General features: G+C 40.1%; 4 protein-coding genes across 7 annotated transcripts; 2 read left to right on the top strand and 2 right to left on the bottom strand.

Moving 5' to 3' along the window:
• Positions 1–1,880: 1,880 nt before the first annotated feature.
• zdhhc20b (zDHHC palmitoyltransferase 20b) lies at positions 1,881–20,500 on the bottom strand. Of its 2 annotated transcripts, XM_072690029.1 has the most exons (14): positions 20,383–20,500; positions 18,081–18,107; positions 15,715–15,809; positions 14,388–14,508; positions 13,689–13,758; positions 13,082–13,114; positions 12,862–12,982; positions 11,518–11,553; positions 11,165–11,297; positions 10,883–11,009; positions 9,285–9,377; positions 8,673–8,782; positions 7,353–7,400; positions 1,881–7,271 (listed from the first exon to the last, which is right to left on the bottom strand). In XM_072690029.1, exons 1-13 carry the CDS (start codon positions 20,498–20,500, stop codon positions 7,357–7,359), a joined length of 1,128 nt encoding a protein of 375 aa, XP_072546130.1. In that variant the 3' UTR covers positions 1,881–7,271; positions 7,353–7,356. The 2 variants fall into 2 exon arrangements, with proteins under 2 accessions (XP_072546130.1, XP_072546139.1); XM_072690038.1 differs by lacking the exon at positions 11,518–11,553 and having other exon boundaries at positions 1,882–7,271.
• Positions 20,501–21,375: 875 nt separating this feature from the next.
• nup58 (nucleoporin 58) lies at positions 21,376–37,000 on the bottom strand. Of its 3 annotated transcripts, XM_072689872.1 has the most exons (14): positions 36,621–37,000; positions 34,565–34,758; positions 34,064–34,096; positions 33,634–33,903; positions 32,901–33,069; positions 32,523–32,588; positions 32,258–32,432; positions 31,864–31,943; positions 31,504–31,622; positions 31,304–31,386; positions 30,827–31,028; positions 24,666–24,749; positions 23,697–23,792; positions 21,376–22,521 (listed from the first exon to the last, which is right to left on the bottom strand). In XM_072689872.1, exons 1-14 carry the CDS (start codon positions 36,698–36,700, stop codon positions 22,352–22,354), a joined length of 1,821 nt encoding a protein of 606 aa, XP_072545973.1. In that variant the 5' UTR covers positions 36,701–37,000; the 3' UTR covers positions 21,376–22,351. The 3 variants fall into 3 exon arrangements, with proteins under 3 accessions (XP_072545973.1, XP_072545982.1, XP_072545991.1); XM_072689881.1 differs by lacking the exon at positions 24,666–24,749; XM_072689890.1 differs by lacking the exons at positions 23,697–23,792; positions 24,666–24,749.
• Positions 37,001–39,100: 2,100 nt separating this feature from the next.
• Positions 39,101–56,391, top strand: mtmr6 (myotubularin related protein 6). The gene is made up of 14 exons (XM_072689902.1): positions 39,101–39,345; positions 43,823–43,942; positions 44,916–45,078; positions 46,119–46,276; positions 47,661–47,789; positions 48,781–48,915; positions 49,059–49,191; positions 49,916–50,025; positions 50,493–50,618; positions 50,969–51,018; positions 51,584–51,784; positions 51,883–52,017; positions 53,167–53,293; positions 55,731–56,391. Exons 1-14 carry the CDS (start codon positions 39,322–39,324, stop codon positions 56,049–56,051), a joined length of 1,932 nt encoding a protein of 643 aa, XP_072546003.1. The 5' UTR covers positions 39,101–39,321; the 3' UTR covers positions 56,052–56,391.
• Positions 56,392–62,949: 6,558 nt separating this feature from the next.
• amer2 (APC membrane recruitment protein 2) lies at positions 62,950–66,657 on the top strand. Its single transcript, XM_072658106.1, has one exon. It carries the CDS (start codon positions 63,097–63,099, stop codon positions 65,050–65,052), a length of 1,956 nt encoding a protein of 651 aa, XP_072514207.1. The 5' UTR covers positions 62,950–63,096; the 3' UTR covers positions 65,053–66,657.
• The last annotated feature ends 5,432 nt before the right edge of the window (positions 66,658–72,089 follow it).

The raw sequence follows: 72,089 nt of genomic DNA on the forward strand, positions 1-72,089 counted from the left end.
TTCAGCCTCATCACATGGCCATCCGCCTCCAGGGAACCCCAACAAAAGCGGCTAAGCGGTCATGTGGGCACAGCTAGGGCCTTTTTTTCCACTCACAGTTTGTTCCTTTTGCACCCATCACACTTCCAGGTTCACATCCAGGCCTCTAAATTCAAGTAGATTGCAATGATTTGCCTGTGGGTTGAAGTTTGTGCTTGGGGCAGTAGGCACCAACTCACCCAGCAAAGCACTTTACCTGTCTCAGTTTCCAGGAGCACCCCTTTAATGAACCTGTAAGAAAGATGTGGTGCAGATAGTGCTGTGAATGTCATGTTGACTAGAGCTAGACAATGGAAAAAAAATGCCACTATTTAATACTGTTTGGTACTTATCACAGTTTAATACTTTATCAGAAAATTCCTGATAGTAACATTCCTTGTTTTTCTGTTTAACTATTGACACAAAACATGAGACCTTATGAGATTATGGTATGGTGCTTATTTAAACTTTAATACATATAATATGTTGTCTAATAATTATAATAATAATAATTTGACGGTCTACATCTACTGATGAGCAGGATAGGGACGTCAGATAGGCCTTTATACCAGCCCATATAAAATGGCTTTACTGCGTTTTCCACCACCACACAAAGCAACACCCTGAATCCCGTCCCCCTCTGCTGAGGCAGCCAATGAGAGCAGTGGTCAATTTGACACCTCCATAATGGTAAAGGTAAAGGTGCACGTATTTGTCACTGTACAGTGTCCTCTGCATTTAACCCATCTGTGGTAGTGAACACACACACACACACACACACACACACACACACACACACACACACACACACACACACACACTAGTGAACTAGGGGCAGGGAGTACACACACCCAGAGCGGTGGGCAGCCAACTCCAGCACCTGGGGAGCAGAGAAGGTAAAGGGCCTTGCTCAAGGGCCCAACAGTGGCAGCTTGCCAAGCCCAGGAATCGAACCCACAACCCTGTTATCAATAGCCTGGCACTCTAACCGCTAATGAGCTATTAATGAGTGAATGACAGGCTCAAACACATAATTCAGTGTTATAAATACTAACAACAATAATAAATAATATATACATATAAATAATATACTGCAATTATTTACTTCTACTTGAGTCAGTATTTCACTAAACTAACAATGCTTTCAACGGAGTATAGGATTAGGCCACTGCACCCACACTAGCCTATAAGTGGGCATATACTGTATAATACGTGTAGACATTACGTGCTTTAGACACAAGAACTATTCAGAGTGCATTACAAACCATTTAATGCAAATAACGGATGAGTATGTGGTGATAAACAGGAGCGTCAGTAAGAGCAAGTCCGCACATATTTAGCTTCAGCCCAGCACCTCTTCAGTTTGTTCATCAGAGCATTCTCAGATCTAAAAGAACTCTGAGTGGGCCTGGTTTCCCCTGACATCACTGCACTGAAGAACAGTTTTCATGTAGATACACATTAGTAATGAAATGGACTCACCCGTTCTTTCAGAACAGGGTGTTTCAGCCAAGCCTTACTGGCATTCTCAAGGACATGCCTGAATCAGTGCCCTCGGGCCTAATGAAGTGAGCAACAAGACAATCATAACACTGGGTTGGGTAAACTGTATTGGCATCCTGTTAACAGATCCCCTACTTAAAACAGGGGAATTTTCAATAAAGTAACCCTGAATGAACCTAGTCAGCAAATGTCAATAAGGCCATTATTTGACATTCCTCGTTTCTGATAGAGAAGAGGAGTTGAACGACCTGTGTGACAGTGAACTGGACAAAGTACTGAGTAACAAAAAGGTTACTCTCTAGCTCTCATTTGCACCCACGTACAGTTACAGTACATGTCCAAGTTTGTAGACATCTGCTGATCATGCTTCTTTTGATATCAGGGTTACGAATAGGAAGTAACATCTAAATTCTAGGCAGTGGTTCTATACAGACTACTAGTACTACTAGTACTAAACGTGTAGGAAACTTGACAGGTACACAAAAGGTACACTTGATGGCATTCAGCAATGAAAGTGATGGTCAGGCCAGCTACTGATTAGCTCTGGATCACAAACATTCCAGTTCATCTCCAAAGTTCTGGATGGAGCTCCGTCACTCCAGTGAACACAACAGTTCCACTTGCTCCACAGATCAGTGCTGTCTTCATACCTCTCTATCTGATATTTGGCATAGAAAATAAAGTGATCCATATTGAAAAATATTACATTCTTAATCACATTTAAGTATTTATATTCTTTTAGACATGTCTTTTCTTTTCTTTTTACAAAAGCACATTTATTTCTTCCATTATCATCATCATCACATAATAAGCAAGTACTTCATTCACAAAATATCAAGATTAAAATTAATCAGACAAGAAAAATAGATGTGAGGTCACTGTTTTTACATCAGTATTCATCAGTATTCTGTGTATACATCTTAACACATGGCATTGACGACAAATAAAAATCAATTCCCAGCTTTCACAATGAGTAGAGTACAAATAGAAGCGACTATACATGCAGTAAAACCGTAGGGTGATCTGTTTTCAGTCTTTTAAAAAGATATGATCTAAAGTAAGTAGTTTCTGCAGAATTCTGTATGGCTTGTAATAAACTGTAAATTCTGGAAGAAAAGGTCGGTTTTCATTTACATTTAAATAATAAAAATGATCTGTAGCTTGTGGGATGGAGTACTGGTGAATGTAGGGAGACAGTAGGAGTCGTGACATAATTCAATTTCTTGCACATAATTCAACACACATGATTTGTGAGTTTACAAAGAGAAGACCGCCAGTTGTGGCAATGACTCGGTTTAAAAGAATTTAACCATTAACACGGTTTAAAAATGGGAAGAAATTGCACAGAAACTCAACTCTGCCACTGGAGAATAGCAAGGTCTTTTCTCAGATTAATAACCATCATTTCATATCACTGTGTAACATTTCACACATGCCAACATCATACCATCCAAATAGTTCACTGCATATGATTAAGTTTAAATTAAAAATAATGTAACACTTTATTGGGATAGTAACCTTCCGATTTGAGATACTTAACTTATCTTTAATTTAAATATTTCAAATTCAAGGTGAAAAAAATCCAACAAAATAAATAATAAATTACTATTATTTATCACTTACCCAAGATGTAGTCAATTACCCAGGAAATGTTAGGTTCTGTAGTTTGTTCCCCAGTTTAGAATGGGAGACGCTAGGAAAATCTCATCTCTGTAACTGTACAAGCCTAAGAACAAGTTAATCTGCTTAAAACGCATCCAGACGTTTGTTTGTTTCGTGGTTTAGAACATGGTATGACTTACTTTTGATTTACTTTTGACTAATTGACAGCTGAATGTCGGCATTCATTTTGATTATCCATTTCAATTTTAGCCCATATGTTTTAATAAAGACTAGCCATAGCTATTTGACTAAATCATTTCAAATGTAAAGGTTTATTTAACATTTGGTGGATTTTTAAAGCAAATAAATGATGTTCTCTGGAATGTAGTAACAGTGTTTGTTAGCAACATTACCCTAGCATCTCCCATTTAAAAGCAAAAGCTAATGTCATATCGAGTCTTGGCTGATCTTTTGTATCTGGGGAAAGTGAAAAGTGTATGATTTCCCCTGTATTATTTAATTTTATATCTCCTGACCTTAACTCGTACCCTGGTCCTAAATCTAATTCTAACCCTGACGCTGTCCAAAATTTAAACAGTTTTACCCGATCATTATCATATAAATGTACCTGATGGTTAAATTCTGCAGTTTCACTGCAACATCCTCAGCACATCAACCAATCAAAAAGTTCATGAACTGTGAGAACATTTCTCATCAATTAGCAGTGGGGAAAAGTACATCGATTGGTAGAGGTTTAGGTGGGGAAGTGTAGTAACTATGCTGCCCTCCACACAGACACACAGACTCACTCCTTGTTTCAATACCCATTTTAACAAGCCCTCAGCCACTCGACCTCAGCACTTCCCATAGGGGAATCACCATAACTTTGGATTGGCTGGCTCGGCTTTTGGTTGCACTGAATCTGTTGTACGCCCTCTGTAATGTGACTGCTGATTGAACTTCAATACTTTAGTTTGCTAGCTATTTGCTTTAGTTTGCTATTTAGCACGCTAAAGGCTACATGCTAACAATGCCAAGCTTTGTTTATTATTATTTTTAAACAAGGCCAGAAGCTAAACAAAGCAATTATTTACATACGCCACGATCAAACTTCGCTGAGGGGTCACTTGTCTAATGTAGCCAGAATGCAGTTCTGAGTGAACTTGGTGAGGACAGTACTGAAACAGGGTTCAATTCCCCACTTGGGCAGGCAGACTAGGCTACATCAAAAAAAAAAAAAAAAAAAGAAATTGAAAAGTAGAAATATAAGTACCTCATCAAAATAAGTAGTGGAATACACACTTCAAAATGTACTTGAGTGAAATTAAGAACTGGTACGAGTTTAACACAAAAGCGAATTTGACATGTTTTAATAAAAACAGTAAAAATGTAGTGGAACTCAACTGACAGGAGAAGCTTTTAACAGGGTAAATGTAAAGAGTAAAAAGTATATTTGTTTTTTTGTGTTTTATTTAGAAAGTATTCAATTTTAATACTAATGGAGTTAACTATATATCTTCCAAAATAATACTACAATAATTAATATCACTTACAGATTTTCCAGCCCTGCTATCCATCAGCTGCACATTTGCATCCGTCTGAACTGCCAACACTGGCTGTTTCTAACTGAGAGAGTAGAGTATGGTACTGGTATGGACAAATAAAAGCCTTACACCAATCACTTCATCACATGTAGCAACACACACACACACACACACACACACACACACAAGGCTCAAATGTCCAGCACCACATTTCAACTGCATACATAGACAGACAGACAGACAGACAGACACACACACACACACACACACACACACACACACACTCACTCACTAACAAATACAACTACTAATTAACTTCTCACACACTTGGATGAGTGAGAACACCAAAATCACCGTTCAATAGCACTTTATATATTTTACAAAAACCTGACCGGATGCTGAGAGTTAAAGAAAAAACAAACAAACAAAAAAAAAAAATTAAAGCTTTAAGCAAGACAAAAATCAACCTTTCACAATTTTCCCTTTACAGCCAAAAAAATGCCTGTTTTTTATGAAGTTTTAGTTTCTGTCTGTGTCACCTACAAAACACATGATTCTATTAGTTTCATTAGGCCTGTAGCCCCAGAAAAAACGTACAGGGCCCATATCATAGAAAAAAAACGGATACTCACGTTTCTAGCTCACGGTCCAGTTCCCAGTCCATATATGAAAACTCTGCTGCAAAAACTGGTCATACTGAATTGACTGGTTTTTGGATGGAACACACAAAACCAACACATTTCCATACTATATATCCACCTATTCAGACTACAGTGATTTAGCCCCACTCATTCATGTTGTTTCACCCCAGACTGTCCAGACAGACAGTCAATCAGATATCATTTCAATAAATCAGTATTGAAAGATACAGTAAGAAAACACCCAGTGTAACTCCAAGTGATAAACAGAAAATGGTCAAAATGAAAGATGGCAGGTTTTGGTACATACACTCAACAGATCTCTTTTTAGGACTGTGGGAAGGAGCAGAAAAACAAGATGAAAACTGTAGAACAGCCATAAAAAAACTTCTGATACCAAACCTGTTTCAACAGTAATGGGAAAATTGTGTAACACTGATTTTTTTTAGCTATATATTTCTTCAATATGATAACCAACCCCTGAAAGCAATTCCATTGAAAATTAGCACAACAGCAGCTAAGCTGAAAGAACAGTGCACCACCTGCTGGACAGTTCTGATACTCTCCACAGAACTTGATTGTATAAAACTGAAAAACAAAATAAACAGAAGAGTTGGATATGGTTTACTTGGTGGCACTGGCTACACTGTGAGAGCAGAGAGGTATTACATACACACTGTAAACACTCCTTAATAAGAGCTCTGATATTAAGCCCTTTATTTGGCAACACACAGCGGCCTTTAGTGACCAAGGTCGCCTTTTGATTGAATAACAAGGCTAGAACAAAAACACTGAGATAAACCAAAACATAAATATAAAAAAAAAAAAAAAAAATTCTGTAAGACGAACAGCTCAGGGATACATATAAAAGGGATCATTTAAAGCTCTAACCAGCTCCAACCAAATTTCGCATGAAATGATATGCATGTGGTCTGGTGGTCTGTTGTTCTGATGTCATGGTACGGAATCTCAATAAAATGTGTGTAACTACTGGAAAAAAAAACTAAAAAACAGGAAGTCCGAGTCATTCCCAGATGAGCCATGACCATTCTGAGCAAAACAAAAGGTTTGATTCCCCTGAACTGAAAAGACGCCAACAGAAGGCACCAAAAGGAAAAGTCCAAAAACATCCTGATTGGGTTTTAAAAAGGGCAGCCTTTGTCCACCGTTGCGTGTGTATGTCTTGTCCATGAATAATGCATCCAATTCAAGAAGAAAAGAAAATGCCTAATTCAATTTGAATGTGCAAATGAGCCACTGTGTGCTGGGATGTGCCCCAATACTTAAACCCGAACCGCAAAACATCACAAACCGTTCTGTCCAAGACAGGCAAATATTATTCTGTGCTACAGTCGGGACTAGAAATCAATCGTCCCTATCCCTATACATTTCTACGTTTATATAAAAGAGAGGAAAAAGACCGGAGATGTAAATGGCTCTTTAGACAGCTCCCCTCTATGTAAACATCAGATCACTCCAAATCTCAAACCAAAGGCAGTCTCATCATACCCGAAAAGTGCCAGGGAGTCCCAGGACAGAGCAACAGTGCTGGGAAAAAAGGCTCTTAAACATTACAAGTAGTGCATTTTCCGGTAAACAACGCACAGATGTTTTATAGGGGTTGCACCAATACTCAAGCAGGTAGAGGAATGGAAGTAGGAGGGGGCTCCGTGCGAGATTCGGGAAAAGGTCTGTTCTGCTGTGCAAAAAAAAAAAAAAAAGCAGATGCGAAGACAGGGTGTAATTTGCTCCATGACTAAACAAGAATGTTCTGATCAAATGCATCTCATTTAGGCTTCTCTAAAATCCATGTACATGAGGAGGTGTTGCAGAGGTGACAGGAGAGATAAGGAGTTGTTTAAGGCATCTCATTTGATGGCTGTGTTTTCTGCTCCACAGTTACCAGCCCTGGGAGCAAAAGACTGAAGAACAGAGAGCATCCAGGCCTCCTCAGCCTTAATCAGCCCTGATTAAGAAAAAATAAACAGCAAGTCAACCAAACATCATCCACTCCCAGACTACACCCAGATAACTCTGTGAGACCAACCTGGCTACGACTCGCTCTCCATGGAAATGGTGATAGTCTCACTTTCATCTGTAATGGCGAAAAGAAATGGATAATAACAATCAAGATCACTTTACTGGCAGAGTATAATTCCAAGAATTGGTGCTTATATAAACAAAATACAAACAATAAACATGCTACACAAAATCACAAAAAACTCAAATAGCTTCTTGCTTTTCGAAAATATGATTAAACACAATGAAAGAAAATGATTTTACTTTATTAGTAATAATAAGATGAGCAACATAGTTTGTTAACAGTAGTTTATGACTGCTGAGCAAAATAGAGGTCAAAGATAACTCTATGAACAGCACAACTGTTTTAATAACTTGTGGTGTTAATACAGAACATGTCTGCTGTATGCACTCATATGTGAGTTTATAAAGAATTTTACAATCGCTCAGCCAATCAGATTTTAGAACAGGAACTCTACATTTTAATGCATACTCTACTGTTCAAAGTTTAGGATCACTTGCAATATTAGCATTTACATTTATGGCATTTGGCTGACGCTCTCATCCAGAGCAACTTACAAGGTTACTCATATTACAGAGGTGGGCCAAAATTTTACCCATGGACTCTTACTAATGTACTGCAGCATAGTAGTGGTGTTATGCACCACACCAATAACAGCCCTTTGTTATTTTATATACAATAATAATGGACTTAGTGTGAATTTTTTAAGGAAATGATAACTATACTGTAATTATCTATTTATATTTTTGTCAGGTTCCTGCCTTGAGGTTTGATTATTTAATATTAATTATATCATCTATTTATTCTTAATGCTTACAGACACATTTCAGCCACTTCAGAATTTTCTAAAGTTCTGCTTGTCATTCTTAGCACATTCTTTTATTAACAGCTTCTGAATGTGTCCCACTAATTATCTGACCAACTTATTAAAAACTCATTATACTTGTCTGCAGATCTCTCTATACTAATTTCACAATATGTCAAGAACCTGTCAGATTTTTGACATCCAACATGCTGGAATAGACAAAGAAGAACCAGGGATGGCACATTTAAAGATCCTATCAAACACTGATGATTGTACACATCATTTGTATCCCACATTTCAAATGCTGCACTGCACAAAATCCAATTAACCAGACCTAATAATGCTTTCATTGTAATGTTTTTGATATGCATACTGTGATTTATCATGATAGTAATATGATGTATAAATATAAACTATTAATTACAAACTTTTGGACAGTGATTCCACACTTTTATATGCTCAATGTTTAAAAATATTTATCAGCCAGTTAATATAAGCAATACTCCATTGCAATAACTTACCGGTTTTCAAGGCATATCCCTGATCGTCATTAGTGTGGAGGTTGTTGCCAAGCAGACGGTTTTGAGACTCACTTAGAGGACTAGACTGCTGAACAGATCCATCTTCAGCACTGTAGGGAAAAATAACCAAAAACACCAGACTAAAACATTATTTTCTGTTACTTATCTTTAAACAGATTTAAAAACATATAAAGGACATTAAAAGGATTTTAAAACTATACATGCCAGATTAAAGGATGTACGCATACACAGATTTACTCAAGATAGACAAAGAGCCCTGTACATACTGAGCTGTTCACTTAACTGTGCAAATATACAAAATGTACAAACAAACAACTGGATAAGAAGTAGGGAATAAATATATACTATGATACCGGACAAAAACAAAAAGGTGGTTCTAAAGGGTTCTTTAATAAAGGCAAAGGATCCTATATGGAACCATGAGAACTCAAAGAGTCATTTGAATGTTTATGTTTAAATGGCTCTTCTCTACAACTGAGAACTACAAACGGCAAACGGCTTTTTAAGCAAACGTTTCCACAATTGTTGTAGGTCAAAAGCATATAAAAAAGTAAATGTAAACATATATTAGCATATAAAACAGTGCCTCACCTTTTGCTCATGGTGTCAGGGTGTAGAACTACTGTTGGCTGTTCTGGATCAATGGAAACCAGTCGGGTTGGGAACGTGAGGCCATCTCCCTGACTGCGGCAGACAAATGGGAAGAAAATCAGGTTTACATTCATCATCAGCCAACTACATCACCTCCATTTTTTTCGTTTTGCAAATTACAATCGAGAAAAAAAGAAAAGAGGAGTTGAATTCAGGAAGCACAGCTTAGCCAAAAGCAAGTGTGTGTTTGTTCAAGCTGCATGTGATACTTCCTGAAGTAATATAGTTAGTAATTAATTAAGGATACCACAAAAAACTGCGTACAACAGCTCCTACCACCCTCGTCTTATTTAGTTCATACAGTATAACTAAACAGAATAAAATGCCTGTGATGTCCAGCATCACGCTGGAGATTTTGATTTGCATATAACATGGGAAAACAGCACTAATGCAAATCAGGTTCCTGTCTGTCTAACAAAGATGCTTTTAGGAGAAATATAATGCAGAAAAAAATCTTGTCTGAACATTGTGCAGGTATGAAACATAAAAAGTTTGGGGGCCTGACTGATTTTAGAGGGTTGTTCAGATAGGAATTCAGATACCCAATAACTTTGGCTAGTGTAATATATCCAGATATATCATACTTTACTGACTGATATGAGTGTTCGTTGTCAACTGTGAGTGTAAAATATGATTTTCAGTCACAAAACATCCCATTCCTTAAACAGCATAATTCATTTTTTTGGAATGTTTGTTTTCTGTTCACTTGCATCGGTTCTCTTCCTAGAACATGTTCTTATTCAAAGGGTTAGTTTTGGATACAATTACATGTTTCAAATTTAAATTCAGCATTGGGTGGGGGTGGGGGTGGGGGTTAACGGATTTAGATGTTTGTCAGTAAAGTTAACAAGATGTTGGTTAGAAGAATGCGTCTGATTTCCGCCCTCCAGACACTGTATGGATTGGTCCATCAATTCCTTGGATAAGAACCGTAATTACTGGTCTTTCTTGAGGAGGCAGGTTTGGCTATAACAATCTCAATAGATTATTTATTTAGCTGTGTTTGCATTCTAAATGTTAGTGTTTTCTTAAGAATTTACTGTCAAGGGTATTAAAAACAGTCTGTCCTTCTTTTGTCTCTACTGTCTAGGAAGGAGCATTGCTGTGAGGATGTTTGCATTCAGAAAAAAAGAGCGTTAATAAGGTCAGGATGTTGGATGATCATTACCCCACCTTATTCCCAACTCATTTCAAAAGTATTGGATGGAGCACCAACCATCATTCCAAAGAACACGGTTCCACTGCTCCACAGCTCAATGCTGGGGGGCTTAATACCCCTCTAATGCACGCCTGACATTAAGCATGGTGCCAATGCGTTTATCTGCTCCAGAGAGTCCTATTATATTAGCAATAATTTCTACAAGGCCTAGACAAGCTATGTGTTGTATATGTATGCAACTTGACCTAGCAGAAGGGGCGTCCACAAAGATTTTAATATGATGTCTGTTTTTGTCAGTACTGATAAAACTGTATTATAAAACAGTATTATTAAGTCAAGTTCTAGATATGAATGAAGTGTGAGTAGGCTCTGAGCTTACCTGGTGAAGACTGGCAGAAGCCAGTACTTCTTTTGATCACCGAACACCTGAGCAATGTTCTTGGTGAAGCCCAGAGAGAAGCCGTTTTTATCAGGGCCATTTCTGAACACGGGAGCTCGAAACGCCTCTGAAGGGAGCAAGGGAGGATGACAAGACAGCAGCAGCATGTAAAAAAAAATTCTCTGCTAAATTCGCTCATTGAGATGTGGTGATTTGGGTTGACTGTGTGCCAGATAGTGTAGACAGATGCACAGAGGGGTGGAGATGGCAGGAGTGCGTTACCTATGGTGGATCTGTTCTTTCCTACAAGCCACAGGTGGTAAGTGAAGAGTGAGAGAATGCTGATGCAGAACATGGCCGCCACAAAAAAGAGAAACAAGACATGGAATTTGGCGTGAGAGTCTGGCAGGTCACTCTGAGAGAGGGGGGAAAAAAGAGAGGAGAATCGTAAGACAAGGGTCAACAGACAGGTAAGACATGGGTAACCACGACATGCCACCTGGACAACTCAACAGACACACACCGATCAATCACGAAGCCTTTAGGTAAAAATAAAAAGGCGACAGAGTTGTATCCGTTATCCGTGCTGGTGAGAACGCACCAAACAACAAGCAGGCACTAACAGCGGAGATTACCTTTGGACAATTCTCTGCGGATTTCCTCCGGCAAAGCTTAGTGCAAACAGAGACAGACTGTTAGACACAAGGAGAACACAGCAGGAAAGCACACGTGTAGCAGATGCAAGGGCTACTAGGGGAGAGAGAAGCAAGGAAAAGTTACAACACCAGATCAGACACCAACAAAAAACATGGAATGCAGAAGGAAGAAATGCGGACCTGAATAGAAATGAGGAGGCAAAGGCAGAGCAAAGAGGCAATGGAGCCAAATAAGGGGACCAATGCTGGTCAGCAGGAGTCAGAGATGTTTACACAACACTTTATGCAAGTTTAAGTCAAGTCTCAAGTCTTCAGTCATGAACTTTCGTCTCTAACCGTTATGCAAAAGTATTTCAAATGCACATAAGGAAACCCTTCTCAGTTATGAAATACGGCTTGGTGCAATTTCTTTTTGCTTGGACCGTTTTTCATCCAGATGTTCGTCTATTTTCTGCTGTTTCCCCTGCTGCCAGATTTGTGTGGGGAAATACACTACCACCACGCCTGTACTGTTAATTTGGCTTAATATGGCTGATTAGTAAAGGAACTATAACTGAAATGCTCTCTTCTAGTAGTGGAAGTACAGTGAACCCTTCTTTTGGTTTTAAACAAGAACTGAACAGTGCATTCAGAACAGAGAGTAGTAAGCTAATGCACACTTGGGTTGCAATGGTATGTGATTTTCACAGTATGAGAACTGCCTCAAAATATCTTTCTCTTGTTGTTATTATTATCATTAACAATATTATACATTGACCCTTAAATGAATGAAAACTGCATTTTTGGTTGAACACAATATTTACTATAATTAAAAAATGTATTAATGGAGGTAAACGTAAAATGTTTTTTTATATAAATGCATAATGCATAAGGTGAAGCTTGAAGCTCTTTTAAACTATTTTGTTCCCAGCAAATGGTTATTTTCTGTTTTTAAAAATAAATAAATAAAAATAATAATAATAATAATAATAATAATAATAAAAAAACCCTCCATCTTCTAAGGTTAAAAGTGCCATAGTATAAGTTAGAGTTAACAGTAAGTCTACGTTAAGTTACCAGTCAGTCGAAATCACTAACTCAAGTCTCCATCTCTGTCAGAAGTGCAGTCAGGGAGCAAAAAGCAAATCAACAAGACAAGAAGCCTTAATCTTAGAGCACATAGGGAGAAAACATCAAACAAACATAACACTCTCTAATGGACCAGCAGACACCCAGAACTCAGCCCAAATCTCTTCCTGAATGTGAAGATGCAAATGACAAAAACAGGACATTGCATATGCCATTAGATAAGAGGGCAGTGCCTGTTGACAGATGACTACTTACTGTCCAAAACTTGATGAAGTACTGAAGGACAGTGGCGGCGATAAATAAGCAATAAACCAACGAATAGGCAAGGAACAAGATGAAGAACTTGTAATTGGAGAAGCCCACGCAGTTGTTCACCCTGTGACAGAGATAAAAGGCAGTGTTGACAACATTTAAAGAAAAAAAAAAACAAAAACATTATTGAACACCTTAAAAACCATAAGAACAATTCACTCACCAAGGACAGTGATGATCCATTTTCAACACACACCTGTAAACAAAAAACAAATCATAATCATATCTTATCTATTATTAGTGTGTCTTGATGTACTGTGTGCTGGTAAGAAATGTTCAGGTAAAGATTATTCATATCAGAGCTATTTCAGAAAGCTTTCCTAATGACACCACATTAATTATTAGGTAGGCTTCCCTGGAGAGGACATCTGTTTTTCTTGGAAGCCAACCTAACAATGCTTCAGCCTCAAGTTTGGAAAATGTCCTGTAGACTTGGTCATCATTCTGGCCACTGCTTCTCTCTCTCTTAGTCACTGATCACTCCTAATTTTTAAGAACATTCAACCTCTAGATGTTCGTTGGTTTTCCTGCTGAAACCCATCAGAATGAAAGTATAGGACAGCTTTAGCAGATGTGTTACAGCAGGGAAGTCACTAAACGTTTTTCACTTCAACACCCATGTGTTTAGATATTGGCTTTCAGTTTCCACATCATGTGCGCAGATCCCATCTTGTTAGCATGTTCATCAGCACTCTGCCTCTTGTTCTCTTAAAGCTGTGCAGCTAATGTCTGCATGTGTTTTTGTGCAGCTAACATGCCCTTGTACTCACATGTCACATGCCGAGCAGTGATGGCACCTATCAGGTTTGATCACCTGGCAGCGGTCACAGTACCGGATGGCTATGAGGGAGCAAATAATAAATAGCTCTGATCATCTTCACAGTAAGAACTTGCTTAACAGTGGGACTGTGGATATATTCAGGAATGAACATGTGTAATTAAGTAAGTAAATAAATGCAGTACTCTTTAAAGGACCTCTGAAGCAATGCATCAACATATCACATTCCAAATCAGCAACATCAACATCAGCACAGCAACAACAAAAATAAAACACTGGGATGAGACTCATGGGGAATCGCAGTACTGTAAGCTCACATTACAAATCCAGAAGCCACAGCCCCTTTGTTTTTAAGAACATCCTACACTGCCCACCTATTAATTCGTGCCAAGGGATATGAGACTGGAATCAGCAATTCTGCCTTCTGGCAAGAATAGGGCTTGGCAAATGGGGTAAGGCAGAGTACTGCATAGTAAGGAACAAATTAAGAGAAAGGACCTACAGTACATGCTCCATGACCTCAACAGGAAGTTATGTGTATTACAGAATCTGTTTGATATGTAATGAACAATTTACATACAATCACCATTTCTAGTCACTATGCTAAAGGTTAGGTCTGGATGCTGCTTATTACAGGTTTTTCAATTCAAGAATGATCTTGACTTGTACCAGTCCAGCATGTGGGCCTCACCTCCAGCTCCAGTGCGAGTGTAGAGCGGCAGACTGCTGGCCACTTTCTTCAGGATCTCCTGCTGAGTCTCTGGACGCTCTTCTTTCTCATATTGCTCCTTCTCAGCTTTGGGCAGGCAGAACTGGAACAAAAACGCATACACACGTCTTTTAATGCCAAATTCAGTGTTTATGGATGTGTTAGTGACGCACATCTTACCAGCAATGAAGCGATTTCATTATATTTTGGGGATCATTTACTGTCTATTCATTTACATATAACATATACAGTACTGTGCAAGACCTAATGGTGCCAGAGACCACCATTAGGTACAGGTTCTTAATTTTTCATTATCGGAATCTAAATATCCTTTTTAAATCAGTGTTTGTGCCCACCCTGTTACATTATTACTGCTTCCATTCTTTCAGTCTTATTCAGCTTTAAAAGTTGGAGCCTTATCAGCTTCACAGCACTGATAGATGGACTGTGGAGCTTGATTTACTCCTAAAAGCTCCAAGTACTTATCAGATGGGGCAGTTTTAGCAACCCATCAAGTCTTGAATGGATGTTAGTAGTCCTGTGTTCTCTGGATATTTATGCAACTTCAGTGCTGGAAGCTCCTGTCCTTCCCCTTAATTTTGTTAGACTGTTATCTAAATACATATGTTTTAGACATATCACCGGAACAATGACTAACATGTACTAAATGTACTTTTTCATGTACTTGTACTAATCTGTTTGTTAAATCGGCCCTTCTTTCTTCCAAATTTAGTACTGCCAATTAACTCACACCTTCGTAGCTCCCTGTAGCACTAGCAGTGCTCCTGAAACTAGGAGTAGTGGTACGAATAGTACTAGTAAGGGCTCAACATGTCTTCTCCTCAGCCACCACCTCTGTTCGAACTGCCACTGATGCTGCACTGCCAGGTAGACAACACTCTCTGGCGCCGGGTCCCCAGCCCCTTGGCACCAGCTAACAGGCGCCTGGTAGGCAGACACATCTACTTAGCCGGAGACAGCACTGCAGATTGTGCACACTCTGACTCCGGCAGCTGATGGCAAAGCGACATGGCTAGGAATTCGAACCTGCGGCCCCTGGGGCCATAGTGGTAGAACACTGGAGCACAGAGCCTTATTGATTGTTTTACCTAGATCCTTTTGGACAACTTTTACATAGTATTTTACACAGCCAATAGCAATTTATTTATTTCGTGCAGCTGATTTCAGCTGATCTCTGATAACACACTGATACATTTCAGGCAATGCTGATGAGTAAAGCATGAGGAGGAAAGTAGTAAATTAATAAACAAATACATAAATAGGTTAACATCATTTTCAGGTAGCTCACCTCTTTGGAAGGGTTTGCTGGTCTTGAGAAGATGGTCTTCCAGTAAGACCAAACAAACATGATGAACGAGAGGTGAAAGACGACCAAGTAGATAACTGCGAGAACCAGAAAGTGTGTGGCATTAGAAGCAATGCGAATTCAATGAGAGTGAAAGTGCCACTGCTAAATTCGCTTTAGAAGGGGATTCAATTAAAGCTCGTAATTCTTAGATGGGCTGACATATGAGCAATGTCTTCAAGAGGCTGTAAACTTCCCCAGGCTGTTGGTTTTCATTACTGAGGCACTTTAGCTTACGGTCAGCACAAACAAGACATGGACACTCAGCTTAAAGAAATGGTTCGCTGGAAAAATAGAGTAAATCAGCCAAAACATGTTTGGTGTCTGATGTTCACTGGAGCTATGAAGCTAATCTAGCTAACAAATAATTAATCTTTTAAGCTGGACAGACATCTATTATTCCATCCTTCAATGCAAAACTAAATAAGCCGATTTCTGAGGCTAAACATGACTTGGCTGATACACATTACTTTTCTTTAACTCATATAAAAGTTTAGTTTATCTAATATATACAGAAGAGTTCAGAAGTTTACATGCACTCATCATGGTCATAATGGTCACGGCAACAGAGGGCTCACAGTGATTTCTTCTGTTCTTGTCTAGGGCAGAATTTTTTTTTGATTTAAGATTTTTTGTTTTACTTTAGCTTCAAGATGATCAGTTCAAGCAATGGTGTGTAAGAACAAGTTATTGGATGTAGCCACTTTGCCATGGTCTGAAAGTAGACCCAAACTGTCCAATATACAAATACACAAGCGTGCCATGAACTGGAAGCTGCTGGTTTTACATCCAAGTTTTATATCCGTGTACTGAGAGGCTGCCATCCAACAAAGGCTACTCCAACTCCAAAACCGGCACCGTTAAGCTGGACCTACGTTTCCAGCTGACCACATGGACCACAGAAAAGAAGGAATGTTTTATGGTTAAATGAGACGAAGATGTTTGGAGGACTTAAGGTGAAAGCAATCAACCCCACCAATCCAAACTGATACTAGGATCAGATATCGGTCCTGATACTAACGAAATTAGCTGGAAAGCGTGTCGGATAATTAGTCTGATCCAAGGGGGTGGGATCCATTCATGGAACCAGACGGTATTCTAGGCTTCATAACTCAGGATTAGAGTAACCTACAGACATGATACACATATCACAGCAAATAGCAAGACTCTCCCTACCTACCCTCGACCTGTCATCAACTATCAGCAAATAATTCGGCTTGTCATATAAGGAGAACTGAGAGGGGAGGAGCTGCTAGAACTCTTTAGTCTCACAGACTTTTTCAGAAGAATCTTAGATTAAAAATCCTGAGCCCAGACAACACTATGCCAAGGTCCAGCACAATTATTATAATTAGATTTTGACCAATAAACAGAAATTGGGTTCATTTATACCTCATGTTCATTTGTTATAGTTTATTACTTTACTAACTTCGTAAAACAATTATGTTAATCCTGATGCCTCAAGTCTCTTCCAGACCACCAGGTATATGGTTTATTAAGTATCGGATAGGTATCGTGTATCCACCGATACGCAAAGTTCATGTATCAGTATCGCTATCGGAACAGACAACAGTGGATCGGTGCATCCCTACTGTTAACCATGGTGGTGGTAGCATCATGCATGCTCAGGGTCTGTTCTGAAACAGGTACACTGCACATGGAAGTACATGGAATAATGGAGAAGAAAAACTACCATAGCATTTTAGCATAATCCTTAAGCCATCAGCAAGGTCGAGGCGAAACCTGGACACAACTGGGGGTTTCAGCAAGATACTGGCCCCAAACATCAAAAGTGGTTGAAAAGGACAGCTTAATCAAGCTTAATTCAAGTCCTAACCTCAACCCTATCAAAAATGTGTGACTGTGTTCAAATGCTGGGTCCAAAACTCTACCAAACTGCCAAGAAGAGTGATTAACATATCTAACAGGAACCAGAAGCTTTTTGATGGCTACTAAAAGCATTGGGTCACGGTGTAACTTGCTATGATACATTTAACCAAATAATTGGGTGTGCTGTGTGTATAATTATAATAAAATGTATTATTTATTAATTATTATTATTATTAAACACTCATTCTGCCCCAAACAAAGAAAAGTCCGAAAATCGTTAAAAGCCCAATATTGCCATGACACTCCTGGCAATATTATATGTATCGGACATTGTTGTCCATGATGAGTGTATTAAAACTTCCAAAACCAACTGAAAATCATCACTAATTATTTTAAACTTACAACAAGAACATAAACAACATGATGGCATTAAGTTAGACCATATATACCCAGTTATACCAGGCTGCTTCAACACTTACTTTTTTCTCCTGTACTTGGAATTGTGACTGCAAAGAGTGAAAGAGAAAGAATAGACTTTCATGAATCAGTTTGAACAAACATTCAGCAGAAAATAAAAAGATAATCAGGTCTGTGTTTGTCTTTCCAAAATATCTTTGTATTGTTTTACAAAAACAATATCTGAAGTAGAGCTTGACTGAGGTTGGGAGGTTTTATTGGTATCCAGAAAAATGTTGTAGATAACAGTACTGACTTTTTTGGTCACAGCACTGTCGGGATTCAAATCCACAGTGTGTTAAATCACAACAGCAGCGAGTCGTCCCCTGTTTAACTATATGACAGCGGTACTATTGTATATTGTAAATGAATAAAGTACTCCACCCCAGTAATACAGTGTTTATATTATTTAAGACTGTGAGATTCTCCAGAGTCACAAGGAATCATGTCTGCCATTACAACACTGTTTAAATAAAACTGTTTTAGTATATTAAGTACATTTTAATAAAACCATACAAATATTTAATAACATTGACCAATATTTTCGGTTATAAGTTTTTTGGCCCCCTTACGTTTTTGACCACTTTAAATCATTGGGCTACAATGGGTAAATCAGATCATGGTTTTTGTCACTCAGGCCACCAACAGGTGGTTCTGTTTCCTCTGTCTAAAACAGCTGTCACAGCGTTGTCACTGCCTGATCATTACATAATCCTGTCTTATGGTATTGTGACTAACTGTTGCAAACTCCGCTAAATTCCACAAGAGGTCCAGCTCAATGTAATCTCTACTGACACGAGATTACTTTAGATAGGGTCCAGGAGCGATTCTCTCTTTTACAAGAGTCCTTTAATTTCTTACATGGTCGTTACACTGTCATAGCCTCCAATAATCAGTCAGATAACACGGTCACGACTTTCAGAGGAATTACAGTTCAACATTAGGACAACGCAGAGCACCACGCAGACACCGCTGTGAAAACCCAAACAGAGGGCTGTTACACTGTCCCAAAGTAACCGTGTTTTTCATGGTAACATGGATGCTCTAGTGGAGCCCCTAAAGTATTGAGGTAGAAAAATTATATTTCAACATTTAAAATGCTTCTCCTCGCTTGAATCAATAATTTCCTAAATTTAATAAATCGTTCACTCAATTAACAATTCATTCCTTCGATAAATCAGTCCCTCGGCTTAACAACCAGTTCTCTCAATTTGACAAATATATCCCTGTATTTAATAAACTGTTCCCTCGATTTAATAAATCAATTCAATGAATTGCTTCTTTGCTTTTAATAAATAATTTGTTTCCTCAATTTATCAATCAATTTCCTCCATTTATTAAATAATTCCCTGTATTTAATAAGTAGCTACATTTCCTCAACTTCATATATTTAGAACAAGAAAATGATAAATAATTGAATTAAGGGAGGCATTGCCCTTTTATAAATATAAATAAATATATGTATAACATAAAAAAATAATATAAATAAATTCAATATTTATTTATTTATTTGGAAGGGGGGGGGGTGTTAAATATACAACCCCCTCAGTTAGCTAAATATCCCGTTCCCTAAATTTAATAGCTAAATAATTCCCTCGATTTAATAACTCGAGGGAATTGAAAAAGACTGAAAAATACATTTATTAAATGGAGAGCTGGTTTTGAGTCTCTAAATATCGGCTAGACAGGGGGGATATTTGCAGACCCCACACTGTAGAGATGGAGGTGTTGGCAGGCTGGTTGTCTGAGTTAGCGCTAGTTCAGTAACAGGTTGAACAGCAGTTAGCCGGCTAATTAAGACTAAGTGGAGCTAGCCAGTGGTCAGTTAGCACTGCAGTACAATTGCCCCCCACACACATACACACACACACACACACAGCGGTGGCTCGCCGCCTCATTTCTGAGTCAAATAAGCAGCTGTTCAGCTGATGTTCACTGGTTTTCAGCGACGCAGCTCACAGAAAGCCTTCCCCGCACACTGGAAGCGGTTAGCTAGCGCGCTGGCTGGCTAAGTAAACAGAGACCAGCAGGTCTCAGTGTTTTCGAGGGCAGCGTTCGCCGTGGCTTCACTCGGGATACGTGTGAAACGCCCGTCCACGAATAAACAAGACCAACCCGACCTGTCCAGCCAAAAGCACGCAGCGCTATTTTACATTAAACACCGTCACCGGTTTAAGCGCTACATTAAACAGGTCTCCAGCTAGTCCTCCGTCCAAAGCGGCCAAACAGCTCCAATCACTTCCTAGTCAAGTTACCAAGCAGGCAAGCCGTCTCCGAGCTCAGAAGTAGCTGGCTGAAGCCAGGCTGATTAATAAATGGACTTACATATACAAAGCTCCACCACGTAGGCATAATATGACCAGCACACAACTAAGGCAATAAATATGACTGGTATCCAAGCCAGACCGCGCTGACAGCATCTCAATACATGCGAAGGCGCCATCTTTTACGTCCACTCCACAAAGACGGGCGGGCGGGCGGCAGAAACCATACAGGGCAGGCTGGAGCTGCGCTGCTCCAACCGGTGGGCTTCAACTTCAGTCATTCAGTGATCGATACTAACTACGTATATTTTTATATTATAAGAACTAAAACCATTATTTTTACTTTGATACTACTACATTTGACAAATTCTAATGAAGAAAGTGCTTTATGTTCAGTCCCATTTCAGTCGTTTAGTGTGTTTGAATTGTATTATGCTACATGCTGGTAGCATATCTGGACGGCTTTGCTTATATATTTAGGAACATGCTAAACAGATAGTCATTGGATGTAGTAAGAAGTTCTACTGTGGTTCTTACAAGTTACTTGGTGCTAGATTTCTAAACTGCTTCTTTTGCACATATATGCACAGTGTACGGTCGCAAAGGCTGAAGACTCTCCACCAGGGGCGCTGTTAGTGCTCATCTAGACACTGGTGCCTCACATCACTGACACTGCGCGTACCTCCTTGTTTGAAAGGTGCCTTTAAATAGTTTGCAGTAAAAATGCTTGTATTTAAACATGTGTTTAGGATAGGGCTCTTCAGTAGGGCTTTCTTCAGTCAATTCAATATTAAGAAATACTACCAACCAAATTACTAGAATAGTGGATTATCGGTAAAGTACATGTCCTTGTATACAAGTGGTAGAATGATTCATTTATTGCAGCAATTCTTTGTAATACAACTGAATTGATCACAAAAAACACCAAACACATCAATTTGGTTTGTAATTTAAAGGATAGAACTGCTCTCACCTCTTATTTAGTTTTCTGAAATTTGATTCTAAAAATTTGCAGAAAATATTCTTACCTCAAATAACACCCAACACAAGCCACTGGAGAAATCATTTTCCTTTTATTAATAAACCTCTCGCAAGTCGAAAAAATACCAGTTTGCACATAAAGTCTAGAAAAGATTTCAATATTTGGTAGACATTACAACAGAGAAAAAAAGCATATGGGGGCACACATACTACACTTTTTTTTTTTTTTTTTTTGGACTTTGCCACCACCTATTGGTACACTTCAAGAAGAAAGTACATACACAGGGGGTCATGATCTCACACTGACAGTGAAGAGAATAGCTCACATGCTAGATGGGTGGACATTTATACAGTCACAGAGCACACACAGGCAAATAAAGTGACAAACACACAGAGGGGCTGAGATCATGGATATTCTCAAAACCGAACAGCTTCACACTGTGGTTTCTTCAAACGTCCTGTCATTCCATCAACTGCGGTGGGTTGTAAATTCATAGTCATGTCAGTGCTCCGATTTCGGCTGTCCCACACACTGGCAGTGTGTCGGTGACAGCATAGAGTCATAGAATCAGAGCAAGAAATACACAGAACATAATGATAAAGTACAGGACAGTTTGACTGGTGAAACAAAACATTTTCAAATGACCTTTAAAGGAGTACTTCAGGGTTTGCAACCCAACCTTCATCACCCACATATCTAGCATACGCTTGATTACCACAGACCATTTCAACACGTTCGCCTGCACTTTCTGTGAAAAACAGTAAACCTGTTGACTGAAAACAATAATACGGCACAACCAGTGATGGAGTAAGTGCCCATTGGTAAAGTTTTGGTCAACAGGATTATCTGTTCTTTTCTAAGTAAAGTGAATCTCAATGAATCTGTGTGGTATTTAGAGGTATGACACAGATACAGCAGAAAAGATTTGGTTGAAACGTGGGAGAATAATCCTTTAAGCACACCCACCAAAAAAATAGAGAGATCTGTGACTAATGTCGACTTCTTGTGGCCTAAACGCCTATTCCCTTTACCCTGTTCACAGGCAGTTCTATCTTTTGCCCCTCTTGTTTCCTGCGGGAGGCTTTTTGAGCTGCAGCAGGGGCCCTCCTGCGCCGAATCCTGCTGTCTGGGTGTTGGACACCCCAAAGGTAAGCCCAGCTGATGCGTTGATCCCTGGGTTACTAAAGTTAAAGCCTGAGGTGCTGGAGCTTCCAAAACCTGTGTGAAGAGAACTAGGTTAGATATACGTAAACACAAAAGACAAGACAAGGGAGAAATGTCCTCATTTGTATACTCAACTCAATCTTATAACTCACTTATAATAAAAATGATGATATTTTAGTTTAAATTAGCAGTTACATACATTTCTAACATGTATGTAGGCTATAGGCTACACTAAACAATGATTTGCATAAAGCTGCCAGAAGCGTCAGGTTTGCTATGGACTCCTATCTAGACTACCTGGGGTATCTGTGGCATGTGCGACAAAACTAAATGCCTCTTCGAGCACCTTAATACTTCAGAAAAGCTGCAAAAAAACCTCCTTTTTCACAGGACATGACATAACATTTAGCCACATGTTGATTTGCATGGGACCTGAGGTTATTTTTATGGCTCGTTTTACAGAAAGTAAAAGGTCTTGGAATCTGTACTGATGTGGGAAACTGTCCAAAATATGATTAAAACTACTGAGATACTCTGGTAATTACATCAGCCTACCCCCTGTATAAAACATATGGCTTTAGACATAAAATGTGCCATGTACAAGGATAATGACACACTTTGTTCCCAAGTATGCTAAAATTGAACAAATAGACATTTTGCTCTTAAGTTTTTTGAACAATGACATTTAAGTGTCCTGAAGAGCGTTTATCTATGTATTTTTTAAAAAAAGATATAAACTCTTTCACAAAATAAAAAAAAAAATTAACAGTGGTGCCTTAATTCTTAGCATTCAACTCAGCAATTTTTTTTTGAGCTGATGTTTATGTAGGCACTTCACCTTTTTAACCTTTTTTCTACCCAAATCACCACAAAACCTGTACTCAGCATGGTTTTAGGCTTCCCTGCCCACCTCTGTTCACGACCCACAAACAAATGTGGGTCTTTTTGTGCATCGTCTCTTTAACAGCGTGTTGAAATTTAATCAGACAGCCATTTCCCCACTTCAAATCCGACCCCTTTTTGAGCTGGAAAACAGCTGACAGGAAATCAGCAGTAAAAACGTAAGCACAGACTCTTGCATAATCCTGAATGCAGTGAATCCCCTGAGCAGCTTGAACCTATTCCAGAGCTGAGATCGGAGAAACACCAAGAGGGACTGAAGAGGAGATGTTAGTAATACACAGTCAGCGGTGGTGCGAGGAAGTGGAGGAGGGTGCTATGGAACACACCTGCGCTCAAGCTCCCTCCAGATGGCTTGCTAGCGGAAAAACCGAACGACGAGCCTCCAGTCGGCACAGCCCCGAACCCTGGGCCGCTACCAAAAGCTGCCAAGAGACAAACCGGGCACGTTAATTGGTGCTCTGACACATACACTAATATCGCTGTGTCACATTAAAGGCATTTTTCGGGGTCTATCTGCCTCATCTGTGCCATAGACAACCACTTCAACATGCCTCTTTGTACTCATTAAAAGGTGGAGAACTCAATGGACCTAAAGGGAAACCAATAGGCAGGTGAGGAAGCAAAGAATATTTATAAAAAAGCAAAAATTGAAAAAAGGAAGAAAATAGTAAGACTGCAGACAACACCCACTACCCGTTGGTTTCCAGTGTAAGTGACTACAAGGCAAATTCGTTTTCTTTTGCCTTTTTTTTTTTTTTAAGTACAGGGAAACCTCTCTAACATCTTGCCTTATGATGAAAAATAAAGGTGCTTCAAATGGTCCCTTGAGTGATGCCATAAAAGAACCACTTTTACTTCCATAAGGAACCATCTTCGTTCCGAATTCATCTCCATTACAAACATTGTTCAAAGAACCATTTGAAGCATCTTTTATTATTTTTATTATTTTTTTTTTTCCAAGAGTGCACAGATGCAGCAGACAGAGGAAGAAAGCACAAGACTATGCTTTTAGTAATAAACAATGTGCACACTGTCAGAGGAAACTAAAGAAGGAAAGAAGAGACATGGCAACAAATGAAATAAAGGAGCAATGCAAGTTGTCTACATCCTATTACAGCTGCTAGCCAGCAATCATACACACATACACCCTGTATCTGCCACTGTACACACAGACTACTGTACACTACAAGCATATAGAGTCCTTGCACATTTAAAGTCGTCAGCATTTCTTGCCAGCGAGAGCGAAACTTATTGCAGAAGAATGATGGAAGCTGAAAGCATAAAAGAGGAAGTACCTCCAAGGCTGGTAGAACCCATACTAGTGCCCATGCCCAAGGCAAAGGGAGTCCCAAAACCTGCCCCCAGGGGCGCCTGTGTTCCTGGGACAGAGAAAGAGAGCAGAAAAGCTTACTCTCATGTAGGTGCGCCTAACGCTCCCTGGAGACGTGTGTAAAAGTCACTTCCCGAGGACTTTATCTGAAGAGAGGCCAACAGGGAAATCTGAGTGGCATTCAGTGCCATCAAGTTTTCTAATCTGATCAGGTCTCAGTAGCCATTTTCAACTCCGTATCACATGATCACAAGCCTAACGATATATTCCTAATTGCTCAAGATAACGTTCAATCTGGTAAACTATCTGTACCCTGATCTTACTTACCTGGTTTACACTAGTCTAGTTTACAGATTGCTCTCCTGCCTAATTCATCATTAAGACGCAAACACAGTCACTCAGGGTTGTTTGGTATGAAATGCAGCGTTCTAGAGAAACCTGTAGTGTCAGAATAAGCCATAGTGATTGTAAATGGACTTCGACATTTGAACTTTAATGCCTTTAAAACAGAAGTGGGCAATTCTGAGACCTGGAGGACCAGATTCCGGCACAGTTTTGTGCTTTTCCTGCTCAACTCACCTGTAAATCTGACAGGTTTGTTAGAGCAGTGAAATCAACAAACAGTGCTGGACTCCAGCCCTGTTGCCCAACCCTGATCTAAAAGCTCCCTCACAGAAACAAACTAATGGTCATGAATACGCTGCCAGGTTTACGTAGGCTCACGTTTGGTCTAAAACATACTGTTTTGCAGGTGTAAAGAGGCATAATGCAAGGCGCCGTAAGGCAAATCACCAAATCACTATTTTACCAAAACAAAAACGTAAAGGACGGTCAGGTTCACTGGTTGTTTTAGACATTAAATTAAACTCTATAGATATAGGACTGCACTGAAGACATCCCCACTCCTGGTTCTCATCACTACTGTTTCTCTACAATGAACTAATTCACACCAAACCATTCTAATGACTGTTTAGGCTGAACTATGGACTCTGTCGTTATATCAGTGGAATTCCCTTTAAAGAACGAATTCTGCTATAACATAGTTGTGCTCCTGTCTCGTTTCCTTTTAGCTGCTTTGACATTTCTTTCAAATTGAAAATTTTCTCTTTAATTTGAAGATGCGATGTCATGTACAGAAATCTGCATCTCAAATTTATTCCATGTTATCCAATTAATATAAATCAATGATTGGTCAGTCAAAAAGAAACAAAGACATGGGCTTTTCTTTATAAAAACGGATTTATTGTCAATTTAAAGCAATCCACTTACATAAAACATGACAAACAAGTTCAGACAAACTGATTCCTACTTGCTATTGCATTAACACAGTTTGATTAAAATTAAGCTAGGATTTTCTAGGAATGCATTTCAAACAATGGCTCACTGCAGACTACTGTAAATGCTGTAACTAGCGCAAAAAGGCACACAGTATATGTATCAACAAGCAATGGCTTATTAAAAATATCCTACACGCACTGATGACACACGCAAACGATAATTTAGATAGAATTGACTATATGTTATTGTATGTAAACAAGCAAACTCACAAGCCTCTTTTAAGCCTCCGTTTTTTAATCCTTGAAGTGTACCAACTGTACCAAAAAGAAAATGCTCTATTCAAGAGACTTGTCGAGTACCAAAACATACAGCCATAAAATCTTGTTTAAAATGGCATGCAAGGTTATGTTTCATATTAGTGTTAAATAAGAGCAAAACAAGCCTCATCCTGTGTGGAAAGAGATTGGTCTAAGGATCTGTCTATAGCTAAGGGTGTAACAATTTTACTACAAAAACAATCTCACAAAAGAATTAATTAATTAATAATAAAGCAAAAAAGGGCAATTTATTGATAGCTCGATACACAATATTCTTTTTCCGGGCTTAAAGAACACTGATCCACTAAACGTTTTATTCCAAATAGCATAGTGTTGTTTAATTTGACGGAGTTTTAAATAAAAATCCCTGTATTTAAGTATGGGACAGTTTTTGGCTAATGGTGCATTTGGCCTGCATGTCAAAACATTACGAAAAATAATGTGCATCATGAAAATGTCTTTGTTACATAAACTGTTTACTATATTGCCCAGCCCTAGTTTAATTTACAGCACTGAATTGTACGGTTTCGCCTGATGGGCTCTTATTGACCTAAGTGCATAACTAGGCATCCTATTAAAGTTCATACAAAGTGGGCAGGGAGGAGCAAGACTTCTGGTTAGCGTGCACCCAATTATGTAGTGTATAATTAAAGAGTTAAGTAGAAATATCTAAAATCAACTTAAATCTTGATCAAGTCTGAAAGTATGTAGATCATTACACCCCCAACTAAAGCTACAGTCTAATGTCAGACCATCCAGACAACACAAAATCAACAGTGTTCCTACCAATGAATCACGGTGTAAACTAAAATCACAGTCCTAGACCTTGACTCTTTTCACTTAGTGCGCACATATACCTACAAGTGCATGATTTTCTGTCACCAAAGACGACCCTTAAGAGGGTATTTATAACCTTCATGAAATTCACACAATCTAGAGTCACCTGCGTTAAAGAATCGGCTCTAAGCAGCCACCATAGAGGGAGATGCTGGACCAAAGTCCAGAGGAGCAGCTGTTAACCACAACAAGGTCAACAATTAAAGGCTGCACTGCTGAATACTGAATTTTGGCACAAACACAAAAGTTTATACTGTATTATAATAATAACAATAATCTTTTCACTGCATGCCCTCACGGCCACACGGAGCAGCTTTTCACTCTCTGCCCCTCATCTGCTGAGTGAAAGAACACTGTAGCCCTTAAATATGCGATAAAAACTACCATATGTTTATGTACAAAAGCTCTAACCCCAGACACCACTTCAGGTTCTTTAAGTTACTTATATTAGCGGCCGATTCTTGTTAGAACACCACTTCAACGGACAATGCTACGGACTAGACCTGCGTAGATGAAAAAACGGTTCTGTTCAAGCCCAACATGAAATGTGACGAATGCGATAAGCGATTCAAATTCAAAAAGGCACAAATAATTCACTCAAACAACAAAAAAATCTTAATCACACTAAACTGTGAAAATACTAAGCACCACCCAGAACACAATATGAAATGATACAATAACAGTCAAGTAATTTGTCAAATGATATAAATTACAAAGCCCTTTCTAAGCTAATTCAACTGAATCCCTAATTTACACACTGCCACTAATTTTGAAGGAGTCTTCAGTTGGATTTTTAATTCATTTAAATTCAACTGGATGATTGTTGTATGGTTATAGAATAAGGAAGACAAACAAATTTTCCTTTTTTACAATCAAGCATCCTGAGCCAGCATGTTACCGTCACTCATTCTGCTATTAGTACAGGGCTTATCCTGTCTGGCCCAATACAAACATTAACACTAAAGGTGCACAAATGAAAATGCAATCCACAGAATTATTAGTTTGGTTTTGGAAAACCTGCGTTGGAGTTGCCTCATCATCAATGCATCTTGTTAAAGGATTTAAATGTTCAGCTTCAATAAAAAAAAAGTTGAGCTTTAATAATAATAATAATAATAATAAAGGGTTTGTAAGGTAACTAGAACAAATCAGACTTTTTGCACCGCGAACCAGTACAAATCCACACAAACATAGTAGTGTTTTTCTGCACATCCTACCAGTGCTCAGATCAAAAAGAAAAAAGCAGTGGTCATGCTGGCTCAGATCCTGCCCTCGAGCAGCAGTTGTCTGGTTTAATCTTACATACAGCTCCTTGAAGACTTTATACTCATCTGTTTAGTCCAGCACTGCTGTGTGGGAACGATGATGAGTGGGCATGTGTGTGCAGTTTCAGCACTCATTAGAAAATTAAGCTTCAAGATTGTAATTGAGAACTACTGATTATTCCTGTACTGTACTACGTACTACTGTCCATCAAATCAGTTCTCATATAACCTGCAATTATTGCTGTCTCATCTCCAGGAACACCATGAACGCTACCATGGTTACCAATGCAGGATGACTGTCCGATGCGAAGCTTAGACTACTAGACGTGTTTATTTTTGTATTAGTCAACTGAAATGTGCAATGAGACCCTGGAAATCAGTAGCTTACACCATAAAATCGGAATAGAAAAATGCATAGGCAAACCTCACAGCAATCTTGTAATTTAAAAGCATACAAAATAATTCACTAGTCTAAAACCTCTGTACTGAAGAAGCCGGGGGCGGCCAGGAGCTGGCCGCTGAGACATAAACCTTCACATTCATTTGGTATTAAAGGATTGAAGCCGATGTGTTTGTACAGAGAGAGGCCTGTGTGGAAAGAACGGATCTGCACATGCACTGTCCCCGTTTTGCAACATACTGAAAAAGACAACACATGCAACTGCTGCTGCGTGCAGCCCTGAAAGTTCTACTGTAAGGTTCTTTAAATTCGCTTCTGGATGGCTAGTGTACAGAACAGTCTGGCCTTTCTCTGCTCCAACACATCTAATATGATAGCCATTTAACTGCAAAATAAAAAATAAAAATCCCTCAGGTGTGTTTGAGCAGGGAAATCCAGGCCCTCCAGGACCAGATCTGTAAAGCCCTGCTCTACAGGATACATATAACAATTGACTAAAATATACAAAACCACATCCATGTCGAACTGGTGTGCAAATACCAACATGTAATACTTCTGAGTCAACACGGCACAGACAAGAGTGAATCCTTAATGGAACTTTCCTACCATTCCAGCCCCCAAATTGACACAAAGAACAGCAACAAAATCCAACAAGTCCTAGCACTGCTTTGGCACCACACTTGCGCAACCAACATCCCAGCCACGTACCAGGTTCATCTCAAAATGAACCAGAGTTGAAACAAGTCAAGAGTCTTTTACATGAGACTACTACACACCAGATGCTTTTTGACATGGACAGCTTGTTTTCAGGCAAGCCATGTCCTCCAGAACTCCAAATGAAAGCTCTAAAACGGTGGACACCTAGGTTTACATTATATTTTAACTTTAAATGCCTTCTGACCAACAATACCACCACTAATGCACTTACTTAAAAAGGCCAAATAAACTAAGAAAAATCCAGACAAAGGATTATGGATTTAGCTGCTCATCAGTATAAGCACATGTACTATATACATAAGCCAAAATACAAAGAGAGCATCTAATAAGTGTTGCAGTCTCTTATGCACGGTGTATCTACAGATGTGTAGTGATCGCTACATTTCTGCTATTGAAAATGGGAAAACCTACACCCTACTAGACCCAGTAGGTGTAGGGGTGCCAAGGGAACTAAAGTAATCCTTATTCAAAACCTCAATTTAATAAAACCCAACATGGGAAGAAACTACTTTTTCAAAATGATAAGGCTTACACAAAAGGCAACCTCTGCATTATTTGGAAACTATATACGCACCACTGCCAAGCACCTTTTCAATCATGAGATCTCGTATGAAAAGAGGCCTTAAGTACCCTGTTATCAATTAGCATTTTGATTACGGTTACCTGATAAATTAAAGACTTATTAAAATAATGCATGCTGGTATGCATTCACCTCCTGCCTTACAGCACGCTCAAAATTTATACTACTCTCAACTTCATTTTAACACCAATCATGAAAAACCTTAGGACTATGAGTCAAGAAACAAAATCTAATATGGGCAACAAATTACTGCTCTAAACTAGATTTTGTTTGGCTCATTCTACTTCCTTTCACCCAATAATCAACTATGTCTAAAGCCTGGCGAGACCGACCTTTCATCTTAGTAAGTGCTTTGTTTCTTCAGCCAAAGAAGAAAGGGGAAAAGTAGGCCAGCCAGGAGATAAACCTCTCACACAAGCGCCAAAAGGAAAGAGGTTGGCACGCCCATAGGCATAGACGCAGCCTGCCATGCTGTACCTCTCAAATGAACCAAAAGGAGGGGAAAATAAATAAATAAAAGGATAAATGGATTTGAAAAAATTGGGAAAAAAACAAACAAAAAAACACGTCACTGGCTGGCTTCTGCAGTTTATTCTTCATTTTCTTTTGCGTCCCCTCCCTCTCTCCCTCCCTCGTGCCTCTCTGCCAGTCTCTCCATCTGTCCCCTCAACTCCCTGACTCTTTCACAGCCTAGAGGTCAAGAAGAGGTCTAAAACTTGAAGGCGGTCAGACCTGGAGCGGGCTGCTGCTGCTGCGTGAGTGTAGCAGCCATGGCAACGGCTGCAGCATTGGGGACGGCGCCGAAAGGAGCTGGGCCGGTGGTCACTCGCGGGGCGCTCTGCAGTTTCCGACTTGCGGTTCGCTTCAACTCAAAGACGTCTGTGGAGTCTTCCAGATAGGCTCTCCTGTAGCTCAGATACTGATGCTTCAAAGTCTACAGGAGGCAGAAGAGAGCTGGGTCACTGAGAGTGTGAAATGTAGTTATTGTAGTGTAATAATCCCACTTGTCTATAAAAGACGTATATGTGAATATCATTCATATCACTAAAACCGGCAAGCAGTCAGTTTCTTTATCCATCATATATATATTCCAATTGAGTTGAAACACTTTAAACGACTAGATTGTAAACTTCTTGAACGTGTGCCTGCGCACTACAGGTTTAAGAACTTCAATTAAGTCATCTAGTGTGATTAAGTCAGAACACACACCTTTACATTCTCATGAACTGCTTGCAGTTGTGCAGCCAGAGCCACAAATGTCTGGTAGAGCTTCTGCATGGCCTGAGAGAGATCTGCATACAAAGGGAAGCAAGACAGTTCAACAGATACAACCAAATGGGTTTTAAAACAATAAAATTATATATTTCAATGACATTACTGGGTTCAGTGAAATGTGGGCACTTTCCTACCTTGAGGGGTGATGTGGGAGCTGCTGCTCTGGGTGGTCAGATGGTTTTCCAGTTCCTCGATCTGCTGGCGGTACTGCTGCAACTGCACCTCGAACTGCTCCACCAAACCCCGGAAATAACTACAGAGACAGGGGGAATGTCTTCGTAGTAACATAAAAGTCCAGGCTGCCAGTGTACTTCACACTTAATCTGAACTCAACAAAGTATTGCTATAAACAATATTATCATATACATTTATTTGTTTTAGTTGCATGACATTTTACTTGCAAGCAAGGTGCCTGTTCTGGTTTAATAAATAAATAGCACAAACAGAATTAAAAAGGTGTAAATGTCCATAATGGAAAAAAAGACAGTACTCACTCAGATGGCGCAGTATTCTCATGCTGAAGCCCAGGTGGTGTCTTCTGGGTTCTCAATGCAATATCAGCATTCTTTAACTCCTGAAAGGGGCAGAAATAATCTCAAATTAGCATAGTTTGTCACCAACCAGATCGTTTTTCCTAGTTGTCTAGCAACAGTGGTTCAGCGGTTTTCACATGAAATGATTTGTTAAAAGAAAGACAAAATTACAAAATATAAACTGCAATAGATGAACTGTAAATTCTAAAAAGGTCTCTTCCAACCAGCACCATACCAGGCAACTTCTATTATCTCTTAGGTATGTTACAATATGTAAACATACACAAAATATGGTGATGCTGATGCTTTTATTGCTTTTTTATACTTTTTTCTAGTGAGTGTTTTGTTTCGGTACCTGGGCAGTCTCCATTTTAAGTTTGTCTATGGAAAGGGCATTTCTCTGCAGTCCACTGGCACTGACAGACAGAAGTTGCTTCAGACTCTTAATGTCATCCTGCACTTTAAGCATGGCTTTAGAGGACATCCTGCTGATCTCTTCTTGAACTTGCTTTTGCTCCTTCACAAACTTTCTACATAACCAGAAAGAAACATTACTTTTGAACTCAAACACAAATGAAGCGAACAATCGTTTATCAACCCCAATCATAGCTAGTTCTTACTGGAAGTTGTACACGTCTTGGCAGATGGGAGCAGGTAGATTTTCATCTTTGAGAGCTTTGCTGTCTCTATAAAAAAAAAAAAAGAAAAGAAAAGGAAAAACATTAGTAACCAAGTCCCAGGTAGCAAATTAATGTAGCAGGTACTGATGGTATTACTCTTCATGAAATACTTATTCATTTTAATTTATGTCGAATATCATACTGGCTAGCTGATCTACTGTTCAGGTAATTAGTTGGCCTTGTTGTACCAATTAAACTGTAGTTTTGCGCATTATGTCTCCATTAATTGCAGCTGGTAAATCAATATTTCCAAGCCTAGGTCAATTAGCATTACTAAAATGATAACTGGGCAGAATGGAAGTTTCCACTGTTACTCACTCAGGTCTAGCACTGGATGACTTATCACTCTTGTTCTCTGAGGAGGTGCTGAAGTCCACTCCACCCAAGCCCACACTGGGTGCAGGGGCAAGAGGGGCTGTAGATGCTGTAGAGGACGAGAGCAAACCTCCTAGACTCAGTCCTCCCCCAAGAGAGGATTGCCCCAAGCCTGAAATTTGCAGATACATAAGTATAATATCAGGAACCAACAAAGACAAACAAGAACAAACTCAAAATTCAGACACAGAGAAAGTACAAATTTACATCAAGCAACCGCCTCCCTGATTCATGGAACAGTGAGAATTTAACTTTATAGTATTTCAGAGCATATATCTGGCTCATTTTCTGGATTGAAATATACTAAACAAAAACAACATTCAAGTTTTTTTTCCGCTCAATGTTAAATTAGGCTGCTAAACAGTAATCATGTTTTACAATATACAGAAATGTATCTGTGTATCAGAGGTCATGTCTATAGCTTTGCATGAGCGCCATAAAGACACTGGCATTTTAGCAGTACTGAAATGTACAATCTGATGGAGACTTCACTTTCAACTATACAAAATTAATCAGTCACTGGACGTTTTCTAGAAATATGGATACTAATTAGTTACTTTGGTGTAATTTTATGACAAATTTTAACAAAGGGTATCATTACTCAAGAAGAATTGGTTCAATCATTTTAGCGCATTAAAATATCTCAAAAACACTGCTAACTTAAGGGCCACCTCACCTGTTGAGACAGAGCTGGAGAAAAGAGAAGTGCCTAGACTGAGGCCTACGGTTGGGGCAGAAGAGACAGGTGCTGCTCCTCCCAGGTTCAGAGAGAAGCCTGTAGAGCCGGTCTGAGGGGTTGAGGAGGTGAGGACGGAGCTCAACGACAGGCCTGTAGCTGCTGGGGCAGTGGTGGTGGTGGTCAGTGAAAATGGAGCGGCAGAGGCAGCTGGTTTCCCAAAACCAAAGCTGAACCCTGTTGAGGCAGCAGTGGATGCAGCAGGAGCTCCTGTAAACAAGAGTGCATTAGTAAAATACTGAACAAGAGAATTCAATCAAGTATGCAAACCTACCATTTCAGCAGGACATTTATTTCAGTTAACTGTTTAATTTAGTGCCTAAGATTCTGAAAATAATTAAAACTATCATCAGCTTAACTCATAACTTACCTAAAGTAAGGCCAGTAGCTGGTGCAGCTGCTCCTACAGCAAGTAAAAAAAACAATGAATTAAAGGAAGAAAATGCAGTCATTTTGCAAATAAGATACTCAAAATGCTTATTAAAGGTCTACATATGTAGAACATGTTTGCTGCATATAGACTTCATGGCCAAAAGTATTCAGACAGGCCTTCTAATTAGCAAAATCAGCTATCTTAAGGTGTACCCATTGGTGTGACAGCTCACACAGCCCTTAGAGCTGGAGTTGTTGTACATAAGCCTAAGTTTACCATGTCTGTCAAGCATTGTACCTAGTGTGATTTACTAGAGTGATGGAGCTCAAAACAGAAGTCCAATCTTTTATTATCCCTGGTAATAGATTTCTTAAAAAGATGCTTGATGAGCATGTGTCTACAAATCTTTGGACATATTATGTATTATATTTGGACTGTATTATCTCAACATTCAAAAGACACCAATTTGGGATCACAATGAGGCAAAAGGTTTCATACCTGAGGCAGGTGTGTTGAAGGAGAATCCACTCGTCGGTTTCTGGGCAAACAAGCTGCTCCCAAGGCCTAGGGACGAGGTGGTGGTGGTAGTAGCAGCAACAGCAGCAGCAGCAGCAGCAGGTGCAGCACCTGGAGTAGAGGTGGCTCCTCCCAGACCACCAAAAGAGAAGCCGCCAGTGGCTGCAGCAGGGGCACTGTGAGAAGCAAAGTTACGCACTAGGTTAAAGAACTACTCCATCCAACAATATGAACATCTCTAAAACTGAGTGAGTTATGGGAGGCCAGTCAGAACTGATTATGTGTACATAAAGCAAACCGGATTCACACTGGATTCTCAAAAGCTATCCTAGGACAAATCTTAAGGAGTCTTAAGATGAAAAACTAAGATGTTCATAAGATGCTCTTTGTTGTATTCTTATGTAGCCACTGACCTTTATTTTGCATTTAACATCTTATCCTATTAACATTTGACTGTTCTTCAGCTAAATCCATGCACAACAAAAGAGAAAATTAAATAACAATAAAATATTATTTAATATTACTACATCGTTTCCATTTGTAGACACCTAACAATTCTTTAAGAACAATCTCTGAACAAAAACAATCTTACGATTCATTTTAGCAATTAAACCATTTGAACTGAATTTCAGAGGCTGACCTTCTAAACTCTTAGTCCTACAAGGTGTGTAGTCCAAGTAATGTTTAAAATGGACTCTTAAAAATACCTGGGTGTTCATTTGAACAACAAACTGGACTGGTCAGTCAACACTGCTGCACTCTTCAAGAAAGGCCAGAGCAGACTCTACCTGCTGAGGAGACTGAGGTCCTTTGGAGTGCAGGGAGCGCTCCTGAGGACTTTCAATCGACACAGTGGTGGCATCTGCCATCTTTTATGGAGTGGTCTGCTGGGGCAGTAGCATCTCGACGGCAGATAAGAAAAGACTGAATAAGCTCAAAAAGAGGGCCAGCTCTGTCCTGGGATGCTTCTTAGACCCAGTGCAGGTGGTGGGAGACAGGAGGATGACAGCCAAGCTGGCATCCATGCTGGAGAACAGCTCCCACCCCATGCACGAGACTCTGGCAGCACTGGGCAGCTCGTTTAGTGACAGGCTGCTTCACCCCAAGTGTGTGAAGGAGCGGTATCGCAGGTCCTTCATTCCTGCTGCCGTCAGACTGCACAACCAGCACTGCTCCCAGCGGACCACATACACACACACTTAAACTACACACACATGTTCAGGGAACAGAGATCCCTCAATATAACAATACTATGTCCAATACCCCCCCCCCATGTGCAATTAAGAGTCATTTGCAATAACCTGTAAATAATATTGTTTATTGCTTTTTTTCATTCTTATTTATATTGTGTATATAGTGTAAATTATTTATCTACATTTTTGTAACTGAGTGTCTTGCTATTAGTTTAGAGAAACTAATAAAGGATGATCTTATCTTAAATAAATTAGAAGCTATTTTAAGAATACCAATTGTATTCTTAAAAGTTTAAAAAGTCTGAAGTATAAAATGTCTTTTTTGTATATGAAACTTTTCTCTTAAGACATTTTTTGTGAATCTGGACCTGAATCATAACTTAAACTCATCTGATTCGTTTGTTACTCACTCATCTGATTCTGATTGTTAAACTTTTGTTGATTAAGCAACAATCACACATCGGAAATTATTGTTTGGACATCAATAATTTACCTTATTTTTTTTTTAAAACACTTCTCTCAGTAATTCTAAATGACCAAAGACAACTTTTCTAAGAGAAAGCTCACTTCTTAGGTATGCTCAGAGTGGACGTTGATGGCTAACCTTAGTTTAACTTATATGATTAGCCTCATTAGCCCTTTACAGGTGATGTAGTACTACCCAGCTCACGTGTTGTAGACGAGCTGTTTATTTAATATTAGTAGTGCTGGTCTTCTGACTGAACTACTTGTTGGAGTCATGCTGCTGCTTCAGGTTCAGCTAAGCCCCAGTTGTCTAGCCAACTAACGTTAGCTAGCAAGTGTTTGGATGCTAAGTGAACTAGCTAGCTTCAACATCCTCTCACCTGGTCGCAGCTCCAAATGAAAAGCCCCCGCCAGTGTTTGTGGATCCCAGGGTGCTTGTTCCAAAGTTAAAGCCCGACATTGTGTGCTGTGCTTGTTTACATTAAGAGTCTTAAAAAATACAAGCAGGACTAATGCGCTAACCGTTAGCGCTAGCTAGCTCTGCAGCACTGCGACCTCGTGGAGGCTTAAAAAGCTAAAAACACACACCGCCATCCTATTGAGGCAAACTTCAACAAAAGCTAAAGTTGCTAAACACAATACTTATATACTAATTTCGCGTCCGAGCAACATGCAGGCATACAACTTTACTACTGACAGACTGTTTTAAAAAAAATCAAATAATTTTCCGCGCTCGACTCTTCTTCCTCTGCGTCGCAGCGATGTGTGAATCACGAGAATCAGTTCATTTGAATCGGTTCATATGGACGACTAAATCCTTTTCTTTCTCTACACAAACAGCTGTTTCAACAAGAATCGTTCATCATTTATATTCTTTATATAACATGACATGAATAACATGAAATAAAATGTATTTTATAGACATATAAATATAGTAACCTTCATTTTTCCTTTTAGGGATTTGTGCTTTGCGCAGTCCAGCCCAAACGACTTGAAGTTGACTCGACTAACTGTAAACTTCAGAATCATCTCTTAAATAGAGAAGAGCACGATTTAATGGAAGGGATTAAAGTTAAATTGTATATGAAGGCAAAGTAGAAAAAAGTGAACAAGGCATGTTGGAAGCTTGATTATCTAACTGAATGAGTTTAAACGAACTGTTCTTACGAATCGGTTCGATGTACTGAATCGAAACATCCATCGCTACCGCTGCATCTCCAAACAGAAGCTCGCTCCCTGCCGGCCTGGGGGAAATGTTCAGAGTAATGCTAAGTCGCTGTCTGACCAAAAAAAAACTTTTTTTTTTTTTCAGTTTTTGGCTCCAAAATTACTTTGAATACATCTTTTTACATTGACTTCTACTGAGAGTTAAGATTTTTTCTCTTTGTTCTCCTGCAAATATGACATTTTGGGGATACGAGGGTTTTGCATGACAGGAAGGTCGTAAGTGCACTTAGCTAGCTTTACGTAAACTTAGATAAAAAAAAACTTTCTTAGGTAAAAGTGGACGTGTAAATGATGTATATGTAAGTATATAAAAGTAAAATGTAAATGTTTAGAAAAAAAAGTGTACAATTTTCTGTGTCATGATGACGAATCTGAGGTTATTGTACAAAGGTGACTTATCAGTCTTCATGGGCTGTGATAGGAAGTCAAAAACTCCTGGCTTTTAAAATGTTTTAACAAAGGCCAAAATGAAAATGTAAGGAATTAAAAGTGTTTTTTCCTCTGTATAATGTAATCCTTAAATAATACTATAGTAAAGTACATAATCTAGTAATGCAGCTGCTGAGCGGAGACTCTCCAGTTGCCTTAGTCATGAAGACTATAAATGCATTTATAGTAATACTTATAGTATTTGGGCATTTAAAAACATTCAAGCTCTTAAGTATCTAATAAACTTTAATTAATAACCCCAGGTCATATTAATCCAGTATCCACTCCATTTACTCCATTATTTATCTCACACACAATCAGTCACAGATCAGATTACATGGTGCTGTTATATTACGTACACACTTTTTATTTAAAACGAATCCTGTCCAAATAATACAAATAATGCCAAATAAAGTGTGGGATAGGAACTACTTCTCCGTCTGACTTCTTCACTCCATTAAAGCAGCTGTCCTTAAGATCAAGTCTTGAAGTGACGAGAGACTAACCAAGCACCTGGGTGGCCTCTCTAGAGAGGAATGGTCGAATTCTCCGGATGCTGAATAGGAGAAATCTGCATGACCGAGTTAGATTTACAACAGGACCAATAATTCAAAGGATACCTCTAAGCTTAGACATTACTAAACACAAGACAATAAGGTACTCTAATAAGGTGACCATAGTACTCTAAATCTAGTACTCTGATTTGCAACAGGACTTGAGGACTAGGACTAGGACTAGATTTGCAACAGGACTTCAGATGATCACTGATCATCCATGATTACACCAAGGCTTCGAGCTTCTGTAGATGGAGTGACCAGTGAGTTCTCAAAGGAGATGGAAAGCTCATTGTAAAGTCCAGCAGTTTACTATTAGCTGGTATTACAGCAATAAGAGAGCAAATGTAAAGTGAGAAAATCAGAGGACCAAGCACTGAGCCTTGTGGAACACCAGTGGATAGACTACAAGGAGTTTAGTTCATATCAATGCAAATGATTTTTAAATGTATTATTTGTCTCGTTTGACTTGTTTTTCGCTGTGAAAATCATAAATTAACTCCTTTATAAGGAAAACATATTTTTCCCCGAAGATCACTATCGCTTTGGGATCGGATCCAAAGAAAAAATGAGTCCATCTTCCACCCCTGACATCGCGGACCACAATTCCCGGCATGCCTCTGTGTGTTTTTGCCGTACGTGGCGGAGACACGCCCCGAAGAGGAAGTTACAGGTCAGAAAGCAGAAACAGGAGGGTGATCAACATTAGCAGCAGACAACAGAGATGATGGTGACCTGGCTGTGAGAGCTTTTGAAGGAGGCAGTGTTTTTTTTGTATTGCTCCCTTTTTCATGCGTGAGCTGTCCTCCGATCACAGCCCGGCTCTGGTTTACTGCTCGATCGCTGACAACAGTGCTGCTGCAGCGGCCTTATGGAGCACATCCGAACACCAAAGGTAATCACTGAACAGGAGAAGCGTCGAGAGTTAATTAGCCAGAGCCTCTCTAACGTGTCGTTAAAACTGCGCTTTGGTTGTAGCCTTTAAATCAGAGCTTTTTTTCTCAGCAGGCTTTTAAACTGGGCCTAATGTTGCAGCCCTGTAACGGTCGGACGTTGACGTTAGCTAGTTAGTTAGATCTCTAGCTAGATGATGATGATGATGATGATGATGATGCAGACATTTGCGATTTACTCTAATTTCACAACGTTCATAAAAAGAATCATATTAGGTATTGATTAGGGATATTGATTTTATTGCATGTAGATAGATAGATAGATAGACGTAGTGTAGATGTACTGTAGCTGTTCATTTAGCTAGCTAGCAGTTCAGTTAGCTGGCTATACGATGTGTGGACATGAGCATCTGTGATGAACTGAGCTGAGGCTTTAGCTCTACTTTGAGTTTGACCCTTCAGCTTAGCTAAGTGATTGAACAGGCTTACATGACCGAGCTGTAGTTGTATAGGTTGGGCTGAAATAGCCAGAAAAAGCAAAAGAAATCTGACTAATGAACATGGATTCACATGCAATGGATGAGCCAGATCTATACGAGGTGTTATGCTGCTGTAAAGTAGGCCAGGCAGCCCTAGCATTTCTTTGCTGAGGTTTGCAGTTTTCTAAATAACCAGTGGTTATTTCTTCATAGTATTTCCCCCTTTGCCTTGTATGGAAGGTGTTAGACAGGCCTTGCATTGAGCCCATCCACTGCGTTTGTCAGGACACTCTGGTGGGCTGCATCTTGTCCTGAATGTATTAATTAATAGGTATCCTTCCTGTTAATGAGTAAGATTAATGAGTATATCCAAAAGTACTTGTAGTAGGACGTAGAATAGGACTCTCTGGAGAAGCCACACGAGCAATGGAATGATGGAGCTGCATCCAACACCATTGGGATGAGTTGGAGTGGCATTTTGGATCCAGAACTAACCGTCCAACAATACCTGAATACCCTCGCCGATGCTTTTGTGACCGGGTGCAGTGAAATAGAGCTGAGGCTGTTCCTGCAAAAAGAGGGAGGAAAGGAGGGTAATCATGCCTATTAATACCGATTTTATATGAAGCGCTGGATGAGCAGGTGTCTGCAAACTGTAGTCCTATACAGCGCTGACGTAGATCTACACCTACATTATGTTCTTTTCAGTATAGACAGTCTTAGACCAAGCTACCCCCTTCAACTCTTGGTCAGTTGGTCATTCCTTTCGACTGGTGAGTGACGTCTGCCTTTAGATAAGCTGCTGACCAGCTGCTTGGCCTAAATGTCGGTTTCCAGTCTTGGTAACCACATGGATAGTATTCCTCCAGAATGTCCCATGATCTGTTTGGGTCTTTAGGCTTCTTAATGACTTGTTCATGATTCCTTGATTGTCTCTATCCATCTTGTTGTTGCTGGCTGGCTCTTTGCTGTTTTACTCTCAGCTGTTTTGAGCATAGTGATTTAGCAGTGAAGTACTTCTTATCTCAATGTGTCCAAAATAAGAACTTCAGATTGTTTGACTGGGCTTCAAATAAAAGGTGAGGCTTGATCTGGTCCAAAACAAAAAATCCACCAAAAACATTTGTTTGTTTGTTTGCCGTCCAGGATGCTCTCAAAAGTCTTAGCCAACACCAACATTCAAAGCCATCAATTTATTTCCTATCTCACTTTTTTTATTGTACTTTCACATCCATGAAGAACCTCAGAAAAGACCACAGTCTGGACAGTTCTCATCCTTGTTTGGAGAGACATTATACAAGTCATTGCATTTGAAGATCTTTTCAAGCTCCTTCATCCTTGTTCTGCCAAGAGCCAGTCTGTGTTGTGTTGGACTGACTGCTCTATTCTTTGTTGTTAATAATTAACTTTTTACTTTCTAGTGTCCATCTGCAGTTGTGACCTTCATGAAAAAAAAGCATAGATAGACAATGGATACATGTTCTTTTCTGTTCCCCGATGAAAATCTGCATAATACACAATATAAAACCATATTTACACATTCTGTGAGGGTTTGGATGTTTACATGCGCGGATCAGGGAAATTAATGTAACAGTAATATTGGGCTTTTAGTGATTTCTGTACTGTGGCATTACACAAATGACTATTACTGTCATCATAAAAGCATAAACCTTGATACAAATGAAGTAATTAGTGTGAGATATATAAACTATGAATATGAACTATATATAATAATATATAAATAAAAAAAACAAGAAGACCAGTCTTGAGGGCCAGTTGGACCAGTCATGTTAGAATGTAGTGTATGGAACAAAGTGAGGGTGTGTAATGAAGGCCTAGATCAATGCCATGATGAACCACCACCCATACTCTTTGTCACACAGCGTTAACGTTTAGTAATGTAGAGGGCAAGAGCATTAGTTCTGTGAAACCGGCTTTGATCACTTGTTGGCTTCTTCTGTGTGTAAATAAACATGGGTGAGTCAAAAGTAAGGAGCCACCCAAATATCCGAATAGTTGGCCCATCTGATGTTATTTTGTCGTTATCATCAGCAAGTAAGTCACTGAAGCAAAGCTCTTGCACTTTTGATTTGGGAAAGAGGAGCTGAGCTCCAGCTCTGTAATCTGAAAGAAATCTAAAATGTTTCCAATAAAATATTTGTGAAATCAGTGCAATTATAATAAATGATAAATCCCGCTAACAGTTACTCATTCACACCCCAACACCACCGCCACATCCCCAGATGGGAAGACCATTTCAGTAGGTTTCTGGATAAACTGTTTTTCTCTTCCAGCAGTTTCTTAAAACAATAGGTTACAGGAGGCAGCTGCTCTAAGCAAGCAGTTCAGAAGGACATGGAGGGTTATTGATTTAGGATGGGTGGTGGCATTGTTTGGAACAGTTTCTTTTGAAGGCAGAGATGGGGAGGTTATTATTTTTAGTCACATTTATATTGATACTTGCACTATTGAATAAAAAACACAACCGCTATGTGAACAACTGCATACATCTTAACAAACAGAACCATTACTCCCATTTGATGGTATGTAGAGGAGCAAATTGTGAACAAATGTAATTGTACAAAGCAGCTTTTCTTGCTGGTTTTAAAATCGTACACTATTAGTCCTTTTTGTCTTTGTCAAAATATGGTATTTTCCTCTTGCTTTACCATTATGTATGTATAAGAGTAAGTGTGCCTGCTGGTAATGCATAATGGTAATGGGTACATTTAACATCACTGAGATATTTCGGTACATGAATACATATTTATGTGTAAGCATGTGTGTAAAAGTGCAAAATGTAATGCAACCACTTACTGAAGACAGAGGTTTTAAGAGGACTATAGCTTATGGAAAGATGCTGAACCATTGCTGGTTAGTACTGTTACAGTGTATGCTGTTCCTTTCATTTTCGAGAGTGTTTCCTAATGACTAGTTACAGTTTGTCCAAACATTTTGGCAACTTTATTTTAATCTTAAATTAATTAATTCATAATTTATTGCCACTGGCAAATACAACCCCGAAATATGATACATTCACCTCCTTGCTTCACAGTTGTCAAAGTGTTATAAATCATCATAAATTTTTCTTCATAACATGCTAATTTTGGCCAAAGACTTCCACAGCACTCGTTTCCAACCCATTTGTCTAGATGTTCTATAGCATACTTCAGACGTTGAGTTTTGTGACTAGGTCACCAGTAAGGTTTTCTTCTTATGTATCCTCCATGAAGATTGTGTTATATGTTATATGTTATGTTATATGAATATTGTGGTATGACACCAGCCTCTTCCGTCAGCTAAACCTTTTTGCAGGTTCTTGGCAGTCATATAAAGTTTATATTTTTAAAGTATTTATACTGGAACTTGGAAAGAACTGCTTGTATGCTGATGACACACACACACACACACACACACACACACACACACACACACACACACACACACACACACTGCCTTTGACTTATTTATATATATATATAAAACTTTATATGACTGCCAAAAACCTGCAAGAAGGTTTAGCTGACTGAATATATATATATATATATATATGTGTGTGTGTGTGTGTGTGTGTGTGTGTGTGTGTGTGTGTGTGTGTGTCATCAGCATACAAGCAGTTCTTTCCAAGTTCCAGTTTCCTTGGTCTTCCAGATCTCATCTTGACTTCCACAGCTCCCCTGAACCACCATTTCTTAGCAGTCTGGACTGTAGAGACCGCAAGCTGAAAACTCTTGGCTTTTTTTTTCCTGCCTCATGGGCACCGATTACTTTAGTTTTTAGGTCTTTAGACAGTTGCCTAGAGAAGCCCAAGATGCTGAGTACAGGATTTGAAGAGATGTGAGAATTTGAACATTTGATTCAGCTGACGGTTCCTATTTACAACTGGTGACATGCTTCAGACCTGGTTTGCTATAAAAAAAAACCCATTGCAAACAATCATAGCCCAGGGTGACTCATACATGTTGCTGTGGGCTAATAGCTGATATGCTTCTGTTCACAGGTAGAGCAGGTGAAGCTGCTGGATCGCTTTAGCAACAAGTCCACCACAGGAACTCTTCACCTGACCGCCACACATCTGATCTTCGTGGAGAGTAATACAGCCAGTGCCCAAGAGATATGGGTAAGATAGTTAAGTTAAGCAGCTTTAGTAGTGGTAGAGTAGAATAAGAGTAGTTGGTGTTGTTATAGAATAGTGTTTAAATTTAATAGTCAGCTTACTTTCCTGCGTTGTTATTATTATTTTTTTAATTTTGACACAAAAAGTACAGTTCAGCACTGAAGTCAGGGTGTCATAATTTGGTATTGAATAGGTTTCTTAGGATACCATCATTTGAATATTAACCCCAAAACAAAGAATAACTAGAATAACTATCCTCAATACCAAACAATGCTGTGAAAAAAGATACGAAAACATGTATAATTGTCTAAACATCTTAAAGCTTATTTAACATTTATTCATTTACCATTTTCTTTACTACCAACCTCTTCAAATACAGCCAGATACACAGTCAACCTGATTCTAGCTTATGTAAGGAAATAATTAAAAGCCATTGTTTGCCAAACTGCAGCACTGCTAAAATAAATTGGTACTTTTTGAGCTCTAAAGTCAATTAAGAAAAGTTTGTACAACTTGTAAACAAAGTGTGAGCTACTCTATTTTCATTGATGGCTAAGATTTTAAAAGTTGTGCAGTGTACTCAAGGAATTACTAGTGTGTCTTCTCTTTGTATTGTGCAGCACATATGCATATTTTTGCTTTCAAGGTTAAAAGAACTGTGGTATTCAACTTCCTCTGTGCAGAAATGCAGATAAATGTGCATTTTAATGACTCCTCAGACCACAACTTTGGGGAAGGGGGGTGATGCTAATTGAATGAATATGGTAATTATGTGTCTTTGGAAGGCCCACACAAATGTGTCTTTCAGCCGCATTCATGTGTGCTTTCTCAAAGGGAGTAGGGGGAGGCATTGTTGTCTTTCAGTGTGGTCTAGGACTACACAGTAGTTTTAGGAGTCTCAGGAGTACGAAATGGAAACTTTGTTGTTTGTTTTCTGATATAATGTACTGCACATAACTGGGTTGTTTTTCTGCAGATCCTTCATCACCACATAGCATCTGTGGAGAAGCTCTCTCTGACCACCAATGGCTGCCCGCTGCTAATACAGTGCCGGAACTTCAGAGTGGTTCACTTTGTGGTTCCGCGTGAGCGTGACTGCCATGATGTCTACAGTTCACTTCTCCGGCTGCTCCGGCCAGGTGGGCATGTCCCATGTTTGGATGAAGAAACGTTAGACTTGAACTCCTTCCCTAATCAAGACAGGAAAGAATACAATGATGTGCAGGTTCTAGTCTGCTAATACACATGGATTTGTGTATACGAATGTGTCACTCTTAATGATTATACACACATACACAATTATATAAATAATAATAATAATAATAATAATAATTATAATAGTACTACTTATAATAGTAAGGCCTTTAACTTAAGAACTAAATTAAACAAAATACACCAAAATGCAGCTTAAACTGATTCAATAAAATAAAAGCAAATATATATGTATATATGTGTTTATATATATATATATATATATATATATATATATATATATATAAAATAAATAAATATGATTGATCATGTTTAACCACAAGTTCAAATGCTAGCTAGCACATCCTTGAATTTTTGAGTGGGAGAACAAATAAATGTGTGGTATGCATCTGGGCACAACAGCCGCAGCACTGTGTTTACATCGCTAAATAAAACCGCTAATACGTTACTAACCTCTGTAAAGTGAGTAGTTGAAAGCACTTATAGTTGAAAGCAAATATTCATATATTCAGACACACATATGAATTGTTTTTAGTTTTAAGTTTGTTATGAAAAAACTATCAAATAAATGTTTAATTTGATCAGATGAACCCAAATGTTCATGTAAGAAGTACATTAAAATGATAATTGGACATCTGAATAAATTGCCTGTTGCCTTAATACTAGATGCAGTAATCATGCTGAAGAGTTTGGGGAAAAAGCAGATGTGAGCTTGCAGAAAATGCCCGTTTTGAAAAGTTTTGGTTGGCACCGTGGGTTCAAAGTTTTAGGAAAGTCAAAGTAGTTGATGAGCATGCATTAATGCTGCAGGTGCAGAAGTCATGCTTTGATGACTCAAGGGTTAGAAAGTGTGTATGTGTGTGTGATTAGATGGTGTCCAGATGGTGATCTAAATGCACCTGCTGCCTTTGACTTTGTTCAGTTTGTAACTCTGTGTGTGCGTGTGTGTGCGTGTGTGTGTACGCAGTGTCGTACGATGAGCTGTACGCCTTCTCCTACAACCCGAAACAGAACGAGCAGCAGAGAGAAGAGGGCTGGCAGCTAATTGACCTCGGGGCTGAGTTTGAACGTATGGGCGTGCCATGTGACCAGTGGCAGCTAACAGATGTCAACAGAGACTATAAGGTACGCAGGGAAAGTTGGAAAAGGAATGATGGGAATATGTCCACCTTGGAGAGATGCCTCCTGCATAGGATATGATTTGTTAAGCGATATTGCAATACATATCTTTCAAACTGAGTATTTTTACACTGTATTAATTGTGATTTTGAGAGAAAAGAGAGATTTTGGGTGTGTATTTGATTGGTGACAGTTTAGGTCCAAAGTTTGTTAGCAGCAGTGTTTGCTCAGCATCTTCTGTTGTAAACTATAGAAGCAAACATCAGAAATAACCTATATCTTGGCTGACTGACTGCATGTGGGATAAGTGATTAATCATGTGTTTTACATTTTTCAGCTAACTGCTCCTTTAACAGATAAAAAAATAAATCCAGTAAAGACGCTTAGATACTGGGATCACAGTACACCTGTGCTAACATGCCAAATAAATAGGAATGCAAATTTTATTCATATTAATACTGCATATGAACCATATTGTTAGCATATTGCAAATCAGCTGTTAAGGTCAATATGCCATGCATTTGTGTTTTTTCATTATCAGTAAAATAGAACTTCTTCTCCAGTGTATTTCTAATATATTGCAAGGCTCAACATGTAGTGATATGTTTAGAAAATGTGGTCTGTATTGTGCAGCCCTGCTTCTGACCTCTAAGTTGATGCTCTTTATTCTGCTCAGGACAAAAGCAGATTTTGAACAGGGCTTGCTGCTTAGTTACACAGAATGATGATCCACCATCCATCGCTGACTCTAATTCAGGACATTTTTGCCCTACATTCTACTCTTATGAGGTTATCAGACAACCTGATTAGATTTTATGAAAGGACATCTCACAAGACAAAAGGCAGCTGTTGTTGGATGGAGTTTGAGGAAAAGCCGCTCACTGCTCACTTCTTCTAGCTGTAAACAAGGAAGAACAGCCATTTGACCAGATACTTTGCTCAGTAATACATGCAGAGGTGCCTGAAGCTAAATATATAGAGGTAGTTGTCACACACCTCGCACAAAGACTCACCAAGCGCAAAACTGACCGAGAAAAATAAATATGTTTGTGGACACCCTTTCTAATAAATGCCTTCAGCTACTTTAAGTTGCACCCATTGCTGGCACATAAATGCAAATGCTGTACACACACCTGTAGAGAAGTACTGGCAATACAATAGGACTCTCTGGAGCAGATAAACATGAAGGTTTTGGTATCATGCCCAATGCCAGGTGTGGGCTAAAGGGGGATAAAGACCTTTACCAAATGAAAAAATATTTGTTTACATTTCATGTAGTGTTTGTTCCAAATGTTTCGTCTGTGAATAAAGTAATCTGTGTTTTATGTAATTGTCATTTTCTATGTGGAATGTACCAGTGACTTCACTGATTGTATCCTATTTTTGGCAGGTGTGTGAGACATATCCCAGAGACCTGTACGTGCCCATCACGGCCAGCAAGCCCATCATTGTTGGAAGTTCCAAGTTCAGGAGCAAAGGCCGCTTCCCTGTCCTGACCTATTTTTATCAAGAAAAGAAGGTAGGGTGACCGCACTACAGCACTTGGATAGAATGATGATGGAAAAGTATGCTCAGCCCACAAATGAGCCTCACAGTGTTCACACTGTTATGTTAAATCGAGTTTCATGTTTCAAGAGCTTTTTTTTTTTTTAACAAGAAGCTTATTGTTTTGTAGGAAAGTGGGAGAGACAAAATACATACAGTGTAATTTTGGGATTTTGGGGGGGGTCCAGGTATTGAATTTATTATTTATTATTTGATTTATAGATTCAGACAATCTATTTTATATGTGTTTCATTAGTCTTTATTTTGTTAGAGTAAGAAACTATAAGAAATAAGAATAAGAAAACATTTATAGGAATATAAAAGTCACATATCACATCAAAAAGGGCCACTAGGGGGCTTGCAGGAAGATCCTGATACCAAACAGATAACCAAAATGTGTATACATATATATACATACATTATATTTATAATATAATTGTGTTTGTCACTTCATCCACTAAACTCGTTATGGGATTTCTGTCAACATTCGGTAAAGCTTTGGCCAATTATTAGGGTGGAGAATGGAAAGTCAGTTTCAAAGGGCTTCCTGTTAGCTGATTGTTGGGCTTTCTCTTAATTATTTTGCTCCACAGTTGCTACAGGCTACTTGTTCATGACTCTGTTGACAGTTATGGGAGTGGATATTGTTTGCCTGTGTGTGGTGTAGGAGATAAGGCCTGATTGCGCAGAGACATTAAACAGCCTTCCAGGAAAGTCTGCTTGTTCTCTCTCTCATGCTCACTCTCTCACTTTCTCCTATCAGGAGTATATGTTTACCAAGCAAGCGGCATTGTGCCAGTTCACAGCCTCCACACTGCTCTAGTTAATGATGTTAAACTTCCCATCTGTCCATATTTACCCCCATCCTCCTGCCAGGTTTGTATGGTAGCTGAGTTATGTGTGTGTGTGTGTGTGTGTGTGTGTGTGTGTGTGTGTGTGTGTGTGTGTGTGTGTGTGTCTGATAGGCTGCAGTGTGCCGGTGCAGTCAGCCTCTCTCAGGCTTCAGCGCTCGCTGTCTGGAGGATGAGCACATGCTACAGGCCATTAGCAAAGCCAACCACAACAACCGATTTGTTTACGTTATGGACACGAGGCCTAAGGTACACTAAGATCTGAATCACTCAGCATATTGATTTGTTTTAATTCATGCTTATGTTCTATGCAATAATAACTATGGATCAACTAGATTTTTTAGATATTAATTTTTATTGTAATGTAATTGTTGATGTTTTTGAATTTGCAGTTAAATGCACTTGCAAATCGGGCAGCGGGGAAAGGCTATGAGAATGAAGACAACTACTCCAACATCCGCTTCCAGTTTGTGGGCATTGAGAACATCCACGTCATGAGAGCCAGTTTACAGAAGCTTCTGGAAGGTCTACAGATGATAAATGTTCAGTCATTACGAAATCTGAAAGGAAATTAAATACACACAAGGAACACAAGTTTACACCAATATTTTTCTTTATTTAAAAATAGACAAAGTTTTTTTTTGGTAAAAAAAAAAAAAGAATGCATACTTTATTAACCCATATGGCAACAATTACTTATTTTCTTAATTATCTTTATTGCTGACTAATATAAAATATTTCACCTTTTCTTTAGGAAATTAAAGGCTTTATCTTTTTTTTCCTGATAACATGCCTTCCTTTTGCAGCCTGTACCTTTTACACTCACAACACAAGATAAAACACATAAAATGTGTGGATAAATCAATATTCCAAAAAAATGAAATCAGAGAAGGGTTTTTTATTTATTTATTTATTTTTATTTAAAAGCCTTGAAACTGGTTACCCTGAGAGTAAATTAATAAAGGGTCATTGGACATACGGACATTTTCAATTTCTTTAATAAATTACATGGTTTATCACAATAGCTTATTATATTTCTTTCTGTGTTCTTAAAACATTTTCAAAATATGGGCATTTTGCTTTTTACAACAAAATGCATTTTTATATGGCATTTTTAATAAGGAAATTCAAAGGTTCTCCAAGTGTATTTCATAACCCATGCAGTACAGGATTCATATTATTCAAAACATGAAGAAAAATCTACAGATTTTAGCTCCTTAGTAATTTCTCTCCGCTTCTCTCCTCTCAGTGGTGGGCACTCGCTCTCTCTCTGCTACGGATTACCTAGTAGGACTTGAAAACAGTGGCTGGTTGCGCCACATCAAGGCTATTGTTGATGCTGCCATTTTCCTTACAAAGGTTGGCCTCACCTTCTTACATAGCATACAAATATACACACTCCATCCATATACATGTAAGTGATGCATCACTTAGCTTTGTGTTCAGATTAGGGTTAAAAAGGGCCGTATTTAAGGATTTATGATGTGTTACATTTCTGTGTTATTCTGAGTCAGGATAACACAGAAACTGTACCCCATCAGTCCACGTTATTCTTTCACTTTCAGTGACTGTTCTGTATCTCTCAGTTTATCCAGAAATGCATGTGTAAAGCATATCCTTTAGGGCTGGCTTGCATTCCACTTCCTGACTGTAGGGGGAGCCCAGTATGATATGAGTATATATAAATATAAAATAATATAAATATAAAAGTTGGTATAAAAAAAAGTGGATACTGCCCAACCCTAGTCCTGATAAGTAGCACCTCAGGGCTATAATGTCACAGGGGATTTTAAGCGTGTGTTCTCTTTGCCATGCTTTTGCTGCAGGCGGTGACAGTTGAGGGGGCAAGTGTGCTGGTCCATTGCTCAGACGGATGGGACCGCACGGCCCAAGTCTGCTCACTCGGAGCCCTGCTGATGGACCCCTACTATCGCACCATCAAAGGCTTTATGGTAAGTTTTTATCTGATCTCCACTGGATTCTACTGTCATTGCAATCCTCAGGGACCCCCCTGCCAGTGTGCATTTGTGTTCTTCTCAAGCCCCTAACACACCTGAACCACTTAAGCAATCCTCCGGCTGAAGTACACTTTGGAGCTGGAGTAGAAAGGAAATGTGGACTGTCTGGGTGTCCCCAGGGGCTGGCTTACAGTATAGCATTACAGAACTGCTGTGATTCAGTGTAATCTTTGTCTTTTTCAAGTACAAATCTCTGCCAGGGAATGCTCACCGTCTACGGTTAATCTACAGTACAGTGTCAGAAAAGTGTTCGATCACGTTTCTCCTCTTTTGTGCTTTCTAAGGTACTTATTGAGAAAGACTGGATCTCCTTTGGGCACAAGTTTGCAGACAGGTGTGTATATTTGTATTCATACATAACAGTTCGAAACCATGTGTTATTTTTTTTATACATGAATGTCTTTTGTGTATAATTTGTGTTTACTTATTGTAATTGGTTGAATCATGCAGCCACTGTGTTCACTCTACAGAAATCATGCCTTTTAATAGTATAACCATAACAAAATGCACTGCTTTATCAATGAAAAATGAACTACATAAAACAATATATGTGAAAAATGGCAGTTAATTATTTTAAATGTTTGGCAGCCCCACATTATTTCTAAAATATCTGCAACCAAATCGGTTAACATTGATTCCAAACTTAAAATGAAATAAATAAAATGCCCAGCATCACCTAATCAAATGTTCTGCTCATCCTGCGGTCAGTAAGTACATTGTATACATATCTATATTAAATCGGTCTAAATATTTTGAAATATCTGGTCTTTTTTATTTTTAAATTTTATTCAATGATTGGCTTCCCTAAGTTTGGGAAATATGGGTAATGGGATTTCCACATGCAGGCCTTTTTCATTGCTCTCAGCACTCCCAGTTACGGCTCTTTGTCATCTCTTTAGGTGTGACCAGTTGGACGGGGATCCGAAGGAGGTGTCTCCCATCTTCACACAGTTTCTGGAGAGTGTGTGGCAGCTTACCGAGCAGTTCCCACAGGCCTTTCAGTTCAGCGAGTGGTTTCTCATTCAGATTCACGAGCATGTTCACTCCTGCCAGTTTGGCAACTTCTTAGGGAACAGCCAAAGGCAAAGGGAGGAGATCCAGTGAGTGTCTGAGGTCACATGCCCATACACGAAAAAGAAAAATCTGTTGTCCTTGTCCCTTCGCCAGGCTAATGCCAGGTTTGTGTGTGTGATTGCAGGTTGAAGGAGCGAACATATTCTCTGTGGGCTCATCTGTTAAGCGAGCAGCAGAATTATCTGAACCCACTCTACAGCCCCAGTTTTGCAGAGTCACACCCTGTCCTGATGCCCTCTACACAGACCTGGCACTTCAAGTACGCCCACCACACCTCTACTCGTAAACAAACACCTGCTTCAGAAGTGCAGTTCAAGTGGTTTTGTTCTGTTATGCCATTTGGAGAGGATCTGACTCGCTGATTGGTAGAAATTACGGTATCTGTTTACGGTTTTCTCAAATTATCACAGGTAGCCCGGACTGAAGCATCATAGCCAAGTTTTACAACCGTTACAACACTAAAGGTGGACAGTATGGAAGAGCATGTATAGAGCATGTAATAGCATAATGCTCTTTTCATATTTCCTTCTGTTTGTGTTCATCTCTTCGTTGGTCTGTCTGTCTGTCTGTCTGTAAATGTTCAAATAACATTACCAAACAGAAGATAAAAGGGGGTAAGGTGTATACCTTGTCATTTACCATGTTAGGCATGCCTTTGTTAGGCAGAAGGCAGATAAAAGATAAAAATAGTAAAACAAAGACACTCCATAATTACAGAGTCACTGTCTGACAGATCCTGGAGTGCTAGTTTATTCACACTTGCTCCCCTGTGTAGTTACAAGGCCTGTAAAGTGCTGGATTTTACTTAATTTTACTGCAGTATGGTCTGGTTCGTGTGTTTAAAATAAATAAATAAATAAATACATATATAATGAGTGACAAATATCACAAAATGCTGCCATGTTATTTTTGCACATAGGGAAAGACTATATAATACTGCAGTTTTCATTTCTGCAAGGGGGTGCTCAGTAGTATTGTACTGCTGTTATCTGTCATGGCAGACCATTTTAGATTTTGATTTGTCCTCTATCAGCACTGTAAAGCAGGACCGGGTGTTGGCATTAGCATGTGCATACTTGTGTTTGCCCAGTGTTGACCAGGGCTAATAATACAGGAGATACATGTGATGTACTCAGGATCATGTATCATGATAACCGTAATATGCCATCATACTGCCCACCCATAGTGGTGGCACTCAGTTGCAGTAACAAGGCAGCACGGCCATGTATGTTACAAAGTTTTGTATATAAGCCATTCACTCAGGACTGTAGCAAACTCAGCTGTACTGGTTTAAATCACAGATATTGTCTGCAAAATCTCAATTACTAAAATCTCAAACTAATCCAGCTCAGGTGGGGCTGGAGAGACATCTTGCAGGGGACTGATTTCTGTGCATTTTGTGCCCCAGGTTCTGGAGGAACATGTACCATCAGTTTGACCGCTCCATGCACCCGCGCCAGTCTTTACTTAAACAGACACTGATGCTGAAGGAGAGCAGCAGGGAGCTGGAGAACACAGTGCGAGCGCTGCAGGCAGTGAGTATACACTTCTTTTTCACTCACTAGATGTGTCTCAAGGTGAAAGCTACAGCAGAGGTGGGAGGGACCTTGCTAGCTCTGGTGTACAAAGGCTCAGGCACGCACAGTCGATACAGCCTGAGCTGGTTGTATGAACACACAGCAGGGAGTTAAAATTGAACAATTTGTGGCAGTGCTGTAAGAACTCTGGTGCCAAAAAATTAGATGTATTTTCTCAAAATTTCTCTGTCGCATCCGGGAAAATCCCACACAACGAGACTTCAGTGACGTACCGGCTGACGATTGCAGACCTCCTCTGCAGCATCCTTAGCCCTGAGACACAGCCTTTCTCTGCAAGCCTCCTGTGGTGTCCTCCCCCTCTGCGATGTTGCTAGGCGTCCTTTTCACCTCCTGTCATTTTGTTTTCTACTTCTGCATCATGCTTATGCTTTTTTGGACTCCCTCTTCTCCATTTTACTACTTTTCACACACCTTCATCGCCTCATTTACAAAATAGTTCAAAAAGTTTTGAATAACTGTTTTCAATAACAATAGCAGTAACTTATTCATGGGTCTGGAATAATAAACAGAGCTCTACATGATTCCTTAAGAATGTAAAAATCTGTATTAAGATATACATTAACAATTAAGCTCTAATAAAATGAGCATCCAGAATTTTTCAGGTTTGTCGTTCTTATCGTATCTGTAGGCACATAACCTGATTTAAGATAACTATACTTGGAGAATTACTAGGGGTGCACAATGATATGTACGTTCAAACATACGCAGGTCGTAACATAAGTGTTTACACAGTTCAGGTTAACCCGTTACTCTGTCAAAACAGGTTGAATCTCACAAACTAGTATGTACACAGGAGCTAGTAGCTACTAAATATAAACACCTACCCTTTGAGCAGGTGTGAACGTTGTCACCAGTTGTCACAAAACTGACAGCAACCAAAATATGGCTTGTTTGGAGCATTTTAAGCGGGATGACTGGAATTGCTTTCACTGTCGGGTGTTAAGAGACTGGCTTCATTCTTTAGGTAAATATGATGGTTAGGATATCTATGCTCGAATTCAGTTCAAGGCAAGATCAAATTATGCTAATAACTGATCTGTTTTCTACTGACTTGCAGCACCAGTCTGTGTTAAATGGAGCCAAGTTTAACCCAAGTTTGCAAGTGTTTATCCATATAGTAAATGCTTTTAAATATATATTGTACAAATATAAGGTTTTTATTTTTCATTGTCTTCCAGAAGGCATAACACTATTGCAGACATTACCTACCTTTTATATATGATTTTATTTCTGTTAACACAAAGCTATTCTAGGACCTATTTTTATAAATTATATATATAATGTAAAATATTATAATATAACAAAGTGACAGTTGTCATGGCTGATGCTGCCCTCACTTGCGCAGAAACCATTATTTGCAATTTTCATTACATCATACATTTCATCATTCAGTCATCAAGAGGACAAATAATCTCACAAATATGCCCACACATATTCCAATTATTTAACTCAGTTTTGACAATAAATTGCTATATATATATATATATATATATATATATATATATATATATATATATATATATATATATATATATATTATTTTTTTTTTTTATTTTATTTTATTTTATTTTTTTTTCCCCATAGGATGTATCTTATGTATAATATTTTTAATATTATGTAAGTATGTGCCGGTTGCTGTCCGTACTTATAATGCTGTTTGTTTTGATTGATAGATTATATAGATACATTTGTTATCGTCATGTGAAAGTGAGCGTGTTTAACTTAGTCGCAGAGTGTACATTGGTAAGTTGCTACTAGTAAAAACACAGCATATGGATTTGTGGTGCAACTGGATGAAATAAAAGTAGAGTTTGAAACTAACTAGTGTCACACAAACCTAAGAACTAACATACACAAAATCTGTGCAACCCAGTCCAGAAGAGCAGAACAGTGCGCTGAACTATTCCACTACAATATCTGAATTTTATTCATTTTTATTGTGTTTGTAATCACCATTTGTACAATATCTACGGTTTACTTGCATATACATTTCATATATGTATTGATAAGTACATGACTTTTGAGCAGTGCATCCTAAATAATACATTATTAAGGTAGGTTCTGTTGATCTCTAAAACTATAAATGATGAATAAAACATCTACAAACCCCTTCTTATATCTAGTTCTTAATATATCAATCAGTATTGTAAAGTAGCAATATTTTAATATTAAAGGTGATTCCACACTTTTGAAAAGTAGTGCTTCTCCTAAAGCATATCTCCCTCTAGTCTGATCTTCTATTCTCTCTCCACACTCCTTCTTTTTGCTGTGTTAACCCTAGGAACCACCCTTGAATAGCTCTTCGCTCCCTTTGTTCCTCTGATATGACGCATGCCTCCCTGCCCCCCTGGCCCCTTTTGTGTGTCCCCCTCAGAAACTGCAGAAGTTTGGGGTGAGCACTTCTCCACTAGAGCTTCACAGCCAGCCAAAAGAGCGCAGCCTCCCACCTAGGCCCCAGTCTCTCATTCTGGGGGCCCCGTTCAGCCGCAAGGAGACTCAGCAGGAGGATGAGGAAGAGGAAGTGTTCGGCGAGGAGGCACGGGAGGACGCTCCGGCCGGCAGTGGCGGAGAGCGGACTGTAGAGGGCAGCAGCGCCACGGAGAACGGCTATGGGGAGATCCAGGGCTCGTTCGGCTCCAAGAGCGAACCGGCCATAGTCAGCTTGGAGTTTGGAGTGGCACGGATGACCTGCTGAAGTGTGGTGGAATACCAGGGAAATTTAGAAGGACTTTAAAATACAGAGATTTGTATATCCCTCAGGCTCGGTGGTGAGAGACAGATGAAGGGGTGTGTGTTTGTGTGCGTATGTGCCTTCACTTGAGGGCCTTTATGATGACCTCCACATGCAAAATTGGTGGATGGAGGCGTGAATGGGAAAGGATGCATTCTGTAATGTAAATCCACTATAAATCAGATGATACATCTGTCATTGTCTTGAATGAGAATCTTTTTTTTTTAAGAATGTTAATAGCACTAAAAGAAAATATTAAATGGTTAAATGAAGAGAGGACCAAATCTCTCCAACCAGAACATCACTGGGTTTTCTTATGTTTTAAAGCCACTTGATACTAAGTGTTTGGAAGGACTCAAGACCTCCAAAAGACAGAGACTGATGGCTATAACACGCAAACATCCCTCCGGTCTAATGATTCAAGCGTGCCTATTCTAGTGTGGAGTATGATGGTCATGGAACATTAGCGTGTTTAGTCAGCCTTCAAGGAGGTCACTGTTCAGAGCTCATAAAGCAAAGTGAGGGATCATGCATGGTTATTGGCGATCATATAGAATTCCTGTAAATCACAGGAGCATCAGTATCAGCTTCAAGCGAGACATCCATCTATCACTATCAGCCCTAAAGTGACTGATGGTCTCTCAGGGGGAAAAACGCAACTCGGCATCCAGAGCGTGTTCTGTCATAGGTTTTTCCCTCCAGCTTAAATCCTTGCTCGTTCTCTCTGCTATGTTCGTAAGTGGGTCCCAGGAGTGATTATTGGTCCAGAAACCCTGGAGACCTGCGTCTCAGGCTGGAATAGGATTATAGAGAGGAACAGGATTTTCCACTGATCCTTACCAATATGAGGCTGGGAGACAGCCAGTTCCACCAAGACCTACATACACCAAGGCTGAGTGGGGAGAAGAGTGTGGGTGGGTGGGGGCAGGGTGTTTTCATGCAGATTCTTTGTTTTATGCTCTTTGGTGAGACCAGAAATTTTACAGCTAGCACATGAGTAAGCGCAGTATCAAATGACAGCACGGAATGGGTCCCCAAGGAATGAGTTAATGTTGCAGATCTGCTCAGGTAAATCCTCGAGACGTGGGTTTCTCCTTAAAAATGAGTTCAGTGAGGTTCTGGGTGTCTCACTGGGGATTTGTTTGGCTGAGCTGCCTCCATTCCCAACTCCAAAACTGACTAATAATCTAATAATGGGTCACGCTAATCTAGGGTAGCAATCAATGGGACACTTCAATCTTGTGTCTGTTCGTAAGCAGTTAAATCCCTCAGTTGTGAGACATTGGGAATTAGGGCTACACATTAAATTGTCAGTCCTTATAATAGCACAATATTGGCTGCAATATGCAAATGAGCCTCTACTGAAACATTTAATTTTTGTGTAATTTGAGCATCCAGAAAAAAATACTCCAGAAAATATTAATGCCAATAGAAGTACATCACTTACTTTGGTCAAAAAATTATAATGCTATTACAATATCATGTGTGTATATATATATATATATGTTGTCCATGCATTTTTATCTCTATTCTGAAAATATAAAACAAATTCTATAAATAAATCTGTTTTCTATTCTCTAGGCATCTCACCAGAAAAGGTCTAGGGGAAGGAAGCACTGAGGTCTGGAGCTTTTGGAAAGTGCTGAGCTGTGGAGGGTAATATCTGGAGGTGGATTTCACATCCCAGATGTGTCTCAGCAGGTGCAATCTAATCTAGCTGAGTTGTCACACTCTGCTGCTTTATTTGATCTCCCCTTTGCCCTTACTCAGGCATCAAACATTCATGTCTGCTTTGCACAACATCTGTGCATGATGTCAAAGTGTAGTAGGTGTTTACCTACAGTTCAGCAGCCAGTGGGTAGGGGCGAGGACGTGTTGATTCAAGAACTGTTCTGTTTGTTAGCCAGATTTCAGTAGCGTTTGGCTGTGACCTATATTCCACCAATATTTGCATAGTTCCATACAGAGGCGTCATTACACTCAATTAGTCGGGGCATGTGACCAAGTGAAAGGTTGTTGTGGCCCTCTAAAATCAGGAAGATAAAAAGTCCTTTCATCCTAGATTTCTGAGCAGAACTACTGGTACTACATTTCCAATAATGCCTTAGTGTCTCTCTGAAAGCTTGAGTAGCTAAATCTTTCAGTCAAGAGTTTTTTTTTGTTTTTTTTTGCTCGGGGTAATGGACAGAGAGGACATTGAAATTTAAAAGAAAGTCAGACACGGAGCAAGGTACCAATAGCTCATAGTTATATGTTTTGGTTATAGCTGTAATACCAAAAATACATATTAGACCATGAAAACAAAGAAATTAATAAAACTAGCAAATGCATCAGTTACTTTAGCACAGGCTTTATTTATGTTTACAGTGTTACAAGGTCTAAAATAAAATCAGCTTCCAAAATAAGTGTTGTGATAAAGCCAAAATTACCATAAACTACTGCATATAATGACAAAACTACATACAAATTTCAATAGAACAGTAAACTACTGCATATAACAATAATTACACATATTTTCCATTATAACAGTAAACTTTGGCATATAACAATAAACTGCAAATAACTGCATATTTTTTAACCCGTGTATCTAACATAAATTAATGATGCAAAGACAAAATCAGTTTCTTATGTAGTTTTGTGCCACAAAGAAAATACACTATATTGCCAAAGTATTCACTCACCCATCCAAAAAATTTAATTCAGGTGTTCCAATCAATTTCATGGCCACAGGTGTATAAAGCACCTAGGCATGCAGACTGCTTCTACTAACATTTGTAAAAGAATGGGTGGCTTTCTATTAGCTCAAGAACAGTGCGTAGAGAGCTTAATGGAATGGGTTTCCATGGTCGAGCAGCTGCATCCAAGCCTTACATCATCAAGCGCAATGTTTACGCAAAGACGTGTTTTCTGGAATCACTCTTCTCCGTCTGGCAATCTGATGGATGAGTCTAGGTTTGGCGATTTCCAGGTGAACAGTATTTGTCTGACTGCACTGTGCCAGGTGTAAAGTTTGGTGGAGGGGGGATCATGGTGTGGGGTTGTTTTTCAGGAGTTGGGTTCGGCACCTTAGTTCCAGTGAAAGGAATTCTTAATGCTTCAGCATACCAAGAGATTTTGGTCAATTTCATGCTCCCAACTTTGCGGGAACAGTTTGGGGACGGCCTCTTCCTGTTCCAACATGACTGCGCACCAGAGCACAAAGCAAGGTCCATAAAGACATGGATGAGCGAGTTTGGTGTAGAAGAACTTGACTGGCCTGCACAGAATCCTGACCTCAACCCGACAGAACACCTTTGGGATGAATTAGAGCGGAGACTGCAAGCCAGGCCTTCTCGTCCAACGTCAGTGTCTGACCTCACAAATGTGCTTCTGGAAGAATGTTAAAAAATTCCAATAAACGCTAAACTCCTAAACGTTGTGGAAAGCCTTCCTAGAAGAGCTGAAGCGGTTATAGCTGCAAAGGGTGGCCCGACATTATATTAAACTCTATGGATTAAAAATGGGATGTCACTCAAGTTCATATGTTTGTAAAGGCAGGCAAGCGGATACTTTTGGCAATATAGTGTATTTCATGCACGTCTGTGACAGTAATATTGCTAATATAATAATAATAATAATAATAACAACAACAATAATAATAATAATAATAATAATAATAAAAGAACTAATAATATTACTAACATTATTATTAAAATATTAAAACTCTTTTATCATTTTTATTATTATTATTAACTAGTAATATTGCTAGGCAAGCAGAGAGGTACAGATGTGCCACTGTCTTCTCTGAGTGTGCCCCAGTATTACAAGTAGTTGGTTTGTGAAATGGTTTGTTGTAGAAGAACGTCCTCTCAAGATTAATTTGCGGTGCTTGTGATTAAACCCAGGGATCACAGTGTCTACAATGCAAATATCATCGTTTTGTTTACTATTCAAAACCACCAGTGAGCCTCCATGTGTCTTCTGGGATTATACAGTATAATATTGGTAATGACAAAATAGTGGCAAGTCCCATTTTTGGACTATTTGGTCTAAAACCTCTTGTATGTCGCTCTCTACTACAAATGTATTAAAAAGTATGTTTTAGGCCAGGACCTCCTCAAAACTGCTGAAAAATAATGTAATTCATAACCATTTCCTGTAACAACTTTCTGTGATGTAGCTTATGGAGGCATTAAACTTCAGACATTAATTCTCAGCCGAGTGTGGAATCAGTGTACAACTTTTACACATCCGTTGAAAACATCAGTCTGGCATAAATGCTGCTTTGTAAATATTGCATGCTTGTGTATGTACTTAGCATTACAGCATATAGCTAGGGCATGTGACTGTGTGAGCGTGCCCTAGCTGTGTGTGGTTAATGGTAGGAGTGGTAGCTGCAAGACCAGTTTCATGTAATAAACAATTGGCCGTCTGTCTGTAAGTCTGTTAATAAGCCATAAAGCCACTGATTAGGGGAGCACAGGCGTGTTGGTCAGTAATCTATAGGCGCTGTCCTCCCAAAACCCATGCTGGATTAGGTTAATCTAGAAGGAAGACCTTCCCCCACCAACTAACAGGGGGACACTGAAGCTAAAAGAGGGTCATGTGAGTTTCTGCAGTTCTTACGCAGGTGAAACTACACTGGGGAGGCCACTGTACACAGACACACCCCTAACACATAGTTAGCCACTCCATTCTAAGTACATTATATACTGCATTTGGAGTGTTTTATCAGTGGGCTTCCTGTGAGTATTGATGTCCCTATTCGGTTATAGCTGAGAAGGCAATAATAGGACTGGGAACTGAATGAGCTACAGAACTTAGGGTTTGTTGTGACATTCTATACAAGGAGCTCTATGCAAAAGGAGCAGCGCTACTCAGTAACACACCAATACATACAAACAGTACCTCCTGCTCCATTGTCCTGCTGTCTCTCTCAGTCTGTGTCCGTCTCAGGCTTTGCCCATGGCAATAACAGTAATGTTCAGCTGCGCAGATGGAGCAGGCAATTGTGTTAATCCAGAGAGCCAAAGCTAAGAGATACGGAAAAATGACAGGGCCTAATAGGATGATGAAATGCAAATCGGGACACTGACTGCAGTTACAATGCAGCTACAACTCCCTCCTTCACTTTTTCTTGTTGTGGCTTCAGTTGAATTTGAATTCCTTCTTCTTCCTTTCAAGCAGAGATTCTTGGTGCCTAGAATAGCACACATTTTTACAATCTCAGGGACAATCTCAGTCACAAACAGAACTGGAGACATGTTAAGATTTGTTCGATTAGGACATCAGACCTGCATTCCAACCTATCTGCGTCATGCTGACAGAAATGCGTCTACAAGCTGAGGGAGTTGCTGGGCCACTAGTTTCGAAAGCAGGCTGTTTTCAGACACAGAAGAACACTTGGCTGGAATGATCTGGCCCTAGCAAACCAAGGCACATGGAAGGAGTCCCAAGACAAGGCAAGCCGTGATGACCAAGTGCCAGAACACCAAAGGGAAGGTGTCCAGGGGAAGCCCCCCTGCTTGGTGTGTGAATGCAGGCATTGTTTCACGTCATTGACGTGGAAGAGGGGGTCTTTGTCCAGAGCTGGGGGGTGAAGGGGTGTGAGTGTGGGGGGGTGCAAAGAAGAGCGAATCCATTTTAGAAGGGTTCATCCAGGATACCCGGCAGGATCCAGGGAACAAAAAAAACAAAACAAAACAGAAGATCTAGGGAGAGCTGGTATACCCCAGTTCCTTTGGCCTGAGAAGGCCTTGTTATTATTTAAATCAGCTCAAGAGCATGACTCTGCATATCAGCAAGCCCTCTTTTACTTTTGTGCAGAAATGAGCCAATTCTTGCCTTCTGATCCAAGATGGAGAGGCTTGTTAAAGGTCGTGCAGACAGGCTCCTGTCCCTAAAGAACAGAAATCCCTAAATCCTTCATCTTTCTTGCAGTTTAAACTGACAGGCTTGCACACATAGACTGTTATTGAGCAAAAGTTGGGTGTAACGGGAGTCACCCTGTGCCCATATGCTGGAGGCAGATGGGCCGAGCTAGAGGAAGGGGCGACATGAGCACATGGAACGTGATCAAGCAGCCCAGACAGTTTGGGAGAGGTGAGGACAGTCAACAAGAGCAGTGCCTTAATCTCATTTAAATTTCATTAGGCATTTCTGAGGGCCATTTGAAGTATATTTATGTGTGTGTGTGTGTGTGTGTGTGTGTATGTATGTATTCCAGTGCTGTAGGAAAGACGGGAAAATATTTCACTAAATGAGCTTCACTGCTTTATCCCCATAATTTCTTCAGTCAGCAGCTTTATTCAAATCCCATGCACAGACACTCGAGCAGCTATTCAACCCCATGTTGCCCTGAGCCCTTTCATCTGAGAAGGATTTTCACCACTGGCTTATTTTTGTTTACACTGAGAGGTTTTGTTCATTCAGACTGTTTTTCTTAGCGATGGTGATGATCTCTGCTCTTTTTGAAGGCTGTTGTGTTGCATATTGTAATAGCAGGCTTTCTATTCATTGACAGATCTTAACAGGAGACAGATATTTGCAATCAGCTCTCTCTCTCTCTCTCTCGCTCTGTCAGCCTTCCTCACTCAAACACACAGCTTATGCATTCTCCAATTTCTGTTGTAATTTGCACAGTGCACATCACCCTCGCTGTCTGTGGGATGGAGGAAATAAATCCGGGATGAGGAAATAAATAATGAACATACAGACAAGAGGAGAAGGATCTGCGGTGCAGAAGGGGTGGAAGAGGGGGAGGAGGGGAATGGTGGGGGCGGAGAGAAAAGAGCCCTGGCTTGCCTCCAACGCTGACGAAAGCAGCTTAGCCCTCCCAGTTACCATAGAGACTGTCAGAGGCAGCCACCAGAGAAGAGAAAGAGAGAGGGAGAGAACACCGACAGGCAAAGGCAGGAGCCAGAACCACGGGGAGAGATTCAGAAGGAGAGAGTCAGCTGTTAGAGATAGAGACTAAAGTGAGTGAGAGATAGAGAGAGAGAGAGAGAGGGGGGAATTTAACAGAGCAGCCATGATGGAGGCTCAGACCGACTGTATTGAGCCACCTCCGTGTGAGCCCCAGCCATCCGGAAAGATCAACAAAGCAGCCTTCAAGCTGTTCGGCAAGCGCAAGTCCGGCAGCGGCATGCCAAGCATCTTCTCGGTCAGGAACAAAGGAGAGGGTGGCAGCAAGACCAGTGGCAAGGAGCTTGCAAGGAGCAGAACCCATGACGGCTTATTGACAGATGTGCCATCAGAGTTGGAAGGGCATAAGAAAGAAGAGTCAGTCAGCAGTGAATTGCTCCACAGTGCTCCTGTGGAAGGGGTATCCCTTGCCCCTGTACGCAGTGCAATCACCAAGTCCTTCAGCTTCTTTTCCCTGCTGCGTCGAAACAGCACTCGTGTTGGGGATGGAGCAGCCACTCTGGGGCACAGGGGACGTGGGCTGAAGGGGCTGTTCAGCAGCATGCGCTGGCGTCGCAAGCCCCCACCACGCGATGACTCCTCAGAGATTCAGGAAGTAGCCAAGGAAGTGAAAGAAGGAGATGTTATCTTGCCCTCCAGCTCCAACAGTGTGGACACATTGAAGGAGAATGTGACGCTTACATTAGAGCCCACAGTGCAGGTATTTGAGGAGCGCCCCGCTGAAGACAATTCTGGGACGTGGGACAACTCTTTGCAGGAGTTAAAAAGTAGCAATGAAGAGTGTGGGAAGAGCTCATCTTCCCTGGTACAGGAGATCACTGAAGAGTCTCCGGCTCCCTCACCAGTCAGAGTCCAAACAGAAGAACCTCTCAGGGCCAAACACAGCAGTTCAGGGTGCCAGACTTCCATACCAGCCTGTGCTCTGACCCCTCCACTGGAACACGGCTCAGTTGACCCACCATCTGAACCCTCTGTTGACCGGCTCTGCTCTATGTTCACTGATGTCACCTCGCTCAAGAGCTTTGATTCACTGACAGGCTGTGGGGACATTATTGCTGATCCAGAAGAAGACTCTGGGAATGGGGGCAGTGCTACCAGCAGTGGGACAGGAAGCAGCAGTGGTGGTTGTGGGGGACGTAGGGTGATCGGAGCAGCAACTGAGAGATGCTCCCCTGTCAAACCTCCACTTCCTCCACAAGTCACCACCCTAGCATCCATCTCTCCCTATATGTCATCCCACCAACGAGTGTGTCCACCCCCTAAAAAGCCACAGGGCAGTGGGATAGTTGCCTACATGGGCGGAGGAGAGGAGATGGCCAGTCCAGAAGGTGTGGATGACGCAGACATGCAAGGACTTTGGCACATGCTACCCCAGAGGGGGGATGATTCCCCAGCTCTGTCCCGTACTGATCCTATACTTCATCACCCACCAACTCGGCAGGAGAAGAAGCAACCTCAGGTGAAAGGGTTGGGACTCAGTAAGATACCTGTAAGTGGAATCTGCAAACCGGTAAAGCAGCAGTCTGCCCGTCCTTCACCTCCACCCACTGATAAAGAGCTCCATGATGCCCCACCCAGTGATGAAGGGTACTGGGATTCTCCCACACCTGGACCAGAGGATGAGGACAATGGTTTCCCACGGCGGGACGGCCTGCTGAGGGACAGCTGTTCCGGAGACGCACTTTATGATCTTTACGACCTTGACAGTCCTGGTGCTGGCGGTTCAGACGACGACGATGACATGAGTTCGCCCACACCTTCCACAGGTGATCTCAAAATGAGTCCACCTTCCCAGAACCCTCTGACTTCCTCCTCTTCTTCCTTCCGTTCCATAAAGGGCAGCACCAGTCTTCCTCGTGACTCTAAGATCCCCATCAGCGTGAAGCAGACAACGCCATCCCACTCATCCAGCCAGGGGGCACTGTCTTCCCCTGCAAGCCCCACCTCAGGCAACCCTCCCACAAAGACTAATGCTCCACCACGCACACGCATCCCAGTCTCCAAGGTCCCTGTCCGTCGCTCAGGCAACAAGAACATCAGCACGGCACAAAACAGGAAGTAGAACTCCTGACCAACAATGCAATGATTCAGACAATATAGACCCATCACTGAGAGCTTTAGGCCAAAACGAGTGTTTCTAATTACGCCAATGGTTCTTAATCCTGGCCGAGCTCCACCTGCTGTGCACGTTTTAGCGTTTTTCTTCACACACCTGACCCGATTAGTCGGTTTAATTAACTGGCCCTGAGCTGAAGATGAAAAACACTAAAATGTGCAGGGAACGGGACGCTCTGGGACCAGGGGCAGGAACCTGTGGATTACACTGACAATTTCCTCTTCAGCGGGTCACACTGTAGGATTGCAGGATTCTGTATCTATACACATCTTCCTGTTTCTTTTGTTGCATCAGTACAACTAATGTCTTGTAATATGTCACATATTACATGTGATGTGATGATTAGTGCATATGTAGAATGCTCTGCAATATGTAACATATTACATTTTTAATAATCTAAGCTCGTTTGATTTCTCTATTACGCCTGTCGATCTGTGAAAGGACTGCGTCTGTACCACCCAGCACAGCGAAAAGACTACGGAAAATCACTGAATCTAAGAATGTTCTTTTTTTTGAAACAAACAACTCATCCAACATGTCCCTCTGGAAGTACTCTTCCTCCTGAACCAGCAACCAACGGAGTCTTTGGCTCCACATCACACACACACACAAAAAAGTACACTCTGGGAAACACAGCTGCAAACTCTGTCTCTCTGGGATTTACGAAGCAGAATCAAAATGGAAAACCCTGCAGGATGAGGCAAGGCCGAGGACTTCAAATACCCCAAACCAAGCTGCACAGAATTTCTATTCCTCAATCAGGATCAGGGAACGCAATCTTCTATTTGAAACGCTCTTTTTCTTACTGCTTGAGACAACTTCCTATGAAAAACAGGTGACTTCCTAAGAAAACGTCTTTTTATACAGAGTTCTTCCTCACATCTTTCTTACTCTTTTTTTACAAGACAGGTCTCACTGTGGACATGTAGACTGTTTGTTTTCTTGTCTCTGCTGGAAAAAAAAATGAAAACCTGCAAAAAAGAACAACAACAAAAAAAAGAGAGCGGGGTCAGGAGTGCTCCCTGCTTACAGTGACTTCTCTGATCTGGAATCACTCACTGATCTGGAGATGTGAATGTAGCATGCCGTCACTCTAGACATACACACACATACACACACCTACACAAGTCTGTATTGCTCTGCCTGCAAACCGCTCCATGAAAGAGAGCGAGAGAAAGATAAGCTAGAGAAGCCAGTCTGGGTCAAAAGTCAACCGTCTTCCGCCCTGCAGCCATTCTCAGGGAGGCTGTGGGTCTCCCGTCCTTCTCTGGGCACAGACTGACCCTGCTTTTAAAAACAGCCTGAGGGTCCGAACCAGTGGGAGCACATAAGGTCATACTTCAAACACTGTCAGTGCTGGACGTTTGATTTGTTTTCCCTCTGGTGTTTTTTTCTAATCTCTAGTCTCACTGCTCTGTCTCCTTGTTTGGGTTGTAACAACGTCCCTCTAGAAAAGACCCGCCATGATCTTCCTCTTGTACGCAACAAGTCCTCCTTTTTTGCTGTTTTTCCACTAATTTATGAATAAAACCACGCTGTGAGTATGCCGAAGCGGTGGCTCCCGACTTGTGAATGTGCGAGTGTCCATTTCTCACATGCCACAGGGCCACGTGGGCGGCCAGCCACAGAGATGTGTGAAGTAGCAGAGATGCAAGGGAGTGAAGTGCCTGCAATTGAGGCCACTTGGATAGGTGCTAAATAGGCCTGTCAGATGGTGCAGTTATGATGGTGAGTCCAAACCTTGTTATAAGGTGAGATGTGTTGCTGATGTTGGTGGTGCTGGTGGGGGTGTGGGGGTGTGGGGTTGATTCAGACCTTGTGGTCTGAATGCAGAACGGGGTGCATGCGGATGAAAATATGTGTGTGGAGGGGGGATTTGGTGCAGTCTCCACTGTAATAATGTGATGAGAAGCACCCTTCTACTAATTTTCTCTCTCTGCAGTGTGGATCCTTACATAAATGTCTTATGTAACAGCATCCCTGACAGACCGTAGTGCATGTGCATGTGTATGTTTGACTTGACTTGATGTTTCCATAGCTACCATGGCTTGACAGATTTTTGTCAATGTATGCTCAGATCTTAACTGGGTCGTTGTGGATCCTTCTATGTTAGGCATTAACTGTAGTTATGATGGGAGTATTTCAGTAATCTCCATTTCTGTGTGTGTTTATATGCATATGTATGTGGGCCATGACTGTGAGTGTACGTGTGTGACTAATGGTGGGATGCCCCAGTTTTCAAAGACCTGATTCTGCGAGCTGACAGAGAGAGAGAGGGAGAGAGAGGGAACGAGAGAGCACAATAACTCAGCTAAAAAGACAAATGAGAAGAGAACAATGTAAACAATGACGTGAATAAACACACAGTAGGTGTTCGAGCAGGAGTGTATACCGGATTCTGCTGACAGTGTATTGATACTGGAAACTGGCCAATGTGTGTCAGTGTGTTAGAGCCCATGGACCCATATGGACAATAATATGGAGCGATTGTGTCTGACAGCTGAGACAGAGTTGGGGGGTTGGTGGGAAGCTGTTGCTCGTGCTCTTATTAGCCTCGTATTCCACCTGGGGACCATGCAGGCACCTCTGGGCCAAAGCTGCTCCCTCTCTGCCGCTGACACTGGGGGGGAAGCAGTTAATGAGCCATTGGGCCCACTGGAGCAAATCCATACTTCAGCCAGGAATTTGCAATCAGGGAGAGTGAGGAAAGCACAGGCTACACAATAGTGAGCACTGCTATGGATGTGAGAGGTGATGGTTTAAAAAAAATAATAATAACAATTTACAGGCTCCTGAGTGGCCCAGCTGACTACGTGTGGGCTGCATTATTAGGAGCTGATCCCAGGTGATGCCACATACATCTCTGGCCAGGGGCTCATTAGAACATGATTATCATCACTTTCAGGGTGGGTAGGACTGAGCTCTGTTACTTGATGTCAAACCAAATCAAATCAAATCAAATTAGGTTTATTGTCAAGTCATGAACCCAGGTGTACAGGTGAGTAACAAAATGAGGTCTTTGTTCCTCACAGTATAACATGGATATAAAATAGTAAAATATAAAAAGAAAAATACAGAATATACACACATTAACAGACAGTATACATAATATTACACTGTTCAAATATGCAAACAATTCATTCAAGTTATTAATATACAGAAGATTGCTAAATGCATATAGGCACTACAGTAAGGTCTTAGTGCTGTGCAGTGTGACTGGGCTGTTCCAGGTGGTAAACTGCAGGGTCCAGAGTGTGTCTTATGTGAGTGAAGGTATGGTGTGGTGTGGTTTGTCTATAGAGTTCCATAGTAGTGTTGATTGAGGTAAAATTTGTGTGTGTATGTTGGGGGGGGGGGGCAAGTTCAATGTATTCTGCTACTTACTGTTCAGTAGCCTGATGACCTGTGGGAAGAAGCTGTGGCGCAACTGTCCAATATTGTTGCGTTAGCAGCAGCTTAAAAATATGCACTTAATTGAAGAAAGCCGTCTCTCTCCCAGCAACATGATAAGGTTTGAATTGGCAGAAACATCAGCTATCAGAATAATAAAAATAAATGAATAAATACATATATACATTTTGCTAATATACAAAATTCCTCTTTTCACCAAACCAATCAGTAAAAAACAATTAGGCTAATATATATATGATAAATTGAACAAAATCAGGTTTCAGTATGGTCACTTATGGTCACTGTCAATTAATATTTTTATTTAAATTTAAAATTAAAAATGTATTGGCATAGAAAGTGACAAACTACAATGACTTGTCTCTCTGTTACCAGATATCATTTTATAGCCATACACTAATCCACTAAGCATTTTGTTGTTGATAAATACAAATCTGCAATCAAGCATAGCTATAAACACTTATTACATATTCACAAATTTGTGTTGGGATGTTATTAGACTTTAGCATCTATCATGTCTGTTTTGCTCTGTTCTGTCCATATTTAATCCAAAGCATTATGAGGCATAAATCAGGTGCATAATTCCAGCACAAAACTTTAAAAACTTTGTGATTGATTTGAGATGAGGAGTAAGTGTTTTTTTTTTCATTTGCCAAACTATCCCTTTAAGTGTGTGTGTGCTGTGTAAGCAGCAGGCGAGAGAGATTGCCAAAGTGCTTTTGGAGGGCTTTGGCAAGCAGGGATCTTGAATTTGCTCACAGAGCAGAACAGAGAGTAGATACAGAAGAGTGCATTTACACAAATGGGTAAAAGAGAGCGAGAGAACCGGTGTGAAAGAAAGCTCTATTTCAGCAATGAGTAGACGATTGTTCTGAGAAAATTAGAAAATGTCAGCCAGTTCATAGATGAAGCCGAGGCAAAACAGCAACCACACTCACAACACAGTATGTGTTGGTACACGATTCTGTGGTGATTTACTGTGATAGACCTATTCAGAAATACTAATATTGCTTCACATTTTTCATTGCTCATAGATAGGCCTAATCTCTGTATGTAGCCTCTGGTCACTGGCATGCAAAAACCTTGTATCTCCATTGTTCACTTTCCACATATTGACATTGAGTTAAAATCTCAAGATCAAGATCAATGGAAATGCTCCAGAATGATTTGGAATAAAATATTTTTATTGGGTTCCATTGAAAGTTCAGAAGTAAAGTCCCCATTTTGGGGACTGCAAGGTTTTTTGCAGGACAGTGACAATATGATCCTTTGCCACAGGCAATAATCTCCCAGAAAGCAATAGTAAACACACTGACTCAAAACCTACATATAAGAGAAGCGAATTGACAGATTGATTCTGCCCGCAGACTTCCTTTATATTTAAGTTTTTTTATTATGTTACTTTCCCCTGCTAATCAACTGCACGCTGCATATACAGCAGACTGCAAACAGACTGAAAAACACTGGAGTATTCCTTTAATTTGCATTGAAGGTCGCAATCCCCCTTCCCATTTTAGTTCTCCTCTCAGAACGCTTATGTTCCTTCATCTCCAGGGGAGACTTGAACTAGTTGCCTAAAAACTTCCTGAACGTTTGCTCACTGCTCAAGGCTCTGCTTCTCTCTGAGCCTGAAGTATGGGGGGTGAAAAGTGCTCTTAAACTCCAGAAAAGCTGACACACAGGAATCTCCAGCTAACACTTCATCTCTCTCGCTCTCTCGTTCTTTCCACTGTTTCACCCTGAGAGTCCTTCACACAGAGCTTCAGCTGCATTAAAGTAGGACTGAGAAAAGGTCGCGGCATGTATCCGAGCAGCCCAGACACACAGATGATATATGGAATAAATAATTATTGCATGGGATATAGGTCTATAGGACTATACAGTACACAATATATTATACATGAGGTATATAAGAATTACATTAAGTTTCAGATACATATATGGCATACCTTATTATATACTGTACATATAAGTAGGATAAATTATTATTTAATATATGTACAGGAATAGACAATACTGTACATATTATATATGAGTTAGTAATCCATTTAGGTACCTATAATAACAAAGCATATTATATACATATATATGAGATAAATAACTGTAGTATTTATACATTCCATAGACATCCCAAGAAAAGCATGTCCTAACATAACATGCAATGACTGTGTGATGGTACATGAGAGCATATGATTGGGGGGGGCAAGGGTGGGAGGGGGGCATTGAGAACCTGCACCCCTTCTTTCACAGGCTTGTCCCACTACACAAGTCTCCATGGCAACCTCAGTAGGTCACCCAATAAGAGGTGGAGGTGGGGCTGTGGGAGTGAAGCAGGCCCACTGAATATGAGGGAGCTGATTGGAGTGAATGTGGTGCAGAGTGTGAGTTTAAGCACATACAAACACACAGACCCACTGATACACACACTCACGTGGCACCTCTCATGCAAGAAAGGCAGGCTCTCGCATTTCATGTATTTCTCTCTTTTGCTGCTGCAGTCTCCTGAGATTAACACCTCGCACATAGTGCAAAAGGCTTTAACCCCCCCCCCCCCCTTACACACATACATCCATCTTTCGACAATCACACAGCTGATATACCGGCCTATAGTAGCCTAAACTGGCCTTTCCCACAGATATAGTGTAGGCCTACTAAGAGTACAGTCCCAAAGGATGACGTCATATTCTGAAAAGTAGGTCTAACTCCTCTCACGATATTGTAGAGTGGTTGTTCCATCTTCATCAATAAAACATTCACATCCTTTGCCATCTTTTTGGTGTATTTCATAAATCATTCACTCTGAGTGGTGGGAACAAGGCGGAAAACAGAGCGAATCGTGTAAGGATATTGTGTAAGTCCGTAAGGGCCAAAGATGTGTGTGTGTGTGTGTGTGTGTGTGTGTGCGTGTGTTTTGGTTATTGAGGTCAATGTTAGGGTCGAGTTAAGTCATAGAAAATGATTAATTATTTATCTGAAATTCTTACATAATACATACGTGACATATTATTACATGTAAGTGCACACATACATATAATAAACATAGGACATAATACTGCATATAGGTACATTATTTGATATAATACATGAACCAGCCATAACATTAATACCACCTTCTTGTTTCTACACTCACTGTCCTTTATATCAGCGCCACTGACCATGTGGGAGCACTTTATAGTTCTACAATCACAGACTGGAGTCCATCTGTTTCTCTGCATACTTTGTTAACCTCCTTTCACCCTGTTCTTCAGTGCTCACGACCCCACAGCATCTGCAGTGACACTGACTGGTTTATTAGTGTGTGCTGCGCTGGTACGAGTGGATCAGACATTTGATCAGTCCACTGGACTTGTTTTCAGTCTGCTTTAGGCCTGTTAAGATGTTCCTTTGAAAACATCCGACCCTGAACTTTGTGGCAAGGATGCCGGAAAGGCTTTCTTCTGATGACTCCTCCATGAAGGCCATATTTATGCAGGTGTCGCTGCACAGTAGACTAGTGCACCACCACTCATAAGTGCTGAATCTTCTTCTCTGGCAAACTAACGAGCACTTCTCTCTGAAAGTTTTCTTAGTCTTTC

This window comes from Salminus brasiliensis, chromosome 1 (assembly GCF_030463535.1).
Source record: "Salminus brasiliensis chromosome 1, fSalBra1.hap2, whole genome shotgun sequence".
Classification (NCBI taxonomy): domain Eukaryota; kingdom Metazoa; phylum Chordata; class Actinopteri; order Characiformes; family Bryconidae; genus Salminus; species Salminus brasiliensis.

Bases quoted from the DNA above. Each gene is read 5' to 3' on its own strand.
- zdhhc20b (XM_072690029.1), bottom strand. From the start codon at position 20,500: ATGGCGCCTTCGCATGTATTGAGATGCTGTCAGCGCGGTCTGGCTTGG. The intron at 12,983-13,081 runs GTGAGTGAATTG...TCTCTGTCACAG, and splicing joins ATGGATCATCACTGTCCTTG to GGTGAACAACTGCGTGGGCT. The intron at 8,783-9,284 runs GTGAGGCACTGT...TTTTCCCTACAG, and splicing joins CCTGACACCATGAGCAAAAG to TGCTGAAGATGGATCTGTTC.
- nup58 (XM_072689872.1), bottom strand. From the start codon at position 36,700: ATGTCGGGCTTTAACTTTGGAACAAGCACCCTGGGATCCACAAACACT. The intron at 34,759-36,620 runs GTGAGAGGATGT...TGCTTCTCACAG, and splicing joins TCATTTGGAGCTGCGACCAG to TGCCCCTGCTGCAGCCACTG. The intron at 23,793-24,665 runs GTACTTCCTCTT...GTCTCTTGGCAG, and splicing joins GGGTTCTACCAGCCTTGGAG to CTTTTGGTAGCGGCCCAGGG.
- mtmr6 (XM_072689902.1), top strand. From the start codon at position 39,322: ATGGAGCACATCCGAACACCAAAG. The intron at 52,018-53,166 runs GTACGCCCACCA...TTTGTGCCCCAG, and splicing joins ACACAGACCTGGCACTTCAA to GTTCTGGAGGAACATGTACC. The intron at 53,294-55,730 runs GTGAGTATACAC...TGTCCCCCTCAG, and splicing joins CAGTGCGAGCGCTGCAGGCA to AAACTGCAGAAGTTTGGGGT.
- amer2 (XM_072658106.1), top strand. From the start codon at position 63,097: ATGATGGAGGCTCAGACCGACTGTATTGAGCCACCTCCGTGTGAGCCC.